The sequence below is a fragment of the Suncus etruscus genome, chromosome 11 (assembly GCF_024139225.1).
Source record: "Suncus etruscus isolate mSunEtr1 chromosome 11, mSunEtr1.pri.cur, whole genome shotgun sequence".
NCBI classification, from domain to species: Eukaryota; Metazoa; Chordata; class Mammalia; order Eulipotyphla; family Soricidae; genus Suncus; species Suncus etruscus.
The window spans coordinates 47,558,501-47,630,589 of NC_064858.1; the positions used below are offsets into that span (position 1 = coordinate 47,558,501).

The following is a 72,089-nucleotide window of genomic DNA, read 5'->3' on the forward strand; positions in this document are numbered from 1 at the left end:
TAAATATTAAAGAGTCGGTTGAGGCCAGAGCTGTGGCGCAGTGGTAGGACATTTGCCTTGCATGCAGCTGACCCAGGACGAACCGTGGTTCAATCCTCTGGTGTCCTATATGGTCCCCCAAACCAGGAGTGATTTCTGAGCGCATAGCCAGGTGTAACCCCTGAGCATCAAATGGGTGTGGCCCAAAAAACAAAACAAAAAAAAGGCATATCCTGTTTAGGATGGAACCTGCTTAATTCAATATCTCCCCTTTTCTGACTTTATAAAATATTCAGAAATATGAGGTTAAACTAAGTAATTAAGTTAGTCATCTGTATGTATGCCTTTTTTTGAAAGTTCTTTTAAACTCTGAAGCATTAAAAAATAAGGTAAAAGCAGTAATAAAAGGAAATGTCTAATTTTTATGCAAAATCTTATCATTTATAAAACCTTTTACAAATATTTATGCTCTTCCTGAAGAATTCTTTGGGTTGAAATCAAACCACAAACATGTATTCTTTGGCACTCAGACTATTTATAATAAACACTGTCTTTCCTTAGTTAAAGTAACAGCCATAAATTTTCAATTTTCCCCTTAGTCATTTGCCAAGCATCACTCTGCATGAGTCAAGAAATCCAAAACAGTATCTGTTCATTTCCTCACCTTTGTATTAGTAACTCCACTGTTAAACATAGAAAATAATATACTCTATCTTGCGGTTTTTTACTATTTAAAGGGTCTATGTAAAAAGAGTCCAGAAAGATAATCTTAATAAAATAAAAAATGTAAATATAATCACACATACACACAGTTATGCAACGGGGACAAAATACTTTTCTTTTACTGGGTCCTTATTTTTATATTTTGGGTGAGTAGGGTGCACCAGAGCAATACTTATGTCTCACTCCTGGTTCTGAACTTGGAGTCCTAGCAGGACTCAGGGAATCATATGTATTGCTGGAGAACAAACTCAGCCCAAGCAAGGAAAGTGCTCTATCTCTTTCTTCTTTTATTTTAATGTTCCTTCCTTAAGTGTTAAAGTAAAAGACAAGGAGAATTTGAGTGCATTTTTATTTTTTTAACTTTTGAATTTTTGAACCACTTATAGCTTGGGACTTCCTCCTGGGTTTGTGCTGAGGGATCACTTCTGGTGGAGGAGGAGGTACTATATGTGATTCCAGGGATCAAATGCAGATCAGCCTTATGCAGGCAAGTATCCTAACCCTTGCACTATTTTCTCATACCCCTGGGCCCTTATTTCTGCTGCCTTTCTATCTCCTGACATGGAAGGGATATTTTTTCTGTTTTGATTGTTTGTTTGGTTTTTGACCTCACTTGGTGATGCTCAGGGGTTACTCCCAGCTCTGCATTCAGGAATAATTTCTGGAAGGCTAGGGAGACCATATGGGATGCTGGGGATTGAATTTAGGTCAACTGTATGCAAGACAAATACCCTACCCATTCTGTCCCCAGAAAAGGTTTGCCTAGCTTTTCTTCCTGTCTAGTCAGATCTAGAAATCAAGGCTTTGTTAGAAATCGCAAATGTGTGTGAGTTGAGTTCTCCCAATGTGTATTAATCTTTAGCAAAATGACAAATTGACAGATGATTCACTGATTAATTCAAGGTCACCTTAATGGCATTTTCTACATGGCTTAACTTGGATATTTTCCTCTAGGCTCAAAATAATAATCTGTCCCCTCCCTTCTACCCCAGTATGCCTTTCTTCAAACACATCAATCTCACATTGCCTTGTAGAGTTGCTTGTAAAGAGTTACATCCCTCCATGGAGAAGTCTCAATGGAGGTTCCCCAGAGTGAAACCACCATATTTTTCCAACACCCCCACCCCCAGTCTTTTGCACTGATGTGCTTACAGGCATAGCAAAACGTTCACTTGCTATATTAAAGTTCAAAAATCAAAGAGTAGCTTATAATTCACTGTCTTGAAATGAACTCCATTTATTTTTAACCACTTTGACTCTCACCTAAGAATTTCTGGAAACACCAAAACCAATACTGTGTAGCTATAAGAGATGTCAAAAGTCGATTCCTTAAGCTGCACAATGAAGGATTCTAGTGTAAGTCTACAAATTCCATCTTTAGCAAGACACTTAGGCAGGAATGAAGAAAGCCTATTAAACCCACTGATTAGGAGGGACATAATAGACACACTCTCAAAGGCATCTTTGTCTATACCATTCTCTAGTATCATCTTGGAGGAAGCATTATTTTAGAAATGCCATGAATTGGAGGTTTCATGATTGGTGGTTCACCAGTGACAAATAACTAAATGGGAAACCTGTGCTTGGGATCTTTGGTGTCTTGCTGTCACCACTGTCATGCCAAGTTAATTTTAGTCCTTCTGGGAACAGGTCAACTGCAGGGATCTAGAATCCGTGCTTGCTTTAATTCTGTGAACTGGGGATATCTCCAGGGTCTGTCTCAGACTATGTGCAAATGCCAAAGACTTGACTGCTTTGGTGAGGAAATCCACATATCTGTCTGTGCCTTTTGCTAGGCTGAATTCTTTCCATGGCAAAGTGCCTGTGGGAAAGAGCAGAAATCAATGGGCAACCTCTTCCCCCACAGTTTTGTGGTAGTGATCTGTCCTTGGCATACGTTTATTATAATCTGAAACCCATAGCCATTTGAAGCATAATATTATTTATTTATTTGTATTTTATTGTTGGTTTTTGGGCCATACCCTGCAGTGCTCAGAGATTACTCCTGGCTCTGTGCTTAGAAATCTGCCCTACAGGCTCTGGGAACCATATTGGATGCTGGAGATCAAACTGAGTTGGTTGAGTGCAAGGCAATGCCCGCTCTCCTCCTGCTGTGCTATAGCTCCGGCCCCTTAGCATGATTTTAATGACTGTCATTACTACCAGCCAATTAAATCCATGGCTGGGCCTGGGTGGTTATCTTCCTTGTGCAGTAGTGCCAAGCTCTAACTTGTTACAGCACGTATGGTCAGCATAGGATGGAAATCCCAGCCTGCTCTGCTTTTCACAGGAAGTAATAACGTCAGCACTTCCCTCTCAACTTAGATCGATCCCTCAAAGATGCAACCCCTGTTTCCATACACATACCTAGCATGCATTTCATGAAAGTAAAATTGGAACACATGTTGACTGTGATTTTCAGAACAATGAGGAAATAGTATTTTAATACTATTATTCCTTAAAAGCAGAGCATAGTATGAGTTCATGCAATTAAACAATTCTGCTTTTAAAGAGGAAGAAGCAAACAGTGCAATGAACTCCTTAGTACTTATTTTTGCAGGGGAACTAATGAAAGGAATATAAAGGAGCCGAGTCCCCTTCTCCCCACTCCCTCTTCCATGAGGTTGGGTTTCTCATGTCCTGCTCTCCAGTGCTGGCTGAAAAATAAAACAGATGACTAGCTGTGAAAAAGGATTATACTTTTCAACTCTGCACCTGGCTCAGAAACCCTGCTTTTCACTAAGGTTGCCAACAATTTTACATCACTACCATTGCATTCTTAATCCAGTCAGCCTGTTTATTTCACTTGACAAACTATTTGCATACACTTGTGTGTGTGAATGTCAGTGTGTTTTTTGTATGCATTGGTTTTACCTGTCTCCGCTGATAGAAACATTCTAATCCACTACCTTTCGCTCTAAACCCAGAATTCTCCCTGGAAAACTCAGTCCAATCTACGGTTGTACATGATCCTTAGAGGTGAGGAAGTATTTTTGTATAGGGAAGGCCCTAGAGGGGATTTCTGACACCCAAAATGTCTAAACAAACCAATGCATTTCAAATGACCCCACCATCTCTCAAAGTCAGTTTTCACTTTGTAACCACAATACCCTTTTTTTTTAATTTTTTTTATTTTTAATTATGAGAACAAGGACGCAAAGAAAGAGGACAAGGTAAAGTTACAGTGGAAGGACAATCACCCATAACATAAGTCTCAGAAGTCCCCTAGCTGATATCTTAACATTGAAATTTCAGCCAAAGAACATTAAGATAAATAAGACAGAATCCATGTAATTACTTTGTCCCTCAAGTCCCCAGATTGTAACACATTATAATATTTCTTAACAGCACACAAGGCAATCTAAAGCCATAAAACTTACGTAACTCCTTAAACATTACAGGCATAGTATTTTTTTACATTCCATATACAGGCATATTAGCTTAAGTTAACCTCAAACTTTAAGTGGGTTCTTTTTAAGGATTAGAGTCAAAGGAGCACAGTAAAAACGGTGTTAGAATGGCAAGTTTTGTTTGCATAGGCCCACCAAAACATAAAAGGCATGGAAAGGAATAACCTTGGCCTAAATAGAAAGAGACCCTACCCCTGAAGTTTCCTGGCATAAGACCAATTCTAGGCTCCAGGCAAGTTAGATCGTCCAATCCAAGATATTGTCCATTGTGCCAATACACTTTTCACACAGTCTCTGTTGTTGGTATCATGTTTCTGTATTAAAGATCCTGTAATCTGCATATCCTACATTGAAGTCAGGATGTGGAGCGTCCTCTCCTTTCACCTCACAATCAAAGGGCAATGCAGGGAGCCCTGTCCTGTAAGCAGGTCGTTGTTGTTGTTAAGTCTTCTCAGTGTTAAGGGAAGTCTCTTTTGAGCAGGTCGATGTCTGAGCAGTGTAGGGTCTTCCGTGGTAGAGGATTGCTTCCAGGTGATGTTATATACCAGCCTGGATGTTTCGTGGATGGCTTCCCTGGTTCAGGGGTGAATGGAAAATGCCCTTTCTTCTGAGGTCTGTGCCAGGTAGTTATGTCAATGTTCAGGGTGTAAGGTCCCTTTGCACTACAAGATTGTAACCACAATACTTTTATAGGCACCATTTATTCTCCTTTCAGAGCTTAGTTGGGAGAAAATACTAAGAGATGGACATTTCTCCAGGCCACCCATAGAGGAAATCTGATGCTGTGAATGGCATTTCATCATTATAAAGGGAACAGATGAAAGGGTGACTCAATTTTTTGATGCTAAGAGAAAGAGAGAGAGAGAGAGAGAGAGAGAGAGAGAGAGAGAGAGAGAGAGAGAGAGAGAGAGAACTCAAGAAAACAAGAGCCAGCAACTCACATATTTGTTTACATGTAATGCAGACCTTGTGCTCTAGCAGGTCCAAATTAAAACAAAGCCCACTGAGACAAGCACTGTCACAAATGAGCAACACACAGTTGTAAATGACTGACCAATAGGAACACAGAATTGAGACTGTGGGCTGATCATTTTCATCAATATAACTCACACATTTCTTTTCGATTTTTTAATTTCCTTTTCTTCTATATCTTTTCCTTACTTTCCTTTTTCTTTTTTCCTTTGGGGCCACATTCTACAGTGTTCAAAGGATACTCCTTACTCTGAGCTTAAAAATCACTCGGGCAAGCTCGGGTGACCATATAAAATGCCAAGATCAAACCTAGGTTGGCCCCATGCAAGATAAATGCCCTACCCACTGTACTTACTATTCCTTTGGTCTCAAACTCACACATTTCTTATTTGGCAGAGGTGGATAAAAAGAGCCTACACTCTGAGAAATGGGAAACACATTTAAACTATTAGTTCATACACATACTCAAGACTGGATAGATAGCGTGAAGGTTACAGTGCTTGTCTAGCATATAGCTGTGAGCATGGTACTAGTTCAAATCCTGGTATCGCTGATTGTCTCTCAAGCATCACCAGGCATGGGCATTATGCACAGTTAGTTTTGGGCCCTGAACACACTGGGGTTGGCCCCTCAACCAAAGGAAAGACACATAGTCAGCAAATTAGCTGCATGTCACTGACCATGATGGAGAGCAAAATACCCATAGTTTGGGATGTTCACTTTCCCTGATGTAGATTTTGATCCAGATTCCTATTTAGACACCTTATGAGCATCAAGTGAGCACCTAAGGCCTGGTTCCGGGTACACAGTGGCCACCACTACCACATCATCACATGGGCCACATTCCCCTTCATAGCTCTGATACCATCTGATCATGGCAAGGTGCCTTTTACCCTGATTATACCCAGAGTTTTCTGGTGATAGTCTCACACTAGGCTTTCTTTCTCCATCACAGTCTTTCTGGGTGCCTTGATAGTGCTCCCATGACCAGTCACTGGCTTCAAAATACAGTGGCTAGTGATGAAGGCTCCACTCTTATTTTGACTTGTTTATGCTTTCCCAAATGCTTTAGTATCACTTTTCCAATTTTGTTTCTACTATTAATATTTTTTATTTTTATTTATAAGATATAGCAAAGCTTCTCTTGATTAAAAACCTATTGTTCTGTTGTCTGTTGGAAGGTTTGTAGAAGCTAGCAATGATTTGGTGGGGGGAAAAAAAGGCATAGAACTCTGGGATATTAGCTCAGAGATGATTTGCTCATGACTAAGAAGTCAGTGAGACACTGTCTCTACTAGTCTTGCTCATTTATTAAATTTAAAATTCTCTTTATATTCTCCTGTGACAGTTCTATAGCAAGATCAAAAGGAACACTTTGTCCCTGGGGCTTTATCACCCAGCAGGTAGAGAAGCACCAAGAGCCTTAACTCTTCACTGGCTGTGACCTTGCTTAGCCATTCCCCTCCAAGTCCTCTGCCCATGGGAGAGATGGACTGATATGGCACAGAGACACACAAGCACTCATGACATGAGACCAGAGTGATAGTGCAGTGGTAGGGCATTTGCCTTGCATGTGGCTGAGCCAGGACAGACCTGGGTTCAATCCCCAGTGTGATCCCCATATAATCAATCCCCATATGATCCCTAAGCCACGAGCGATTTCTGAGTGCAGTAAAGAGTAACCCCTGAGCATCCCTGTGTGTGCCCTCCCCCCAAAAAAACATTAATATCAAAGACAAACACTGCTCAGACACCTCAAACACAGCTGCACATATTTCAGATACACCCCCCTTAGACACAGATTTCCTCAAATGCACACAAATACACCTCAAACATATATGCACCAGAGAACACAGCTCTCAAATACACACACTTCAAACACATATCTTAACACACACCTCTCAGACACACATATTCCTCTCTCTCTTTCTCTCTCTCTCTCTCTCTCATACACACACACACACACACACACACTCACACACACACACACACACACAAACACACCATCCTCAGGTTTAACTCTTTCTTATTTACTCTGTTTTACCCTGGAAGAGATTTTTAATATTCATCCTAACCTGATTTCACCTGTATAGGATATTCAGGGACATGTGGGCATTCTGTGATTTGTCCTGATTATCAACGTCCCTGAGGTGGTCCTGACCCACATAAAAACAAGTTTGTTTCAGAGCAGCTTGATGCAAGCAACTGTCTTCCTAACCTCCAACACTCAACACTTGCCTCTGACCAGGAACAGTTCTTAAAGTCCTCTCTTCCTCTGGGAAGAGTTGTTGTCATGCTTATGGCCTGAGTTTGTAGAATTTCTATGGCATATATACTCCATGAGGTCTGATCTCAATCCAACCAGATGATGATACTGAGCACAAAGACAAGAGAAATATAACAATACCTAAAACAGACACAGTAGGCACAAATAATTGAAACAGCAGAAAGAACAGTAAAATGATTAGGAAGTCATGAGCTTTTACTGTTGAGTACCTTCGAGTTGAATATAAAATGCTTAATTATAAGCTTATATAACTTAATCATCACTATGCTCATAGCCAGTTTGTGAAACTGGAAAATTCAATGATTAACTCTTGCAGACAGGTATGAGCAGCTCAACGCACATATTTAATTAGATATGTAATACTTTGTGGGTCTTTATTTCCATCTTTTATGTTTCCAACTCAATTATCTACTGAAGAAAACTTTTTGCCTTATACTTCTTTTTTTTATTATGTTGCTTAAGACAGCATAATTTCTAGCATGAGTAATAAATATCCATAAAATGGTCTGAGAGACTATTAAAACTTACAAGTCACAAAATTTTGACTGTGCCCCCAAATTTTCTCTATCTGTAATCACCCATTTAGAACTCCAGAGCAATAGAGACTACCCTCTTGTAATCCAACCTTTAATGAAATAGATATATTATGAAAAAGATGTATTGTTATAATGCCATTTAGTCACTGATGTCACCAGCCATACAATCATTTACTATTTTTAATTTGGCATACTTATAAGGCCATCTGGTATATTAATTTAAACTATATAATATAATGATTAGTTACTTGTATATATTGCAAAATAATTACCACAGCAAATATAATTAACATCCATCACCACACATGAAATTTCCATGACTTCTTTTATAAGTTAGAGTTTGTACCAAAGATTGTATATAAAGACCAGCTGTGATAAGCTTGGCCATAGCAATTCATTAGATGACTGATTTTAACCAAATACATAGGAACTTACAATTATTATTGAAATAAACTCTAAAAGAGAATTTTGGAGTGAGAGTCCCAAACATAATGAAACCTGAAACATCATTAACCAGATTCCTAAAAATAATCTATCACTTTACATGTGGCATATAACCTTCAAATGTCAACTTATCGTTCATCCCCATTGGACAATTAGTTTTACAATAACAGTAAGACTGGTACCAACTAAGCAGAACCCCCATTATTAGAAGCAAGTAATCATATTAGTAATGTCCAGGGTATCTGATAAATACCAAACCAGAGCATAGAAAAGAGAAAGTCTTCAAAGGTGCATCCTCCAAAGTTCAAAAAAACAAAGGGACCACATATGTTCCACAGCTGATTATATCTAATCTCAAATATACTGATATATATCAAAGTATTTGTCATATTTTAAAATTGCTGATAAAGTCTGAAAATTCTTGTTGTAAGTCACCAAAAACCACTGCTATTTCAAGAATATGTCCAATGAGTTGTTTTAATTCTATATACTAGAATTATTTTGCTGACATAGCTTACTGGAACATGATCTAGTTCAGGGCTCGCAAATACATAGTACAGGTGCCCAGCAAGCCCTTCCCACCCCCTGGACAGACATTATTAATAAGACACTACATTATTCTCTACCAAGACATACCAACATAGCTTACCAATGTAATTAATTGTTCTTATCAAGAGAACACTATGAAAATCATTCCCAAGCTTGGCTCTGAGCTCCAGATGGGAAAATAAGAAACAATGAATATTAAGGTCTGTTGTAGAAAGGTTAGGGCTAGGAAGACCAACCACATTGTTTCAAACTCATCTTTTAGGATGCCATCCAAACATTCACCTTTTCAAAATACTACTGTCAATCTCTCTTATTATGAACCCTTAGGTATAAAGTCCAGAACTTAAAATTGGCTTTGACTTTTCTCCCTTCCAGTATTGCAACAAAAAATATCACATGTCATTGTCAAGTTGTTCACACCCTCAGACAAAAACAGCCTTATCTGTGACTGAAATCAAGTAGTATGAGCAACTAAACGTCAGGTACAATCAAATTACAGGGTCAAAAACTCTGTGACTTTTATTTTTTTAACTGGGATTGTCTATATTGTCTATATTGCAAAATAATCACCACAGCAAATATAATTAATATCCATCACCACACATAAAATTCCCATGACTTCTTTTATAACTTAGAATTTGTACCAAAGACTGTGTATGAAGACTAGCTATGATAAACTTTTGTTATAGCTTATATAACTTATAGCTGTAATCTATTGGTGACCAATTTTAATGAAATACATAGGCACTTCCAATTATTATTGAAATAAACTTTAAGAGGAAGTTAGCCACACACCCTACCACCAGAAAACCCTGCAACACTGCTCACTGCCATCATCTTCCAGCAGAAAAATGTTCCAACTCCTCCACCAAGTTCCAATAAAAATTAATAGCACCAATACTTCCCAAGTAGTCGTTTTCTGGCTGATCCCCATGTGACATTCTCAGAAAGGTGTGGGGTGACAGATTCCCCTTTTTGCATGGAACACAGCAGCCCAAAACCACTCCTTATATCTCTGACAGAAATGGCCCAGCTCTGCAACTAAACCTTATCAAACTTTCAAGCCATCAATTGGTTTCAGATTTATAAATCCTGGGTAACATGGTTGCTTATAGTTTCACAACATCTTAATATTTTATAGTAGTGTGAGCCCAATAGTATCACAGGAAATCTAATAGGAAAGTTCTATAGTAATCTACCAAGCTCAGTGAGCCTAAACAGTAACAGAAGATTCAACTAGCACCAATCACAGCCCAGTAAATCCTTAGACTTTGTGACACCATGGAAAGACATAAACTTACTCATTTCAAATTGATCCTTGTTGATCTATGTTTTGATAATCCCATTTGCCTTTGTGTTGTAACAAGTAATATGAATTAAGTTTGTTTGGCTTTCATGCAACTAGGCAAGGGTGGTGGTTGGAAAATTGGGAATACTGCTGAAGGAAAGATCTCAGTGGTGGGATTAGTGTTTGAACATTTAATAATTGAAATGACTATTCAGAACAACCTGGTAAATCACGGTATCATAATAAAAATTAGGAAAAATATTGTTTACCATTTTGGCTTTTGTTAATGAATGACAAACTTTCTCTTCCCTGGATTTTCTTTCCATTTTACCAAGGGTGCCACTGAGAGGGAAAGAAGATGTAAAACAAGAGGGAAGCTATTTTGATCTTCAGTGCTTTATATGGACTTTTAGTTTAGCTTTATCACTCAGGTAAGAAAATTCTGACCTAACCTGAATCACTTTAGAAGTATCCAACGGGCAACCATTTCCACATATACAAAAACAAAAAGCTCTCTAAACTTCCCTGAACTTGTCACTTCAATCTGATCCCAGAGACCTTCCATTGATTTCAGTCACCTGGTTATTTGTCTTCTATCAGGCCTGAGCTCCCTCAAGGCAAGGTCTATCTCTTAGTTTTCAAGCCATGGTGTCTAGCATGTAGTTGATCAATACTAAGCATTACTGTGTTAAATTATAAATTCTATGTGTTGAATCTCCCAGGCCTTATTCAGGGAGACAAAATGGAAAGTGTACAATCTTGTTAAATTTTAACAAATTTTCTACAAGTTCTTAAGAAGATGCTTTGGTCTTGTTCTCTAATTCTTTAGCTAAAAAGTATTTCCCATATAAAATGCTTGTCTAACAGATTAAATTAATTTCAATTCTATATCCAAGAAGGTGGATATAAAAATTTGGCTGTCTTTAAATCACATAATGTAGCAATTTTCATTGATGATCTCTTTTGAAAGCAGTAGAGACAAGTTTCTAATTAAAATCATGCTGGCTGTTCCCTCTCTTCCAGCCTGAAATTCTTAAAGATTTTTTTTTGCTTGTTAATCTTAGTTATGTGCTCTCAATAGCCTTTTGAAATTGAGCAAGCTCCTAGGAGCATTTTGAAAGGCCCTGTGAGCTCCCTGGTCAGCATTTTAAATCTCTAATTATAACTCTGTGTGATGGCTTTCACTTAATATGTCTTAGGTGGGGCTAAGGGTAATTGATGGTTTTGAAACTCTACCTTCAGGAGTTGTCATCAATGTATTTCTCTTATTTTTGAGAGAAATTTCTGAAAATGAAGAGGAAATCTTCTATTCCAGGAATTTTAATTTTTAAAAAAAATTTTAATATTAATTTTAAAGGGACTTTTAAAATCAGAATGTAGCCTAGTGTTGGTTTATAAAAGTATGGAACATTAGGGATTCAAGGACTAAATTTTTACTCGTTTTTATAGTGGTTTCCTGAGAAAACTGTTGTGATTTGGATTGTGTGAATATATCACTTTGGAGATCCTGCTTAATGACCAAATGGAAAAAGCTAAGTAGTTTTCTATAAGAAGAACCATTTTTCCTGCCCACTGCCATTAACAGAACTACTAAAATGTACTCAAATATAGTACAGAAATAGAAAGACTATTCTGAATTAGATACAAAAACATTTGACTCAAGAGAAGAACATCAAGAGAGACATTAAGGAGAATGGCTTAGATCCTAAGAGTAGGCTTTGTTCATTGTATGAAAGGAAATGGTGTCAATCTTTAGTCCTGACTTCTTACAATAACATTCTTATTCTAATGTTTTGTTTGTTTTGGAGTCACACATGGCTATGCTCAAGGTTTAATCCAGAAGATTAGAAAGGGGGCTGGGAGTCAAACCCAGGTTAGCTGAATACAAGGCAAGTGCCTTGCCAGCTGTACTATTTTCCCAGCCTCAGTCACTCCTCTTATTCTTGTTGGTGTCTGTTTCAAGGAACTTTGAATTTTGTAATTACCTGGAAACCATCTGAAAAACTGAAGATACACACTATAGTATAATTTCAAATTGTATTAAAATTTCTGCCAGGAGTGATTCCTGAGTGCAGAGTCAGGTGTTAGCCCTGGAAAAAAAAATAAACAAAAATCCCAAGGTGCCATCATCATTCGTCCATGCATGAAAGTTTCACTTAGCTGATACATTTGACATTAACCTAGTAAAGGAGATGTAATTAAAATTCCTTGACCCGAAGTTCTTAGTGTATAAATAGCACAGGGAGAGAATGCAGAGGGAAGAACTGGTAAAAGTCTAGAGCTTCTGTAGAGAACAGACATGGGGTACAGAAAAAAAGAGTACAGTATTCTTTTTTTTTTTTTTTTTTTTTTTTGGTTTTTGGGCCACACCCGTTTGACGCTCAGGGGTTACTCCTGGCTATGTGCTCAGAAATCGCCCCTGGCTTGGGGGGACCATATGGGACGCCGGGGGATCGAACCGCGGTCCTTCCTTGGCTAGCGCTTGCAAGGCAGACACCTTACCTCCAGCGTCACCTACCCGGCCAGTACAGTATTCTTATATTTGACATTTGAAGATAAGGGGCTCCTATTCCTAGGCATTGGATTTTTCCACTGTAAAGCTGTGTCAACCCAATCAAGTTTCTCTGGAATGGCGCTCATATCCTCTCGATATCTTTTTACTTGGCCAAAATTGCCCAACCTGGCATCAGTCTCAGAACCCACAATGAAATTCTGTTATCTAGCTAATAGTGATACACCAGCCTGATCAGAAACGAATGATGTTATGAAGCAAATGATCCTTAGTGCTAACAAGTCACTCACTTGGGATGAGTTCAAGAGCTGTGGATTCAAAAGACTATCTCCAAAGTAAGAATTGTAAAAGAACATGTTTCACATCCCCTCAGTCTCATACTTGAAGTCAGCATCTATGTCATGCTAATGATTATTAAACTAAAAGGTTTTCACTTAATGGAGCAGTTTAGTATCCAATCTTAAATTGTCTCCTGCCAGATGGCTTTGGGCACGAAGTGATTAAACTGTAATGTCCAAAGTTGGTGCTGCTGGGCTTTTTAATAGCGTTATGCATCAGAAGTCCACAGATAATTGGAATTTGTGTGCCATTTACATTCCCAGAGGAAAGTGATTCTGCTAGCTTAGAGGGATTTAAATCCTCTTCTAGACTCAGTGGCACACAGACCCTGCATGCAATCAGTAGATGAAGCAAACCCACCTCTAAGTCAGAATGAGGCAAAAACTTTCATGAGACAGACATTGCAGAGTTCAAAAACAGAGAGAAATGAACTTCTAACAAAGTGGCCAGAATGATAGTATAATGGGTAGGGTAATTGCTTGGCATGAAGCCAACCTGGGCTTAATCTCTGGGGCCCCCTATAGCCCCCTAAGAACCCTAGGAATAATTCTTGAGCACAGAGCCAGGAGAATACCTTGAGTAAATCATGGTGGTGGCCCAAACACAAAATAGCACACAAGCGTGCACACACACACAAACACACACGCACAAGACTATAAAAGCCCACAATGTGCTCAAAGAGAGATAAGGGCATTCTGCAAGGACTACAGTTAGAACTAGATCTCATAATAATACTTCTCTAATAGCAGACACTACAAGCATTTCTTCATCTATGGCTAGGACATTTATTCTTCGATAACCACCAACAAGGATGTGCACCCATTTCCCCAATTTCATCGATGGCAAAATAGGGGCTTACAAACAAATGACCTTACCTAAACAACACTTTTAGACTAAAGTAACTAAACTGTGATTACCAGAAGAAAGGGAAAAAGAGAAAATTGCATAAAAGATGGAAACTAGAATTCTGGTGGAAAGCATAATGGAGAATATATAGATGTGGAATAAGAGTGGGAATAGGAAAGGGAAGTTGGCAGAGGTTTTGAAATCAGTCATGAAAGGGGAAAACTTGTTTTGGGCCATGGAAAACTCTATGAACCCTTCAAGTTTCAGTTCAGCCTCCTGGCTGGTCTGCATGAAGAGCAGAGAGAACACAGTGGTCTTCAACCCATGGTCCAGCATCTCCAGTACCAACACTGCACTGGTGCTCAGCATTGGCTCTTTTCCTGCACTCTAGAAAGAATGCCTCGAAGGCATCTCTTTCTTGAATTCAAAATACACATTTTCTGTTTCTCCAAAAATCTTAAAAATGGCCATAGTCCCTTCAAAGGCAAATGCTTTTATAATTCAAAGTACATGTTTCCGAGGCCGGGGAGAGATAGCATGGAGGTAAGGCATTTGCCTTGCATGCAGAAGGACAGTGGTTCAAATCCTGGAATCCCATATGGTCCCATGAGCCAGCCAGGAGCAATTTCTGAGCACAGAATCAGAAGTAACCCCTGAGCGCTGCTGGGTGTAACCCAAAAACCAAAAAGAAAAAGAAAAGAAAAAGAAAAAAATAAAGTACATGTTTCCTCTGTTAGAATAACCTGTTCCAACATCATGTGACTTGGACCCACTGATGGGGTGGAAACGGCATAGTGGAAGCAGCCTAAGACAGCTCTCTCTGGGTTTACTTACAAAAATATTATTCTTTTCCCCCTTGTAGTGGGGATAGTTTGAATTAACAAAATGTCCATTGAAAGACCAAAAGACATGATATCTATATCGTATTACAAATCAAACCAATATTACTCCAGTGTAAAAAACAAACTCAGATATTTAGAGTGATATTTCTCAAAAAAAAGTCATATGGTCCCCTGGAGACCCCCAGTTTACTACAGGGGGCTCACAGGTAAAATATTATAAATGGGTAGGCTACAAATGAGATTAGGGAGTCAGCAAATTGAAGGGACACAGGAAGGAAACAAGGTCAGAAGGAAGCCAAAGTCAGAAAAAAGTTTAGAAACACTGACTTAGAGAAAGTCAGTAGGTTGGGCAAGGTCACAACTGATTAGTGGTGGAGTTGAATTTCAGATCAGATTCAAGTTAAATTAGAACCAGAATTTAAATTCTTGAATTACAATGCTGATTGCACATAATGGATAGTTTTGGTAGAAACTACTACTAGCAGCATTTTTTAGTTCTTTGCTGTGGGATTGATTCATAATTTAGGTCTGATACATCAATGGGTAAGCAGACATTTCAAAGGATCCTTTTGTTTCCTTCATAAAATCCAAAGTTAAGAAACCATCTGGTCTGCTTTTGCATATTGATACTTTATCTGTGTTATCAACACAATCCTGTTAACCCAAGAAGGGCAGAAAAAGAACTATTCCTAGTTCCTAAATAGGCCTAGGTGAGGATTATGTGCTCTCAATGTGATGTCCATAATAATATTATAAGGATTCTGAGATAGTTTTAAAGAATATAACAGTTTCTTTTCCCCAAATATTTAATGTCCACACTGGACACAGAGTTCAGTAATATTCAAAAAATATACAGTTTAAACTTTTGATGACCCAGACAGTTTTAACAATAGGAATAAAAAGACCACAAGTAATAAAAGAGTATCAAAGACCACAAAAATCTCTCTACATCGTTAAGGGAACAATCAACTCCTAGACCTCATCCTACCAGACTAAACTCATAAAATTACTTTTTTTCATTCACTTTCCCCAGCATGAGTGTATCTGTTAAAATCACATCTCTGAAACCTTGAGAATCTAAGGTCCTAGGTCCTATACAGATTCCATAAGATTACAGGCATGGTACTAAGCAATCTCTGCAAAGTTTTGCAAAGTTACAGACTTTTTCTAAGGTAGAAACACTATCTCGCCCTAAACCATGAACTTTCCCACAAGTCCTGCTCCATTAATTTCTAACTGGTTCTTTTAATATTCAGTTTGTACTTTTAAACTTTTCAAGTCTTTATCAGATGTTCCTTGAAACCAAATGCATACCATTTACAAATACACATTTCCAAGATGATCAGATGTCTGTTAGCCCTTTTCACAAAGACTTTGAGAGGACAAAGAATGTATTTAATGATAGGCACTAGTATGACGCCAGTAATGAATGGTTCCGTTCTGCCAATAATACCCAAAGTAAGGCAATCATTTTTTTAAAGCCTGGTTTTGCTTTGGCAATTTAAAGAAAAGTATTTTCCCATATATTATCTTATTTCATTCTTTTGACAACCACAGAGCCAAGCAGGGTAGATTTTATTATCTCATTTTCAAAGTAAGTAAATTTTGGTTTAGAGCATTTAAAGAAGGGAGCCAAAGCTTATGCAACCAGCAAATGTAGAATTTTCACCAGAATTCCAGCCTCCTGGCTCCCCCACACTTTGCCATCTTAATTGTATTATTTATATGAAACAAACAAAAAAAACTTCTATTCTTTTTTTATTTGTTTTTTGGGGCCACACCCGTTTGACACTCAGAGGTTACTCCTGGCTATGTGCTTGTTTTTTGGAGCTACACCCGTTTGACACTCAGGAGTTTCTCCTGCTTAGAAATCACCCCTGGCTTGGGATATGGGATGCCAGGGAATGGAACTGTGGTCTGTCCTAGGCTAGCGCTTGCAAGGCAGACACCTTACCTTTGATGGGGATTTACTTGGGCTAATAAAGTTGCTTATTTTTTTGAAGTTAAAAGGTGGTCCTTCAAACAATTCTCACTTAACTTGCTGTTCAATGAAAGGACTCAAGGATGTGGTGCTGTCAACCTAGTGGTATTTGGGGGCATTCAGCACTGCACCCAGCTGCTTAGGTTACTCTGCAGTGTCAGGAATCAAACCAGGTTTAGCCACATGTCAAGTATCCACCTGATTTCCTCTCCCCCCCATGTTAAATACTTACTTTTTTTGACCCCATCAAGTCTTCAAAGGAAAAATAAAAGGAGTGAGTCATGGGGTAGAATGAAAATGAAATGGATAATGAAAACCAGACCTGGAGAATGGAACAAGGCACTGATTATCAGGAATGATGAAGTATAAGGAGAGACTACAGAGATGAAGTATAAGGAGTGAGTTGGCATGAGGTAAGGTCAGAACAAGGTCACTGAAGGAAGAAAAAACACAGATAACCAGGCCCATCTTATGGAAAAGTTATCTATGAAAAGAAAACAATCACCAAGAATTCTGCAAGATGGTGCCAAATGATAATCCAGTAGTTAAGACCTTTGCCTTACACACAGCTGACCTGGATTCTGGCATCCTTGGCATCATATATGATCCCCTGAGTCTTTTCAGGAGTAATTACTTTCGTTTTTTCTTTTTTTTCTTTTTTTTTGGAGGTGGGCACACCCATTGACGCTCAGATGTTACTCCTGGCTATGCACTCACAAATCTCTCCTGGATTGAGGGACCATATGGGACACCCAGGGATAGAACCGCAGTCCTTCCGAGGCTAGCTCATGCAAGGCAGATGTCTTACCTCTTGCACCACCACTCTGGCACCTTCATTTTGAGGGCAGATCTTGGAGTAATTTCTGAGCACCATCAAGTGTGGTCCAAAACCAAAAAAGAAAAAAAAGGAGAGAATAATAAGAATGAAGAAAGACTCCACTAGAGATAGTGATAGAAAAAGCACCAGTCAAGAAATACAGCAAACCTATCTGAGGGTTACAGAGGTTTTTTTTGTTTTTGTTTTTGTTTTTTTGGGGGGGTCACACCCGGCAGTGCTCAGGGGTTACTCCTGGCTCTATACTCAGGAATTGCTCCTGGCAGGCTCAGGGGACCATATAAGATGCTAGGATTCGAACCACCATCCTTCTGCATGAAAGGCAAATGCCTTACCTCCATACCATCTTTCTGGCCCCAGGGTTACAAAGTTATGACTATCTGTTGGATCTGGATTTGGCTTACATCCATTCTACGAGTTGTTCTTTAACCTCTGTTGGATATTCAGCACTCCTATAATTATTGTCTCTATTCCTTTCCCCACCTATGTGTTCTTTTACCCAAAAACCTGTATAAGACTAATTAAATAATTACATTGATTTTCAAGGGTCTTATTAATCCTCTAAACCCAACTTTAGATCTACTGGTAATATATGATACATGGGTAAGGACTTTAAACTGTTACTTACTCTGTGACAGATACATTATTCCATTCCTCTCTGATGCTCAGTATCTAATGAAGTACTTGAAGTACAGGGAGGGGACTGAATGAATGGATCTATGTGTAAAAACAAATGAATGTAAGAAATACAAGGCTAAACAAAAAAGTCAAATAGTGTATGTTTTGCATGTGCTATACCCCAAGTCCAATTACTGAATCACATGACCTCCAGCACAGTGCAGGAGGATCTGAACAGGACCACACCACTGGGCCAAGCTCTGAAATGTCAGGATCAGGACCCCTCAGCACTGTTTGGGAGATGTCCTATGTAAATATTGAACCTTCGGGGCCGGAGAGATAGCATGCAGGTAGGCCATGTGCCTTGCATGCTGAAGGATGGTGGTTTGAATCACGGTATTCCATATGGTTCCCTGAGCCTGCCAGGAGCGATTTCTGAGCATAGAGTTAGGAGTAACCCCTGAGCACTGCCGCGTGTGAACGAAAAACCAATAAATAAATAAATAAGTAAATAAATAAATAAATATTGAACCTTCAATTTAAAAAAGTTCTATGCAGCTTTGAACTCGTGTTTTATTGACAGTAAAATGGGGATACCCTTTCTCTCTTTTAAAAATGCTTAATTTAGAAACCAACATCACCAGGTGAAACACAAATGCAGCGCTGCCCACACGAAGGGACACAACAAATGGCAACTGAACAATGAGAAGAGCACACCTGCTCCGCTCCACAGCCGCGCATTTCTTCTAGTCAATGAATCCTAGAACAACACATGAAGAAGACCATATTGCAAAGGTGATAATTAGGAAACAATGCAGAATTCCTACCATCCTTAGCTAATGAATACGATAGCTCTGAAGATCTGAAAAGTACTGGCCTCTCCAATATGGACTTTAGAGAAGAAATGTAGAGGAGGTACAAAGAATTCAAAGAAAGCATGGAAAGAATCAAATGAACCACAAATAAGACTCAAGCATACATAAAAGTAATGAGATTGAAGTGGTAGCACAGTGTTAGGGCATTTGCCTTGCATGTGGCTGACCAAGATGGATGTGAGTCCAATCTCTAGCATCCCATATGGTTCCCTAAACCTGCCAGGAGCGATTTCTGAGTGAAGAACCATGAGTAACCTCTAAGAGCCACCAGGTATAGATCAAAAACAAACAAACAAACAAAAAGATGAGAGTAGAAATGAGAAAAATTCAAACTGAAATAACAGGACTAAAAAAATGGTAGGTGGAATAGAATGCCTCACAGGCAGAGAGTAACAGCTGCTGAGGACATAATCAGTCAGATGAAAGATGAGTTGCGTGACACCACCATACAACAGAAGAGACTGGAAAAGAGATTTAAAGTAAATGAATAAAAGAAGGAAAAAATTCTCAAAGGAAGTGAACAGATGACAATAGAATTCTGGGATAAACTCAGTAGAAACAATACAAGAAGCAGTAGAGTCCAGAGACCCAGGGGGGGGAAAACATGAAGAATCAATAGTCAAGGACATCATTTCTGAGAAGTTTCCACAGCTAAAAAGAGCAGCCACATACTGGATGCTCAAAGAGTAGCAAATAGCACCAAAAGACACTTCCTGGTCACTATGACGAAAACACAAGGACAAAATACAGATAGCAGCAAGATCAAAAGGGAGATAACATAAAATGAAGAAAACACAATTTACAACAGATTTATCATATGCAATCTTCAAGGCCCAAAGGCAGTCGTGTAATATTGTGAAAAAAATAAAAGGAATGGCTAAAGAAACTGTGGTACATATACACAATGGAATATTATGCAGCCGTCAGGAGAGATGAAGTCATGAAATTTTCCTATACATGGATGTATATGGAATCTATCATGCTGAGTGAAATAAGTCAGAGGGAGAGAGAGATGCAGAGTAGTCTCACTCATCTATGGGTTTTAAGAAAAATAAAAGTAATTTTTGCAACAATCCTCAGAGACAATGAGAGGAGGGCTAGAATTTCAAGCTCACTTCATGAAGCTCACCACAAAGAGTGGTGAGTGCAGTTATAGAAATAACTACACTGAGAACTACCATAATTATGTGAATGAATGAGAGAACTAGAAAGCCTGTCTGGAGTACAGGTGAGGGTGGGGTTGGATGGAGGGAGATTTGGGACATTGGTGGTGGGAATGTTGCACTGGTGAAGGGGGGGTTCTTTACATGACTGAAACCTAATCACAATCATGTATGTAATCAAGATGTTTAAATAAAGAAAAAAAAGAAAGGAATACTTCACCAAGAATATTTTACCCAGCCAGACAATTTTTTATATATTTTTATTTAAGTAACATGATTATATTAAGTAAGTATTAAGTAATATATTATATTTAAGTAACATGATTATACTAGTCACAAACAGTGACTTCACCACCGTAACATTCCCCCCTCTCTTTTTTGTTTTTGTTTTTGTTTTTCGGGCCACACTCGTTTGATGCTCAGAGGTTACTCCGGGCTAAGCGCTCAGAAATTGCCCCTGGCTTGGGGGGACCATATGGGACGCCGGGGGATCAAACCTCGGTTACGATCTTTCCTTGGCTAGTACTTGCAAGGCAGAGACACCTTACCTCTAGCGCCACCTCGCCGGTCCCGCATTCCTCCCTCTCAATGCCCCCCCCTCCCATTCCCTGCCTGTATTCGAGACAGGCATTCTACTACAGTTATTTGTTTTCTAAGTTCAGTAAATTCTTTTTTTTTTTTCTTAAAGGATAAGGGTTAAAGAAAAAATAGTAAAGGTGTGACAGTCAGTTTAGCAGGAGGAGGTTTGGCAGGCCCACGCCATGCCGGAGGCCTGCTTGGCCAGGCCTAGGGGGGGGTGCGGGATTTGGGTAACCCCAGCACCCCTCTGCCGCCTTGCTCCAGATCTCCAGGGCTTCCCCGGGCCACACCCCTGGGCAAGCCGGTGAGTTGGGTCCCTTGGTGGAGCTTGAAGGTACCCTAGGCCTTCCCCCACTATCCATGAGGCTCCTTAGGGAGGGTCTGGGTGGGGCTCTGAACTTCTGTTCTCCCAGCTTCTTGAAGGATCTCTCCTTCCTGGGAGCCGGGAGTCTAGCAGGAAGAGGTTTGGCAGGCCCACGCCATGCCGGAGGCCTGCTTGGCCAGGCCTAGGGGGGGGTGCGGGATTTGGGTAACCCCAGCACCCCTCTGCCGCCTTGCTCCAGATCTCCAGGGCTTCCCCGGGCCACACCCCTGGGCAAGCCGGTGAGTTGGGTCCCTTGGTGGAGTTTGAAGGCACCCTAGGCCTTCCCCCACTATCCATGCGGCTCCTTAGGGAGGGTCTGGGTGGGGCTCTGAACTTCTGTTCTCCCAGCTTCTTGAAGGATCTCTCCTTCTTGGGAGCCGGGAGTCTAGCAGGAGGAGGCTTGGCTGGCACTGGTAATCTCTGTCCAGTCTACATTTTCAAAATCGGCGGGGGCTACGCCCCCGCGCGCACAAGAAACATTAATAGTACTCTCACAAGAAACATTAATAGTACTCACTATCATTGAATTATGTTTTTATGTATGCAGAATGTCCATTTTGTACTCTGCCCTTTTGCATACCCCTTCATAAGTTCATATTTCTCTTTAACTTCTTTAACTCCTATCATCATTACTCCTTTTTTACCCTTTCTAACTTAAGTACTGTTGAGTCCTAATTCACAGACCAAAGTGGTGCCCTAGAGTTAACACCCACCCAACTATTTTAAAAGGCATAAAAAGGACACATATCTTTTCAACATTTTATGGGTGTTTTCTTTGACGGCTATAACTTTTGCTAAATACTTTCTTATACAGTGATGATCCCCCCCCATGTTTTTTATCTTCTCTTTGTGAACTGCTCAATATGGAATTTGGTGTGAAAGAATCCCTCAGTTTAATACTTATGTTTGAACCAAGTCATGCGTCTTGTTGGAAATGTTCTTATGCCCCCATATATCTGATAGCACCACGTGGCTTTATATTTTGTTTGCGTAGGCACAATAACATAGGAAAATACTATACATACCAATAAGTTCTTATCTAATAGAAATGGGAACTCACAAATCTTGTAGTGCAATGAGACCTTACACCCTGAACATTGACATAAAGACCTGGCACAGGCCTCAGAAGAATGGGCATTCTCCATTTACCCCTTGATCTACAGAAGACATTTACAAAACATCCAAGGTTGTATATAACATCACCCGGAGGCATTCCTGTACCAGGGACGACCCTACAGCTGCTCAGACATCGATCTACTCAAAAGAGACATCCCTTAACACTGAGAAGACAACAAGAACAATGACCTGTTTACTGGACAGGGCTTGCTGTATTGCCCCTTTATGGTGAGGTTTGTCTATAACATCACCTGGAAGCAATCCTCTACCACGGAAGACCCTACCACTGCTCAGACATCGTCCTGCTCAAAAGAGACTTCCCTTAACACTGAGAAGACTTAACAACAACAACCTGCTTACAGGACAGGGCTTCCTGCATTGCCCTTTCATGGTGAGGTGAAACGAAAAGGCACTCCACATCATGACTTCAATGTAGGACATGCAGATTCCAGAATCTTTAATACAGAAACATGAGACCAACAACAGAGACTGTGTGATAAGTGTGTTGGCGCTACGGACAATGTCTTGGAGCGAACGATAACTTTCCTGAGGCCTAGAGCTGGTCTTATGCCAGGAAACTTCAGGGGTAGGATCTCTTTGTATTTAGGCCAAGGCTATTCCTTTCCATGCCTCTCATATTTTGGTGGGCCTATGCAAACAACAATTGCCACTCTAACACCGTTTTTACTGTGCTCCTTTGACTCTAATCCTTAAAACACACCCACTTAAAATTTGAGGTTAACTTAAGCTAATATGCATGTATATGGAAATGTAAAAAATACTATGCCTCTAATGTTTAAGGAGTTACGTAAGTTTGATGGCTTTAGATTGCCTTGTGTGCTGTTAAGAAATATTATAATGTGCTACAATCTGGGGACTTGAGGGAAAAAGTAATTGCACATGGAGTCTGTTTTATTTATCTTAACTTTCTTTGGTGAAAATTCAAAGTTAAGATATCAGCAAGGGGACTTCTTCTGATAATTATGTTATGGGTGATTGTCCTTCCATTGTAACTTTACCTTATCCTCTTTCTTTGCATCTTTTGTTGTCATAATTCATAATAAAAAATTATATAAAAAAAAAGGTGTGACAGTGGCAATCGCCGTTGTTTGCATAGGCCCAGAAAAATATGGGGAAAACGGAAAAAACAATCCTTTGCCTGATTACAAGAAGGCCTCACCCCCGAAGTTTATTGGCATTAGACCGACTCTGGGCTCCAGGCATACCAATCTGTCCAACCTGAATCATTCTCCGTGGTCCAGTGAAACTTTTTCACATTTTAGCTGTTGTTGGTATCAAGTTCCTATATTTAAAGATTCTGGATACTATGCATTTCTTTCATCTAAGTCAGGCTGATGTGGAGCGTCCTCTAGTTTCAGCACACCATTAGATGTAGAGCTATCTGCCCTGCAAGCAGGCTGTTGCTGAGTCATCTGGGTGTTGAGAGCACTCTCTGGAGACAGTAAGTCAATGCCAGAGCAGCAGTAGGTCTTCCCTACTGGTAGAGGTTTGGATCCTGGTTTTTGTTTTTTTGTTTTGGTTTTGGTTTTTCGGGCCACACCAGTTTGATGCTCAGGGGTTACTCCTGGCTAAGCACTCAGAAATTGCCCCTGGCTTGGGGGGACCATGTGGGACGCCTGGGGATCGAAGCTTGGTCCTTCCTTGGCTAGCGCTTGCAAGGCAGACACCTTACCTCTAGCGCCACCTTGCAGACCCAGGTTTGGATCCTGGTAATGTTATAGACAATTGTGGTTGTTTCCATAGATGGTATCCATTGTTCAGGTGTGTATGGGCAATGCCCATTCTTCTGAGGCCTAAGCCAAATCATTGTGCCTATGCTCAGAGTATAAGGCCTAACTGCATTACCAAATTTGTGTTCCCATGAGCTGTTGTTTACCTGGGAAGCTGTGTATTCTTCTTTCAAATATGAATTTAAAAAATGTCTGATTAGGAAGCAATCAGACTTTTTTTAAATTCGTATTTGAAAGAAGAATACACAGCTTCCTTGGTAAACAACAGCTCATAAAATTTACAAACTCAAAAACCAACCTAAAAATAAAAAAACTAAAAGAAAAGAACTAAAAATAAAAGAACTAACCCATGGCAGAACCAACAGCCACACTTAATTCCTATAAAAAATGACAATTCTATGAGCATCATTTCTCTTGAGGTCAATGGATTAAAGCACCAGTTAAGAGACACAGAGTGGCATGATAAATAAAAAAATTGAATTTAACATTTTGCTGCCTGCAAAAACATATATGAATAGTTAAAGAAAACATAGACTCAAATTAGAAGGTTGAAGAATAATCATTCAAGAAAACAATTCCCTTAAAAAGGATTGGGTAGGGGTAGGAGTGATAGCACAGTAGGAGGGCATGTGCCTTGCATGCGGCTGACCCAGGATGAACCTGATCCAATCCCTGTCATCCCATATGGTCCCCCAAGCTAGGAGCAATTTCTGAACACAGAGCCAGAAGTAACTCCTAAGAGTCGCAGGGTGTGGCCCAGAAAAAAAAAAAGGATTGGGTAGCCATAAAAATCAGATAACATAAAATTTAGGCTTAAAAAGTTTATGAGATAGAGATGGACACTTCTTTTTTTTTGGTTTTTGGGCCACACCCGGCAGTGCTCAGGGGTTACTCCTGGCTGTCTGCTCAGAAATAGCTCCTGGCAGGCACGGGGGACCATATGGGACACTGGGATTCGAACCAACCACCTTTGGTCCTGGATCGGCTGCTTGCAAGGCAAAGGCCGCTGTGCTATTTCTCCGGGCCCAGAGATGGACACTTCTTAATAATGAAGTGATATGTACCTAACAGGAAAAAAATCACACGCCTAAATGTATATGCACCCAATGAGGGGTCATAAAAATATTTAAAACAATTGCTGATAGATTTGAAGAAAGACATTAATAGTAACACAATAATAGTGGGAGACTTCAACAATGCTGTCATCCCTTGATAGGTCAACTAGGCTAAAATGTACAAAGATATACTGACTCTGAAGGAAGAAATGAAAGAGCATGAACTAGTAGATATATATGTACATATATATAGAGATATCTGTATATTGATATACATATATATTTACAAAATATTATGGCATATATGTGCATATATGTCATATATATTCCATCCCCTAAAAGCTATATACACAATCCTCTCCAATGTACATAGTATATTCTCCAGCATAGACCGCCGGTAGGCCATATAACAAATCTCTATAAAATCAAGAAGATAGGAATTGAATCAACTATCTTCTCAGATCATGATACACTGAAAATAAAAGTGAAATACAGATAGACACAAAGAAAATCTTTAATAATTGGAAATTAAACAGTTCATTACTGAAAAACAAGTGAGTCAGAATCAAAATCAAAGAGGAAACTAAGATTCCAGGAAACAAATGAAGACTCATATTATCATAATTTGTAAGACACAGAAAAAGCAGTATTAAGAGGAAAATTTATAACTTCACAAACATTTATCAAGAAAGAAAGAACCTACATAAATAACTTAATGGTAGAGCTTAAAAAGTTGAAAAATGATCAACAAAATGAACCAAAAATAGGCAGGCAGAAGGAAATAATAAAGACTAGAGCAGAAATTAATAAACTGGAAACACACACACACACAAAAATCCAAAAGATCAATGAAAGCAAGAGATGGTTCATTAAAAAATAAGACTTAAGTATTCTGACGGTGACACCCAGACAGCCAATCAATCTTTGATAAAGGGGAAAGAAATGCAAAGTGGAGCAAGGAAAGCCTCTTCAACAAGTGGTGTTGGGATAACTGGTTAACATGGAAAAAAAAAGTGACCTCATGCCTCTCTTTAACATCATGCACAAAGGTCAAATCAAAATGGATTAAAGACCTTGATATCAGACCTGAAACTATAAGATGCATAAAGAAAAACAAGGGCAGAACACTCCATGACATTGAGACTAAAGGCATCTTTAAGGAGAAAAACACCACTGTCCAAGCAAATAGAAGCAAAATATAAACAATTAGAACCACATTAAACTGAGAAACTTCTGCACTTCAAAGAAAACAGTGACTAGGATTCAAAGACTACCCAAGAAATGGAAGAAACTATTTACCCAATACCCATCTGATATAAGATATATAAGTTACTGACAGAACTTAACAAGAAAAAAATATAACCCCATCAAAAAAAGGGGGGAGAAGAAATGAACAGACATTTCCTCAAAGAAGAAATACAGATATCCGAAAGGCACATACACAAAAATATGCTCTACATCACTAATATCAGGGGAATAGATATAAAATAACAATGAAATATCATCTCATACCGCAGAGATTGGCATACATCACAAAGAACAACCAGTGCTGGCGTGAATGTGGGGAGAAAGGGACTCTCATTCACTGCTGGTGGGAATGCCATCTAGTTCAGCATTTCTGGAAAAACTATATGGATATTCCTAAAAAAAAAACCTGGAAATTGATCTTTCATATTATCCAGCAATACTACTCCTAGGGATATACCCTAGGAACATAAAAAAGACATTGTAAAAATGCCCTTTGCACTCCTATGTTCATTGCAGCTCTATTTACAATAGTGAGAATCTGGAAACACTCCAGGTAACTAACGATAGATGAATGGCTAAAGAAACTGGTATATCTACACAATGGAGCTGTTAGGCAATATGAAGCCATGAAATCTGCTTATACTTTGCTGAGTGAACTGGGTCAGAGGGAGAGGGATAAACATAAAATAAACTCACTCATTTCTGAAATATAAGAAAAATAAAAGACAGTATGACAATAAGATCCAGAGACAATAAAAATGAAGATCAGAAGGACCAGTTCATGATAGTAAGCTTGTCATAAAGAGCAGTTGAGTACAGTTAGAGTAAAGAAGGATCTCTTATGACAATAATAGTGTTTTATGGGTGACATTGGTGGCAAGAAAGGAACACTGGTAAAGGGTGATGTACATTCTATAATTGAAACCCAACTATGAATAATTTTGTAACTATAGAGCTTAAGTAAAGCAATTACATATATATTTTAAATAGCTTACTTTAGATTTCCCAATTGAGATACATATTGCTTTCAAAATCTTTACAGTTTAATATATTATAGCATTACCATTACCACACAAAATTAGAGCAAATAAATGTAATATATTATTTTTTAAAATACTTAATTTTACTTCCTATACATCCAGATAATAATTATTCTATTCAGTAACATAATTGATGGATACATGTTCATCTTCTGCAGCCTGCAATCCAAAAATGATTTGACTTGTAGACAAATAAAACTTTGAAATGTCATGGCCTGGAAGAATAGTCTGAATGGTTTAGTACATATAGAAATAAAATATTTAACATTTTTTACCTGAAATGTATAAATAATTACTATTTAGAACTAAGCAAGCTTTCTGAATTTGCAACTTCAAAAAATCAGCTGACATACACATTTCTTTTCCAATTTTTTTTAAAAAATGCTTCATTGATTTTAATAATCTCAGATTTAATTTTTGGAATGAACTCAGTTGACTTCTTTATTCACATTCTATAGATACTTTTTATGAAGAGGAAGAAAGAATAAGGAAAAGAATAAGAATAAGAGTACAGGCCGGTGTGGGGTGTGGAGGAAGGACACTTGGAATATTGGTCATGGGAATGTTGCACTGGTGAAGGATATATATATATATATATATATATATATATATATATATATATATATATATATATATATATATATATATAAAGAAAAAAGAAAAAAAAGATAAGATGAGGCCTCCCAATTCTTACCACAGGCTGTGTTCTCTACACTGACTGTATATATAGAAAGAGGGGGTACAGTAAATGCACCCCATATACACCCTCAACACAGGTCCTTTTCCTGGTCTAAATTGTGAATTGGGGGACAAAAAAAAGAATAAGAAGAAATAAGGAAGAAAGAATAAGCAGAGAAGAAAGTATTTTACTTTTCTCTTGGCGATCCATATTTCTTTAAATTGATGCCCAACATAAGATCTGACCACAGTAAAACTTTTTTGATGGAAATATTATGCCACTTACACTCATATCTTTGTTCATTGACAATATAATGTGTTCCAATAAGATTTCAATTGAAATTTTCATAGTGGATCATTAGTAGAGATGTTTACTTATATTTTTTTATTTGAGGAGGGCAAAAACAATAAATAGGAAAGACCTCCAAATTAAGAAATTTGATTACATTAAAAAGTAAGAGCCTGCAGGTTTTTTTTTTAATTTATTGTAACCAATGTGAATTACAAGTCTTCTGCAGTTATATTTAGGGTACATAGTGACGGTGAATTAAGGCCGTTCCCACCACCAATGTTGTCCTCCCTCCATCCCTATTCCCAGCATGCATTCCATACCTCCCCCCTTTGTTCCCTAGACTGCTAGTGTAGCCATAGCCAATCCCTTTTGTATATATCTTGATATAGATTAGGTATCTTGATGACTTTAGGTTTGCTCTTGGTACTATCCACTTTTTTTTCTTCCCCCTCCATTTGTGAGGCAAAACAAGATGATAAAGCCCTGTGGGAAAAAGAAGATGCTGGGAGGGTCTGTCTAGGATCTATCAGTATTAATTTAAAAGGAGAAATGGGAAAAAAAGAAAGAGAAAAAGAAAATAAATAAATAAAAATAAAAGAGAAGGAAAGAAAAGAAAAAAAAAACAAACAGGCACTGACTGACAAAAAACATGACAGCAAAAGTAAACATCAACTAGGTCTTTAATCCATTTGTATAAGATATGAGATATGGATCAATCTTTAAGTTCTTATAGGTGGTTATCCAGTTGTTCCAACACCATTTTTTGAAGAGATTGTCTTTGTCCCACTTCAAATTCTTGGCTCCTTTGTCAAATATTATATTTGGGGGTATGTCACTGGATATTCTATTCTGACCCATTGGTCTGAGACTCTATCTTTGTTCCAGTACCATGCTGTTTTGATCACGATGGCTTTATAATAAAGCTTCAGATTATGTAAAGAAATGCCACCTAGTTTCTTGTTTTTCAGTATGGATTTAGATCTTTTGTGGTTTTTTAATATGAACTTTATAATTGATTGTTCCAAGTCCTTAAAAAGTGGTGTCTGAATTTGGATAGGGATTGCATTGAATCTATATTGTAATTTAGGTAAGATAGTCATTTTGATGATGTTGATTTTTCCTACCAATGAGGCAGGGGATTTTCTTCCATTTCCTTAGGTCCTCTTCAATTTCTTTCTGAAGTGTTTTGAAGTTTTCATGGTATAGATCTTTCATGTCTCTTGTCAAGTTAATTCCTAGATACTTGATATTTTTAGATACTATTTTAAATGGGATTGACTCCTGAAAGTCTTTTTCCTCTGCTTCATTATTTGTATAGAGGAATGCTACTGTCTTTTGTGTATTGACTTTGTAGCCAGTCACGTTGCTTTTATTGGTTTATCATTTCTAGGAGTTTCACTGTGAACTCTTTAGGGTTTTCGAGTGGTCCTCAAACTATGACCCGCGGGCCACATATTGTGTTTGTATCTGTTTTGTTTCTTCATTGCAAAATAAGATATATGCAGTGTGCATAAGAATTTGTTCATAAGTTTTGTTTTTACTATAGTCAGACCCTCCAATGGTCTGAGGGACAGAGAACTGGCCCCCTGTTTAAAAAGTTTGAGGACCCCTGAATATCATCTGCAAAAAGAGATAGTTTGACTCCCTCTTTCCCTATTTCATTCCTTTAATTCCCTTCTCTTGTCTGATTGCAATTTCTAGGATTTCTAAAACTATGTTGAATAAGAGCAGAGAGAGTGGACAGCCTTGCCTAGTTTCTGACATTAGTGGGAATGCTTTCAATTTTTTTTTGCCATCAAGGATAATGCTGGCTGTGGGCTTTTTATAGATAGCTGTAACTATCTTGAGGAAATTTCCTTCCAGTCCTATTTTGCTGAGTGTTTTCATCATAAATGGGTGTTATATTTTGTCAAATGCCTTCTCTGCATTGATTGATTTGATCATGTGATTTTTGTCTTTTTTGTTGTTGATGTGCTGTATGGTATTGATTGACTTGCATATGTTGAACCATCCTTGCATCCCTGGGATGAAACCCACTTGGTCATAGTGTATAATCTTTTTGATGTATTGTTGGATTCAGTTTGCTAAGACTTTGTTGAGGATTTTTGCATCTATGTTCATTAGTAAGATTGGTCTGTAATTTTCTTTTTTGGTGGTATCTTTGCTTGCTTTGGGAATGAGTGTGATATTAACCTCATAAAAGGAATTAGGGAAGATTCCTGTTTTTTTGATGTTTTGGAAGAGCCTAAGAATGAATGATAGTAATACTTCTCTGAATGTGTATTCTGCTTTATGAGGGTTAAGGGCCCTATATATGTCCATTCATTAGTCCTAATTATTCTTGTTTCTCATTTAGGGCTCTATGTCTTTGCTAGTGAACCTGTCTAATGGGGATAATGGAGTATTAAATTTCCTGCTACTATCACATTTCTTCCATATGTTTCTATAGGTTTGTGAGCAAATGCCTTATACATATTTGCTGGCTCTACATTTGGTGCATAAATGTTGATCAGAATTAACCCAGAGTTAGAGTCTTGGTCCAATGTTCACTGATCAGTAAATAGTGAGCTTCTTTGTCTCTGAGTACTTTCTTGAGATTAAATGCAATTTGGTCTGATATTAGAATGGCTGTCCCAGCTTTTTTTTTCAATTGGCTTGAATAATTGAATTCCATCCTTTTATTCTTTTTTGCGGGGGGCGGGTCATATCTGGCAGGGTGTCTGGGGTTACTCTTGGCTCTACACTTAGAAATCACTCCTGACAGGCTCAGGGGACCATATGGGATGCCGGGATTTGAACTACCAACTTTCTGCATGCAAGGCAAATGTCTGACCTCCATGCTATCTCTACAGCCCCCATCCTTTTATTTTAAGCCTGTGTCTATCCTGTTCTTTTAGGTGTATTTCTTGAAGGCAGCATATATCCAGTTTTGGTTTTCTGATCAAACCCTCTACTCTGTGTCTTTTAATGAGGAAATTTAATCCATTGACATTTACAGAGATTATTAACAGAGAGGGTTGTTGTGTTATTGTATTATGTAGAGTGGGATGTTGTTACAATTGGGTGTTTGGATTGTGTAATTCATTTTTGAGTAGTTCATTTAGAGTTGGTTTGGTAGTACAAATTGTGCGAGTTCTTTCTTGTCTGAGAATGTTTTTAATCCTCTTTGCCATATGAATGGGAATTTTGCAGGGTAGTGGAATCCAGATTGGAAGTTTCTTTCATTCAGAAGTTTAAATATGGCATTCCACTGTCTTCTTGCTTGAATGGTTTCAAATGGAAAATCTAGTTTAATTCTTATGTTCCTTTCTTTGTTTTTTTTTTCTCCCTTATTTCTTTAAAGAATTTAACTTTCTCTTTGTTGTTTACCATTTGGATAACTATATGTCTTGGTGTTGGTCTATTAGGATCTATTTTATTAGGGACTCTTTTTGTCTCTTGGATGTACAGGTGTCTCTTTCCAGAGGATGGGAAAATTTTCTGCTATTATTTGTTCTTTCTCACTAATTGTTTTTTCCTTTCCCTTTTTTCTCCCCTTCTGGTATTCCTACAATTTGTAGGTTATCTCTATTGTCTGCGTTTATTAGGTACCTGACATTTTCTTCCAATATTTTGTTCTTGTTTCCTTATTGACTTCCTTGTCATTGTTGATTTGTAGTTTTTCTTCAAGTTCCTTTATGCGCTCTTTCAACTGTGTAATTCTGCTATTATGGCTTGCTACTATGTACTTTATTTTCTGCAACTACATTTTTATGGATTCTCTTATCTTTTGTAAAAGTTCTTTGAGTTGATTGAATTGTTCATCTATCACTTTTTTGATTTTAGAGGCTAGTTATTCCTTGATTTCTATTGCTAAGACATATATTGCTGCTTTTAGGTCCTCATCTTTGGGCTCATGCATTTTGGTCGACTTGGAAACTTGCTAGGATTTCTTTCCATTTCCTCAGCTGCTAGTGTCTTTCTTAGTTTACCCATATTTCTTTGCATTAAGTGGCTTTGAATGTAGAAATTTTGGGTTGTTTAATAAAGTGTCCTGCTGTACAGATTGTATTAGAAGTGGTCAGGGGTATATTCAATTTTAAATTTACTTTTCCTATTCGAGTGAGCTTGTCTAAGTATGATATCGATATTACAAGTTATCTAATTAATTGTCTTGCTATTCTGTTTTATGGGCTGTGAATTATATGAGGGAACTGAGTGTTGGATCTGAGTTGCCTAGAACTATATGTTGTAAGTTAGAATGTCTCATGCATCAGCTTAGTCTGGGGGTTTGTTGGTATGGTGCAGGGTGCAGGCACACCTGGCCTGCAGTCATGGCGTCAGCAGGGAGTTCACGTGGTCTGGGGTAGGAGGTGGGACACAGACTCACCTGGCCTGCAGTCCCAGTGTCCAGGTAGAGTTCACACGATATGGGGTAGGAGGTGTGGTGCAGATGCACCTGGCCTTGTCCTGGTGCTTGATGAAGAGTTCACAAGATTTGAACTGCAGTGTGGTTTAATGTTTGAAAACTTTTTAATTCTTTTTATAAAACTTCCCTGGAAAAGACCATGATTTAATTTGAATTATCAGTAACTAGAATAACAGAATATGGAATGAAATCACCTGTTTTCTCATTGGTTTTTCTCCCTTTGAATCAAATACCCTAGAGAACAGTCATAACAAGGATACAATTCACTGGGAATCCATAGCTTAAGGGGTTCCCTTTGTCTCCATTCTTTCTCTGAGATACCAGAAGTACAAAGGAATGCCCTCTCTGAATAATATATTTCCTGTTAGCAGTTTACTTTTAATATGATGTTAAAAATATAGTTACAGTATCCAACACGTGTTCAGGTGAGAAGGAGTGAGGCAACTTGGGTTTCTTGAATATACTTTATACATTAGAATCTGCCAAGATAATTTTATTTAAAGTTCTTTCTACAGGCACCCCAAAGAGTTAAAGTATAGTAAGGTTTACAAGCTTATCCATTGTCAACCACCAGAAGACAGAGATGGGATTAGAATCCCAGAGGCTCAGCCATCAATATTAAGATCCTATGGAATAGTAAAAAAAAAAAAAAAAAAAACTCCACCCTAGGCTCCATCCTATGACATGTGCAAAGATCACTAGCTACAGAGGACTGAATTTATCATCCACGATGGAGTGGAAAACTTCCAGACATCATAAAAAACCTAGGGGAGAGTAAAAGAGTATGTATGGAGTCTATAGTTATGCCCACAACAGTATACTTCAAGGGCAGAGAAACCATGTATCTCTTAGGCCAGGGGAATTCCCTTTCTAATCTCCCCAATTTTTACTGTGCCTATGCCAAAAAAACAAACAAACAAACAAACAAACAAAAACCAACAATGCACAAATGAAAAATAAATTTTGTAGTTGTTGTTGCATGTTTTATTTTCTTTTATTTCCTTTGCCCCCCCCCACCCCGTGCTTTGATTCATCTTTATTTCAGGACCGTGGTTAGTGTTTGGTTGTTGTCTATTGCTGTGGTGCTCTTCAGGTTTTTTGTTTGTTTGTTTTTGTTTTTTTTTGGGGTCTTTTGGATTTGATTTATTGTATTATTTTATGTTTTCCTTCCTTTTCTCCTTTCTTTTCTTAAACTGATTTTTATAGTCTCTAGAAGGACTCCCCCCGTGTTTTGTTTGTTTAAATTTTTGACCCCCCCCTTTTTTTTTTTTGGTTTTTGGGTCACACCCAGCTGCGGTCAGGGATTACTCCTGGCTCTACGCTCAGAAATTGCTCTTGGCAAGCTCGGGGGACCATATGGGATGCCGGGATTCAAACCCCCAACCTTCTGCATGCAAGGCAAATGCCTTACTTCCATGCTATCTCTCTGATCCCTTAACCCCCCCTTTTTTTTTTCTTACCTTCAAACAGAACCACATAACATGAAGCATCTTGTTCTGCTCACAAATTGAGGGGAAAATAATGGAGGACACCAAGATCAAACAGTCGTATAGACATCGAGTAGAAATAAAAATTGATCAGACTTAAACACTAAATCCAAAGCCAACTACAACAGAATCGATACCCAATGTACAACAAGCTAGACACAGAAGGGACCACTTAGACTAGCAGGCTGGGGGGCAAGAGAGAGGGATATAGGATGCATGCTGGGAACAGGGGTGCAGGGAGGACAACATTGATGGTGGGAATTCCCCTGATTCAATGTCACTATGTGCCTAAAATACTACTGTGAATGATTTGTAATCCACTTTGATCAAAATAAAAATTATTAATAAAAAAGAGACAATTATTAAGGACCAAAATAGTAATAAAAGTGAGCAATTTCTATTTTAAAAATAAAGATTAGGGGCCGGCGAGGTGGCGCTAGAGGTAAGGTGTCTGCCTTGCAAGCACTAGCCAAGGATCAGGACCACAGTTTGATCCCCCGGTGTCCCATATGGTTCCCCCAAGCCAGGGGCAATTTATGAGCACTTAGCCAGGAATAACCCCTGAGCACCAAACGGGTGTGGCCCGAAAAAAAAAAACAAAAAAAAATAAAGATCATATCCCCTCACTTACTCCCCAGCAGAAACTGGTTGGTGCCTCACTGCCATTATACATTAAATGCTTGTACTGTTTAAAAGGGTAAAAGTACAAAGACTCAGCCACTCTGTTTTCTTGATTTGATGCAATCAATTGAGTCCATTAATAATCCAAATGTTGCCATGAGGTCCCCCTCCTCCATCGAGGTCAGGAGTAGGAGTAAGAAGAGTGAGAAAACACCAAAAGGTCAAAACAAGGAGCTGCATCTACAGCAGGAGACCAAATGTAAGAGAAGAATCTAACCTAAACCCAGACTTGACTCTTGAATTTAAATACCTTATAATATGACCTCATAATATGACCCTAGTTTGACTTGCAAGCACCTGCAGATATCTTGTCTGAACAGAGTCAAGAATAGTCCCTTACAGTCATGGGATATTATCCAACCCAGCCATTCCCTCCCACCCAGTATTATTTGCTCAGCTTTCACTTCCTCCCTAGCTTGTAGGAAATAACAAATGACTTCAAAGGTTGACTCTAGTCCTTCAAATAAAAAATTAAATGGTGTCATATTACATAAAATTAAAAAATTGCATTATCATGGATAACAGGAATAGAAAACTACCTATGCCACTTGTAAAGTGCTGCATTACCCTGATTTTAAATCATGTTGTTGAGACCACCAGGTTCCTCATGGATAAGATCCTTAATATGCGTTTTCTAAACTAAGTCTCATGACATCGTCTAGTACAAAGCAATGATGTGACCTTGAGTGAATCATTCATATTTCTGGGCCTGCCTGCCTCTAACTCTGATTAAGAGTTATCAATACATAAATTTAAATATACAAGAATATGCCAAGAGATGGAATAGATAAGATAGTGAGCCACATTGAGGGGTATATTATTTTTCTATATAAGTTGATGGGAGGAAAGTAGTATGAGCAAATGGGAGAATGTCTAGTAGATGTAGGAAAGACAAATTCAATAAACAGTTTTCAAGTATTAGTTTCAAAATCAATGTCTTTCTTCCTTTGACTATTACTGTTTTGTGGTAGCTTAAGAAGCTATGCTCTCCTCCCTGTGTACTTCAGAAAATAGACAGGATAACAGGAAACAGCTTCAGATTCCATCGTGATTATAGCTACTTAAGTTTGACTTATCAGATACTACCTCAAACAGATGGTATGTAACATTTGATTAAGGGCTTATTCTGGAAGCTTAAAGAAACATTTCCTTTTTCTTAATATAGAAAATATGCAGAGAAGAAAGGAAATATGCTGACATTCCTACCCATGGTCCACGAATATCAGAGCATCTCAATGATTGTGTATATCCTAAATGGGTTTGTGCTTATTACAGAAGCCACGACCAAACTACACCATATTGACATGCTGGAATTTTGGTGAAGAAAGATATTGCAAATCACCCCATGCAAGCTCTTTATTTAACGTAAATGTTTACAGAGAGAAATAAATTTATTGTTCATGGTCTTGTTGGTTTTGAACTTCAAATTCGTCCCTCACACTAGACTTTATATATGTATATGGGAGGAACATACAAATATGTCAGCTCCATAATTACCGAATTAGCACCAATATGTGATGAACAATTATCAGAATTTGAAGGGGCCGGGCGGTGGCACTACAGGTAAGGTGCCTGCCTTGCCTGAGCTAGCCTTGGACGAACCGCAGTTCGATCCCCCGGTGTCCCATATGGTCCCCCAAGCCAGGAGCAACTTCTGAGTGCATAGCCAGGAGTAACCCCTGATCGTTACTGGGTGTGGCCCAAAAACCAAAAAAAAAAAAAAAAAAAAAAAAAGAATTTGAAGCTGATGAATAATGCCATACAAGTCCAGTTAATGAGCCAAAAGCTTGGTGCTTCAAAGCACTTAACATTAATCAGCATTTGGCTTCAGTTTGTGACAAGTATTTTCAAAACATCACAGACAATTACAATATTCTTAGCTTTGCTGAGTGTAAATACAATATGAAAGAAAGTAGGGATTTCATAAATGGCAGCCTCCAGAATGGAAATAATGAGTCCCAGGGAGAAAGTACAATGTGTTCATCTGTCTGGCAGCCAAATGTAATTTAGGAACCAATGAAGTCACTGAGAGATTGCAAAGTGAGCCTTGAGCTTGATGAGGATGAGAAGGCATCTTTTCCCAAAAGCAAAAACAGAACTAGCAGATAGCACAGACCTATAATGCCATTAGAGAGGAGGTAACCTGAGAGCATGTCTCTTTCATGCTTTGTCCAAGTGTATCACTCCCACACAGATCACCTACCCAATTTGATTGCCAGTAGTATGACAGAGGGGAGAAATTCCCCAGGAACACATTTGGAGACTGAGATGATGGGAAAGTATCAGAAACAAACAAACAAGAGTGGTTGGTCAGAGGATAGTACCTAAGCTCCATGTTCCTGTGTCTCCAATTTCCTGTCTAAGATCTATTGGTTATCTGTATTTATCTATCACCTACCTCTACATATATATATACATATACATATACATATATATGTAATTTGTCTATCTAAAGAATCAGGCTAACATTAAGTTCTTTGAATGACTGAAGCTTTCTTTATTGACAGGACATCCAATAGCATTGCTCATCAGTTAGTATTTTTTGTTTGTTTTTTCTTTCATTTTGGGGCCATACCCAGTGGTGCTCAAGGTTTACTCCTGAAATCTCTCCTGGCAGTGTGTGGGAAACCCTATGTGATGCAGGGTATCGAATCCGGATCTGCTGGCTGCTATACTATCTCTCCTCCCGCTTCATCAGTTAATCTTATATTTAAAAAATATGTTAATCAAGTACCAGTCACTAGTGCTCAGGCCATTAAACATTAGCATATATTGAGAAATCATTATGCCAGAAACAATCCTGGAGACTTTTCCTACAATCTCATTTACTCATCACATGACTTTGAGATGATAATATCGAAATGATATCAGCCAGAGCATCTGATTATCCATAGTGCACTATTCTAGACAGTAGGGATTCAGCAGTCATTGAATAGGCAGCCCTTCCACTCCTCTCCCTTAGGCAGAAACATAGTAGTTATCCACTGCTACCAAACTAATCTCCCCAAAATATACTGGCTTGAAACAACAACAAAATGATGAATCAGAAGTTTTAGGATTCCTTGAATGGGGGCTGAGATCTTCATGAATCTGTAGTCAAAAGGCAAAATGGCTGGTCTAAGAGGCTCTCCCCCTGGGACCTTTCATCATTATTCCATGAAGTTCATCTTCCAACAGCTTTTGATGTTGCTATAATGGCAAAGGTAGGGTATTGAGAGAGACTAGAAATATCCAAATGTTCTTGAGACCTCAAGTCTTCACATGCTTAGTCAGTATCTATTCTGTAACATTCTCTTAGGCAAAGAATTCATTATAGGTGCCACCAGAGCTGTACAGCAAGGGAGAAAGGATGAATAGAAACAAGAGTCACATACTCACCTTGGAAAGCCCAGGGACATAGAAAGAGAGTGCTAATTCCCTGAGTCTCACTGGGTCTAAGAAATGATGTTGCTAAAGAATTCATGAAATTGCTTCAATTGAATGTTATTACATTAATCCAGTGAGATAAGTCAATTTATCAATCTCTACTCTCCATATGAGGAAATTGAGAATGAAAGAGGCTTTAAAAATATGTTTAGTGAGCTAGAATGATAGTACAGCAGGAAAGGTACCTGCTTTACACGACTGACTGGGGTCAATCCCCAGTGGCCCGATATGGTCCCCTGAGCCAAGCCAGAGTGATCTCAAAGCACAAAATAAGGAGTAAACCCTAAGCACCATCACATGTGGCTCAAAAACAAATAAAATGCCTCTGACTTATAGATAGGATTGGAGATATAGTACCATAGGTAAGACATTTGTTTTACAGACATCTGTGTGTACTGTGACCCTGATATGAATCCCTGGCACCACAATATGGTCTCATAAACACTGTAAGGTCACTTCGGAGCACAAAGCTAGAAATAGCTCCTGAGTAACCTTTAGCCCAAAGTCCCACCCACTCAAAAAATATGGAAAAACAGACATCAGGGAACTTCTACCAAATCTTGTGTAACCAATACACCATGTCTATCCTAACCTTCCCAGTATGGCTTTCCAAATGTCCAACAGTCAATTCCACACATAAGAGAACTGAAGTCATTATTCCCAGAATTTGGAAATCAATGGCTGTCTTTATTCTTCTTTCTTTAAATATTTTAATTAAAACTAATATGAATTATAAGTCTTTCACAATTATATTTCAGGTACATACTGACAGTGAGTTAGGGTTATTCCCACCACCAGTGTTGACTTTCCTCCACCATAGTTCCCAGGATGCATTTCAAACCGCTACCCTTAGCCCCCTGGACTGCTAGTGTAACAGGTCCATTTTGTGTATAGCTTGTGATAGTTTGGGTCTCTTAATTCTATTGTCATTATATTTAGTTTGGGTATTTAGATCTGACCATTTTTTATTCCCATGAAATGCTCTTGAGACTGCTTGGCCCCTGAGCCCCATACACTTTTTTTCTTCTCTCAATTGGTAGGAGGACATAGAAATATGAGGTAGAATAAGATGATTTATGTTCTATGTTCTGTAAAAAAAATGTGTGAGCCCCTATCTAGAAGTAATAAATAAAATTAAAAGAAAAAAGAGGGAAAAGGAGGGACAGATGTGGCTTTTTCTTTTTACATAGGCATAGTGGATATTGGGGAAATTAGAAAGAAAATTCCCTGGGCCTAAGAGATACAGGGTGTCTCTATCCTTAAAGCATACTGTCATAGGATCTATTACAGACTCTGGGAATGTAGTTGTCAAATCCCAAGATCTTTTTTTATGATCCCAGGAAATGTTTTGTTCAGCAGTGGTTGTGATAGTCAGTCTTTTGTAATTAGAGATCTTGTTTTTTGCACAGATCCTAGGACAGAGCATCTTCCAATTTAACCTCACCACTAGTTGGTGGGGTAGGGCAACCTGCCCTTAAATCAAGTTGTTGCTGTTTCCTCTTCATTAGTGTGTCAGATGAACGAATCTACCTTGGATGATATTCCTTTTTCTGATGATGCCTTTCTACCTTCAGAAATTGTGAAAATTTTATTTTATTTTTGTTGTTATTGTTGGGGTTATTTTTGGTGGGTCACACTCAGTGGTGCTTAGTTCTTATGCCTGGCTCTAAACTGAGGAATCAGCCTGGTCTTGCTCTGATGATCATATGGGTTGCTGGAGATCAAATCCAGGTTGGCCAGGTATAAAGTAAGCATCCTACCCATCTCTTTGGCCCAAGAACTGTGAAAATGTTTTGGAAACCCTTCCCTGATCTTCAGTAATAGACTTAAAGTATTATATCAGTAAGAATCTCTTCACCCTTTGTCTGATGCCACTATTGTAGCACTCAGCACTATCTGATCTAAATTTATCCTCTACTGAAATTCAAGCTCTTTAAGTCAAACACTACATCTAAGATTGTTTGGCCTATAGGCCCTACACACTTCCAGGTAAATGCAGGCATCATAGAAGAAAGTGATTTTGTTTACAACTTAGCATACTTTGAGGATACTGGAGAGAAAAATGGCCCAAATATTCCAGGATTATTAGAAGAGGCTGATTTCAACAATGGTGATGCCAGACATGGGTACAGGAGACTGTAGAGTTTTGTTTCAGACTTGGATATAGGTTGATTATTGAACTTACAAGTAGAAATTTTAGACTAGAATATGGTCTCATGACAAAAGTCAAGATATGAGTCTAAAAGGTCAAATAGGTTTGACAAAAAAAATATAACCACTACTAGGGATATACCCTAGGAACACAAAAATACAATTCAAAAATCCCTTCCTCTCACCTATATTCATTGCAGCACTATTTATAATAGCCAGACTCTGGAAACAACCTAAATGCCCTTCAACAGATGAATGGATAAAGAAACTGTGGTACATATACACAATGGAATATTGTGCAGCAATCAGGAGAGATAAAGTCATAAAATTTTCCTATACATGGATGGACATGGATTCTATTATGCTGAGTGAAATAAGTCATAGGGAGACAGATAGATGCAAAATAGTCTCATCCACTCACCTATGGGTTTTAAGAAAAGTAAAAGACATTCTTGCAATAATTTTCAGAGACAAAAGAGAGGAGGCTGAAGTTCCAGCTCACTCCATGAAGCTCACCACAAAGAGTGATGAGTGCAGTTAAAGAAGTAACAACATTGAGAACTATCATAACAATGTGAATGAATGAGGGGAGTAGAAAGCACATTTAGAGTACAGGCAGGGGTGGGATGTGGGGAAGGGAAATTTGGGACATTGGTGATGAGAATGTTGCACTGGTGAAGGGAAGTGTTCTTTACAAGACTGAAATCCAACTACAATCATGTTTGTAATAAGATGTTAAATAAAGATAATAATAAAAAAGAAGAACCTTCGAGGGCTAAGACTTTTATCAAAATATTGAGAAGATAATGCACAAGAAGAGATGAATGAACTCCAAAACACAATCATGTTAAAAGCATAGCTGAAGGGTCAAAGCTGTGGCACAAGCGGTAGGGCATCTGCCTTGCATGCACAAACCTAGGATGGACCGCAGTTCTATCCCCCAAATCAGGAGCAATTTCTGAGTGCATAACCAGGAGTAACTTCTGAGCATCACTGGGTGTGCCCCCCCCCCAAAAAAAAGCAGAGCTGTTGGGCTGAAGAGATAGCGGAGCAGTAGAGAATTTGCCTTACATGCTGCTGACCCAGGACAGACCCAGTTCGTTTCCTAGCATCCCATATGGTCTCCTGAGCCTGCCAGGAGTGATCTCTGAGTGCAGAGCCAGGAGTAGCCCTTGAGCACTGCTGGGTGTGAACCAAAAACCAATTAATCAATCAATCAATCAAATAAATAAAGTTTTAAAAAAAAGCAGAGCTGAATAAGGATGCAAATATATCAGCAAGATTTTGCCAGGTAGTGAACTTGGGCTGTATGCTTACCTGAATGATCATGCAGACCATGAAGAACAATGAAAACCAGAATTAAATTTGTGTTTTGTCTAAACTCTAAATTTCAGGCAAAAATTGATAAGGCAAAGATATAAATTAGTTATCTATGAGTTAGTAAATGAACATGTGATTTCTTTACCCACCTAAAACATACTTTTAAAAAGTTCACTAGAACAGAATGTATTAGCTTATGAAAAATAATGATGGATTTATTTCAAGCATGCATGGATTCAGGACAAAAAGAATTTTCTTATGTCTCCCCTCTATGTCTTTCTCTCTCTCCTTCTCTCTTTCCCTTTTCTTCTCCCTCTCCCTCACTCATTTTTTCTCATTTCGGGTTCTCTTAAATGTTCGGCTCATGTCTTTCAACATGCAACCAAGATAGATGATAGAAAGCAACTCCACCCTTCCTCATCCTTATAGCTCATACTTTCAATACTAAGAAAATATTTCCATTAAATGTCAAAGAAAGAACCTGATTGACACTTTCCTACCAGTCCTCAAGCCAAGGTAAGGGATCATTCCTGTTACGTATGTGTTATAAAATTACTGCTGTAGTAATCTTGCAGAGCTCCCATTAAAAAGTAATTTTATTAAACAAAGAGGAGGAAGAATGCTGGACAGACAAAACCATATAATTCTCTTCCAAAATCATTTCCATTTTTGTTCTGTGTCCTTAGTGAGACAGCACTCAGAAATTACTCTTGGCAGGCTCAGGAGACCATATGGGACACATGAGACACATGAGCTGATTGATCATTCAACTGGGAATATTTGCTTGACTCATTGCCCATGTTGCCCACTACTTGTTTTGCTAGTAAATAGCCTTTGACCTCTAGACATACTCCAGGCAGAGGAATATAATGAGGTCTCAGGCCAGTCAGTTATAAGGCTCATTGCCCCAGCAATTGTATTCAGTTTCCTTATAATTACTTTCAATTGAGATTGATATTTGACTCTGTCCCTATTCCTTCCTGAGATACATCTTGGATTTTCATTCTCTAGGCTATTATCTTAGACCTGGAATATTACTTTATTCTCTTCTAATGTGGCTTTGTTACCAAACTCCCATGATGGTGTCTGCTCTTTCATTGAGTAGCTATTGTGCAAGAGCTCTCTAAAGCTGCATACGGAAACCTCTTCACTAGCCAACTCTTCTTTCTATTACCCACTGGTTGAACCAGCCCTGTGCTATGTCTGGAGGCTGATTCAGACTCTAAGTCCTATTTCCTTCTGGCCATTTCCCAATTATGATAACGACTAACATCTCTAAAAAATCCTCCAAAGTTTCCTTCTATGCAGGGTAATCGGTTCTCTAAAAATAGCATTCTTGGATGCTCCCAAACTGTAGTCACTCCATTTTAAACATTTATTATTCTCTGTAGAATCATGAAGAATCGAAAATAATAATGAACTTCTTCACTTTTTTAATGCAATTTTTCAGTGGGGTCTTATAAAAACCTTATATTGCTGTGCACCAAAGTATTGAATCTCTCCTATAACAATTTCTGCATTGCTTACAGATCTCCTTTTCCCAGAGATGTCAGAGCTCTCTTTCTAGGATCTTATCTATAAAGACTTCTTTCCTCTTTTTTTTTTTTTTTTTTTTGGGTCACACCCAGCAGCGCTCAGGAGTTACTCCTGGCTCTGTGCTCAGAAATCACTCCTGGCAGGCTCAGGGAACCATATGGGATGCCGGGATTCCAACCACCAACCTTCTGCATGAAAGACAAATGCCTTACCTCCATGCTATCTCTCTGGTCCCTTTTTTTTTCTCTTCATTCAGGGAAAAAATAAATAGCTTATATATATGTACACATACAAATAGACTCTCAATTCTCCATTAATTTGATAAACATGCCTGGACATGAATTCCATAGAAGAAAAGGCGTGGGTTCAGGTTGAACAAGAAGAAGCATATCACTGAAAAATTATTTTTTAATCTGGGAATGCACTACCAAGACTCTTGATATGTGTTTCAGATATGTGTCATGTATCATTTCATAACATCTCAACTTCACCTCCAGCCACTGTTCTGGCATTGAGTTATGTAGTTCCAGTCCAGTTCCCCCTGGGCAAATATGACAGTGTGATACATAGATGACCCACTTAATACTTCTGTTTTTTATGTCTTCCTACTCTTGGGTCAAGTTTCAGTATATCCATGGGCACTTGTTGTTTGTCACTAACATTTTACAACCGAGAGGTAAGATAGTCCTAAGTGTCATGTGCCTATTCTTGAACAAAAGATAAGAGAAATTAATAACTCATTCTTTAGTCTTCCAGGAAGTTTTTGAAACAATTTATAAGCCTCCTCAGGAAATTATATCCCAAGGTATAACGAAAGTGGGTACATCAGTGTCAAAACAATAACTCATTTATATATGTTGTTCTTTCCTTCCCTCTCTATCCCTTGCTCCCCACTCTTCCTAAGATTACTCTTTAAATAAAATATGCAGTCTGCTTTCTTGAAAACCCAAGTTAAGAGAATGTCATATCTTATCCATTCAATGAGAATTAAATAATATTTTCTCTTATTTTTCATGATCACTTCTCAACCTACTACTAGCTGTTCAGACATATAAAGGTATGCATACTGTATTATGTCTTACATTGAAATTGTTTCATATGTGTAGAAATTCAGTCATAAGCATCTCTTTCTCCTTTAACTCTGTCAGTCAGTTAATAAACTTCCCCTAACTGAATTGCCACCTGAGGGCAATTGGACCAAGCCTATATAAGGCTCCAAGGGAAAATTCTGACTGCTGTTGCTGCTGCTGCTTTTCTTGCTCCTGTTCCTGTTCCTCCTGCTGCAGTGCTGGGTGGCTTGCTACTTCTGACTCTCTGTATGTCTTTTGCTCTTGTTCTTTGATTCTAACTCTGGCTGACATCTTGCCCTCACTCTAACCTTAGTTATCTCTCTCTCTCAGTCTAGGAGGCTGGCTGGAAGGCCTTGACCTACATACATTTTCTCTATTTTAACCCCATCCCTGACCATTTCACCTTATCCCCAACACATATAAACAAGGAACATTTATTAATAAAAAAGTTACTAACTGCTTTCTTTCTGTCAGGTATTGGACCAGGTTTGGGTATAAAAGATGAATACTTATTTCCTGTTCTCCAAGAATTTAAGTTTTTGCACTAGCTTTTTGCCATGTAAGCTTGATCAAGGGTTAACCATGTTCAGAATTTAGGAGATATTAATAAAAGTAATGAGTTTGAGAGACATGTCCCAAGTCACCACCATGTTTACTCATCTACCAATTCCACAGACTCATTTTATTCTCAAGAGAGATGTAAACCAAACAACAAAAAAAAAATCATGGGTCACCAATCTTGCAGCTGAAATCTGGGACACTTTCAGGAGGAGGGAAAGGCCAAGTCCCTGCCCTGCCAAAGCCTTGAGTTTTGCACCCACAATCCACACTTGCTGCCATGTCAATGGTCCAACTTCACTGCTTTACCACTGATCTCTATAGAGAACCTTTCCCAGGTATGTCAGTATTTGGGCTGAGATTTCTAGGGTTTTTATTGGAGTGAGTGTGGGCAGCCTCCCTACTACTTTTCTGTACTTCCAGAAGGCCTGTTAGTCAGGCATGCCCCATACTGCTGCCATGTCTGGCACAGAATTTGGAATTTGACCACCTCCAAAGTTTTCAATATTGACACTCTAGTAGTAAGACACCAAATTAGATGTCAACAGAGCATCGAAGCCACATAAGGTTAACAAACAAAACCAATAACAGAATAATCAACTAGCAACAAGTAGCTTATAAACTTTCAGACAATGACTTAATGACTCCTATTGCAAGATAAAATAATTTCAAAAAATATCTTCTGCTATTTTTGTTATAATTTCATTACCACTTAGTTGTAAGCAAAAAAAAATATTTTGTGTCTGCAAAATGGAGGCAAGCATAGAGATTGGTATACATAACAAAGAACAAGAACAATCAGTGCTGGCAGAAATGTGGGGAGAAAAGAACTTTCATTCACTGCTGGTGGGAATGCCGTCTAGTCCAGCCTTTATGGAAATCAATATGGAGATTCCTCAAAAACTGAAAAGTGAGCTCTCACATGATGCAGACATAACCACTACTAGGGATATACTCTAGGAACACAAAAACACAATACAAATACCTTCTCCACACCTATATTCATTGCAACTCTATTTACAATAGCCAGAATCTGGAAACAACCCAGATGTCTGACAATAGATGAGTGGCTAAAGAAACTGTGTACATATACACAATGGAATACTATGCAGCCATCAGGAGAGATGAAGTTATGAAATTTTCCTATACATGGATGGACATGGAAACTATTTGCTGAGTGAAATAAGTCAGAAGGAGAAAGACACAGAATAGTATCACTCATTTATGGGATTTAAGAAAAATAAAAGGTATTATTGTAATAATACACAGAGACAATAGAGATGAGGGCTGGAAGGTCCAGCTTATGGTATGAAGCTTACCACAATGTACAGTTAGAAAAATAACTATACTGACAACTATCATGACAATGGTAGTGAATGAGAGAAATAGCATGGGGAAGGAAGAAAATGGGGGCATTGGTGGTAGAAATGTTGCACTGGTGAAGTGGGGTGTCCTTTAATATAACTGAAGCCCAGCTACAAACATGTTTGCAATCATGGTGTTTAAATAAAGACATTAATTAAAAATAAATTAATTAAACACAAAATGGAAGCAAGCATGGGGTTGTGGGAATCAGGAAACAATAGTGGAGGAAATTATACACTGATGGTAGGACTGATGACAGAGTATGTAATGGCAGAAACATATGTATTATGAGAATATATGTAAACCATGGTGCTTAAGTAAAGTAATACATTTTTTAATGATTCTTGAGTCAGGGAGTATTTAACACCTAAAAATAGCTAGTCAGGTTTTATACAGTGTCCTTTTTTTCCCTGCAAAGCTCCAAGTTTGCTTGCTTGATATGAGTGTCTCATGAGAAAATTGAACCACATATTACCAAGACAGAATGTAAACCTCTGCACACAAACAACCATAAAATATCTGCTCCCTATCTTTGTGTAGTGCATTTATTACCTTTGGTACTATTGTTAGAATAAGTTAATAAAACTGATATTTCTCTAGTAAGATTGACAAAGATGAAAGAGACAAGTTATCAATATCAAAAAGAAAATTAAGACTTTCAAAGAAGGCTCTTACCAAATATTTGAAGCTCATAAGAACTTTTATAAAATGTAAAGTCAGCCATGTCTGCTGCATTCATCACCAATAATCACCACTTTGCCTAAGCCCTGCTTCACCACTCCTCTGTAATTCTCTGTAGAGATGCCAATATGACCAAACTCAAGGTAAGCCAGTATTTGGGCTGATATCACTAGGACATTTTTGTAGTGAGTGAGGGCACCCTCTCCTGACTTCTTGTACTTCTGAGAGACCTGGCAGCTGAGAATACGCTCCATAAAAACTGCAATAACTGTAATAGTGTCCTATGTATCAATTTATAATTTATATGTATTATAAACAGTATACATTTATAAATATATAATTTAATTAATTTATATGTATTAATGTCGTTATCCCCATAGGAACACATCAACTTAAATGCCAAGTGCACTCAATGTCACTTAATGTTCAGAAACAAATGAAATAACAGAACGGTCAGCTAGCAACAAGAGCTTACTAAACATTCTGACAATGATTTAATGACCTCTTAGAGGATACAATGATTTTCACATATTTGTTTGTCACTGTACTTCTCTCATTTTTCCTTTCTTCTTTATTCTTCCTTTTAAATAATTTTGCTCTCACTTATCTGGAAACAAATGTATTATATTCAACTATGTCAGCTATGTGATACATTATTCGTTAAATAAAGTAAATTAAAAAAAAAGAAGATTCTGAGACTGTTGAGGTGAACTGAGAACGTTGAGGTGAACTGGAATATAAAATGGAGACCTGGGCAGATGTTAGTAATTGAATATCTATTTTGCCCTAACTATGCATATTCTCCAAATACTGCAAAAAAGAAAGAATATTTTAAATTGTGGAAATTTCAAATTTTCATATTTATTGCCCACCAAGCAACAATTTAATGCCAAGTTTAAAAATTCTGCATGAACCTTAAAAAATTAAATACATTAAGTTGTAATAAATGATATATCCTTGAAAACTTCAAACTACTCAAATTTATCCAAAATAAAGAAGATAAGCTAAAGAATCCTAAAATGTTTTTTCCCACTGAGAAATAAGACTCATCTTAAATAATTAAAGACACATTCTATAAAAAGTAAATACTAAAAAGTATGGTAAGCATAAGATTCTGGGACTGGGGTGCCAGGTCTTCATTGGAAGGAAAAAAAAAAGCTCCACTTTTCCATATCCAGGGTAAATTTTTACTCTTCCCATTTCAGTGGATTTTTCCTTGCAGGTACTTCTCTGTCCCCAATCCTTTTGGTGCTCTCCTTTTGTCCCCAATGTGAAACTTTTGTACATTGGGCTTGAAATTCAGTTTCTGTGAAATTTAATCGGAGTTTTTGTCTAGATTTTATGTGATCCCAGGTAAACACAAATTCTCCTTATTTGACTATCATATCCCAAACCCCTCAAGTCAAAAATGTTTTAGTGTAATGGAAAAAAACCCTTTTCACCAAAACACTTTGATGTTTCCTGTGGAACCAGGGGTGGCACCTATTAAACCATTTCATCAACCCCTGTGGGACCAAGGGTGGCACTATTTTATCAATGGATTCTCATAGCAAAGATTAGTCACCCAACTCTCAGCTAAAGAAGCAAAAATAAAGAGGGTTAAGCAGCTATCCTAAGAACATCCATTTGTAAGTGGCTGCTCTGTGACCACTTTTCTTGCATATTCTATACCTGAAGTCATGAAATCAATTTAATCCTACTTGTTGCCATCTTTTTTAATTAATATTTAAACTTAATTCCACAGAGATTAAAGAAGTTGACTAAAAGTACTTACCATTTAGTAACAAAGAAATTATCATAAAAAGATCTTCTAATTTATACTACAGAGCTTATTATAGGTTATTTTAAAAAAGGGGGTAAATTACAAATGTGTTAATTGAAGTATCATTAGTTTGCACTTTGGCTTTGAATCATAATTGTCATGACCTAAATATATCAGAGCACAAGAAGGTTGCTAGCTCTGCTGGTGCTCTTGTGGAGAGTAGTGATGGAGAATTTAAAATCTAACCTATTTGTGAAGCACCAGGAATTTACATTTTGGGTTATTAGCACTTTAAGACTGAGTGCTTTCATTTCTAACAATTATCACTTAGAGGCTTATTTTTTAAATTTTTATTGTGACCAATAACATGTCTTTCACAGTTATATTTAAGGTACATAGTGACAGTGAATTAGGGCCATTTCCACCACCAGTGTTGTCCTCCCTCAACCCCTGTTCCCAGCATGCATCCCATACCTCCCCCCTTTGCACCCTGTATTGATAGTGTAGCCCATTCCTTTTTCATATAACTTGTTGTATATTGGGTATCTTGATTCTAATGTTGATGATTTTTAGGTTTGGTGTTTGGGTCTGATTATTTTTTATTTTGACTCAATGTTCATGCAACTGTTTGCTTCTGGTACCATACACTCCCCCCCTCCCTCAATTTATGAAGCAAACAAGATGGTTCAAGCCCTGTGGTTCTGTTCGAAAAAGGGGGAAAAACAAAACAATAACAAATAAAAACAACCAGGCAATGACAAGAAACACAACAATAAAAAAATAACAGTGAAAACAACTACAAGAGAAAGGGAAAAATGGAGGAAGGAGGGTTGGTGTGTCAAGGTTTTGAGTGTGTGTGCATGTTTTCATAAGTACAGTAAGTATTGGGAAAATTAGAAAGAGAATTCCCTTGGAGCAAGTGTTACAAAAGACTGAGCACCACAACAACGATGGATAGGAACCTCTAGAACCTAGAGACTCTATCCTAGACCCTGACCTATAACCTGCGCAAATACCAAAATCGCTAGCTACAGTGGCTTGATTTTCTCACACACAACCAAGAGGAAACTTTCCTGGCATCACAAAAGAGCCTTTGGGATGGGGTAATGAGTATATATGGAGCCAAGAGTTGATCCCATGATGGTATGCTTCAAGGATGGAGAAACCCTGAATCTCTTAGGGCACAGGAATTCCCTTTCTTCCCTAATGCTTACTGTGCCTATGCAAAAAAAAAAAAAAGTGGGGGGAATGCCAAACCCTACCACTCCAGCACCCATACTTTTTCTTGTTTTGTTTTGATTTCTTAGTTTTAGACTTTATTTTCCTTCTCTTTGCTCTTCCACTTTTCTCTTTCTTTTTCACACTTGTGGTTATTATTTAGAGTTTTATTTTTATTTTTATTTGCCGGGTCCATTTTTTTTCTTTTTTCTTCCATTTTTCTTTCTTTCTTTTCTTTTCTACTTTCTTTTCTTTTCTTTTTCTTTTTTTTTTTTGGTAGTTGTCACCAAATTTTTTCTCCCCTTTTTCTTATCCTTTTTATCTCCAATGAAGGTGGAATGGATGCTCAATCTACAACAAAATGTAAAGTGGAGACCAGTTGCACTGGCATACTGGGGGGTAGAGGAGGGAGATGTGGGATGCATGCTGGGAATAGGGGCAGAGGGAGGACACCACTGGTGGTGGGAATGACCCTCATTCATTGTCACTATGTACCATAAATGATGCAGTGAAAGATTTGTAATGCACTTTGGTCACAATAAAAATTAAAGAAAAAGAAAAAGAAATTAAAGCGAGGGGCCGGGCAGTGGCGCTAAAGGTAAGGTGCCTGCCTTGCCTGTGCTAGCCTTGGATGGACCGAGGTTCGATCCCCCGGTGTCCCATATGGTCCCCCAAGCCAGGAGCAACTTCTGAGCACATAGCCAGGAGTAACCCCTGAGCATTACCGGGTGTGGCCCAAAAACCAAAAAAAAAAAAAAAAGTTAAAAAAAAAGAAATTAAAGCGAATACAGAAGCAAAAAATAATTAAGTAATTAAGATGTATATAACAGAATAAACTTGGGAAATAGTTCATTAAAAAAAAAGAAAGAAAGAGAATTCCCTTGGCCTAAAAAGATACAGGGTTTTTCCACCCTAGAAGACATTGTCTTGGGAATGACTAAAGGTTTCGAACAGGCTCATTATCAAACCCCAAGGTCCTTTACTGATGCCAGGAAACATTTTGTTCAGTTATGGTTGACAAAATCAATCCTCTGTAATTAGAGATCTTGGTATTTGCACATAGGACGAAGACTAGGATAGAGTCTCTATGGTTCTAGAAGTTCTGTTCCATTATGGTTGTTGTAGTCAGTCTTCGGTAATTTCTTATCTTGGTTTTTGCACGGATCCTAAGACAAAGCCTAGGGTATAGTTTTTACTTATGGTTACTGAAGTTCTGCTCAGTAGTGGTTGTCAGAGTCAGTCTTCTTTAATTAGTTATCTTGGTTTTTGCAAATATCAAAGGATGGGGTGTCTTCTGATTTTACTCCTAGGTGATGAGGTAGGGTAACCTGTTCTTAGATCAAGTTGTTTCCTCGTCATCAAGATGTCATATTAATCTGACATAAATTTGTGCCATAGCAGTATTAGGGAGTTTGATTCTTGGTGCTGTTGCAGGAAATTGTGTTTGTTTTACAGTTGGGATCTGAGGTTTGGGGTTGGACAGTCACTGTCCAATTACATGGAGTCTAAGTTGAGTCTTCATGACAAATGTTCAAGGTGGGAGACTCCTCCATTTTATAAAATTTATAGATTCTTATCCCTAGTAGATAAGAGCTTGTTTCTATACTTAAGATTTCCCGTTTTTATTCTGCCTAAGCAAAAGGGAACGTTGCCATATTATATGGCCTGTGCATTTGCGAGTAAGAATGACAGGTTATACAATCTCTGTGCCCTGGTTTTGACATGAGCTTTTATCCCAAGCAATCTCTTCTACAATTTCATACCAAGCAGAACCAACCAAGCAAAATAAAAAAAAATATATATATATATATATATATACACAGAGAAAATAAAAAAACTAAAATTATAATTAAAAAAGATAAAAAAGAATAAAAATAAAAAATACATAGAGACTTACTAAATATGTACTAATATACATTAAATCTGAATCTAATAAATGTAACCCTGTATTAAAGATAAATCAACATGTGCTGGACCAAAAAATAGTTCTTTTCCTTTTAACATTCTGTATGTAGTATTTGTAAACAAATTTACTTTGTTTCCTCTTCAACCTACATTGATCTAAATTTTACTTGCATCTAGAACACAGAAGAATACATGTGGTCTCATCTGTAATTTCTTCTGACATCATGATCTTTCTTCAGGCACTGAAACAAGATCTTCTGATCAATATCTCTCTTTTTATTATGGTTGCTATTTGTCTCTTTGTGATAGAAAAATTGATCAATAGATATTAGATGTAGTACAGATATATTCATACAAATATATACATATGTATATATTTTGTAATATAACTTCTTTGCCAGGATTTGATTCCAGAATAAATTTTTTTTGGTCCCCTATGACTAATGAGGGCAAGATTCTGCTTGCCTCTTTACTGCTGATAGATATTGTTGAAAAAAAACTCTAGATAAATTTACCTCCCTCTGTTAAAATCTAACTCGTCCCTCCTCACCCACGTGACAAGTCTAGCCAGCTGTTCCAGGCAGTCTCTGCCAGCCAGACCAGACCTGTTCGTGTTCCCTAGCTGTCTCAAACACACAGGCCGTCGAGATAATATTCTTCTCCTTCCAAAGTTGTTTCATCTCTCTGGGGGAAATTTTTCTCAGCAAAAAGAAAATAAAACTGATCAGAGAAGTCTTAGTTGATAATTGACTAAAACTTAACCTTTAAATGTTCCTCTGCACAAGGGAGTGAGTGCACAACCCAAGGACCTTTCTTTGCCATGCATAATCAGCAAGGCTAAAGTAGTTTGCTTTGTCTAATGCATAGAGGTCAGTGCTATGACCAGCTCCCCTCCCCTCTCTTCCCCCATTTCCAGAATGTCTCCTATCAGGCACTAAAAGCAGCCAACTCTCTTCAGGGGTTAGGGTATTAACTTAAACACTATTTTTGAGTCATTGATGGGGTCTGGCAAGTCAGCTTTACCTGTGCACGTGACTATGCTTGGCATGTCTGTGATCATGGAGATTTTCATCCCGGGTAGAACACGCCTCTGGGACACAATAGTCTAATTGCCAATTTTTTAAGGCCAGAGAAAGAAAGGTGCATGTAAAGTATGGGAGACTGGACAAATTGGTGCCCACAAACAGTATCTGGAATCCACAAGGATGGCCTAGAGCCCATGTCTAACTCTCAATGTCTCAAACTTTGATAATGTAGGTGACCTGCAGAGGAAGATGGTGACCTTCATCACAGAGTAAAATATGCATATGCATCTGACCAGGACTTATATAGTTATTACAAACCCAGCTCTTCTATCCTTGACCTCATGATCCAAAGTGGTTGCTCAGGTCCCAGCTCATCCATCTGTGTCCCAGGAGGGAAGAGAAAGCAGTGCAGGGTAAAAGCAGTGACTGCTTTCTATAAGTACAACCATAGAGTTGTCAAGTTTGTAAACTGAGGCTAGTAATGTAGACTATGGAGATAGTGCCAAGGGCTGGGATGCTTGCTTAGCATCCAAATAGTTTTGGTTCAACTCCCAGCACCTGCTGGTCACACATGTACTTCCAGGAGGCAAAGCCCAAGCACTGTGCCACCTAGATACAACCTACAGAAAGAAAAATAAGTTAATTACTAAATAATATGTGACTGTGTTATATAAGACAACTAATATTAATTTTCTTTAGTTTGGGATCTAGAGACATAGTTCAGGAGTTAAAGAATTTACTTTGCACTTGACCCAGCACAATAATATGACACTCCCTAAACCCGCCAAGAATGAACCATTGAGCACAGAGCCAAAAGTAAGTCATGAGCACTTCTGGGCATGACACCAAAACTAGAAATTTTTTTTGTTTTACCCTTAAAAATACAAATTTTTATAAACTATTAACATGGTTAAAAACTTTTAAGAATTGTGAAATAATTATTCCCTCTTTATTTGAGCATCTCATATTTTACCTGGTTCATCCAGCAACATCTCCTTAGGTATAATTAGTCCTTCCTGCAATGTAGTCTTTCATCCATATGCATGTTGCCACATAAAATTGTTCCACTGAAGAAGAAATGGGGAATAAACATTGCGGGGTCCCAAGCATCTTGGTGAGTGTGCAAAGGCTGAGGGTAAAACAAAGCCTCATTCATGCTCCTCATCTTCTTGGAAGCATTTCTGTATTGTATCAGTCATTCAGATATCTGAAAGCCTTTCTTCTTTGGTTTTAATTCTGGATTCAAATTAAATGTTTGTTTGTTTGTTTGTTTGTTTGTTTGAATAAAGGTCACAGTAGCGCTGTATGAGGTGGAATGGGTTACTCTAGAACAACACAGTGCTGAGGACAAAAATGAGGATTTCCTTTATGTGATGTACCCCTGCTCTGTCAGTTATTTCTGGTCTAAGATGCTGAGTTTTAATGTATATGCAAAAAAAAATCTATTCAAGAGGCTACTAATGTTTATAAGGATGCCAAACACTCACAATGCTGGTGTCCTTTAAAAATAATTGTGGAAGGACTCAAAAGATCATACAGGGACTAAATCACTTTCCTTAAATACAGTTAACACTGGGTTGATCCCTGGTATTGCATATTGTCCCCCAAATACTGCCAATAGTGAACCAGAGCCAAGAGTAACCTCAGAATAACAAGAGGTGTGGCCAAAAACCCATAAAAAAAGCAAAAATAGGACTGGAGACTAGCACAGAAATTAAAACAATTGCCTTTCAGATAACTAAGCTCAGTTTGATCCCTGACTCCACAAATGATTCCATGAACACTGCCAGGAGTTCACTGTCAGCACCACTGAGTACATACTCAGAACTAAGAAGGAAAATATATCTGCACGTCTTGCAGATCTGCACCCTCTGGAATGGGCTGCAGGACATATCTAACATCCCATCAAGAAGGTCATACATTATGACCAAGTAAGACTCATTCCAGAGATGCAAGGACAGTTGAACATATTCAAGTCAATCAAGGCAATATACCATATCAACAAAAGGAATCAGTGAACTGGAAGATCAAATGCAGAACAACTCCAAACAGCAGAAGAGACTGGAAAAGAACCTTAAGGCAAACAATCATACAATGGAAAAAGTACTCAAAGAATGTGAACAGATGAAAATAGAAGTCTTTGATAAACTCAACGGAAACAACATAAGAATCATTGGAGTCCCAGAGACCCAAGAAGAGGATCCACAGGAAGAATCAACAGTCAAAGACTCCAGAGCTAAAGACATGCAATCAAATACTGCATGCCCAAAGAGTACCAGCTAAAAGAGATCCAAAGAAAAGCACTCCAAGACACATCCTAGTTACAATGATGAATCCCACAGATAGGGATAGAATACTGAAAGCAGCACGATCAAAAAGAGAAATTATATACAAAGAGGCATCCTTAAGATTTGCAGCAGACCTGTCACAAGAAAGCTTCAAGGCCGAAAAGTAGTGGTGGGATATAGTGACAAAACTCCACCACATTAATGCTGCACCATGAATACTTCACACAGCCAGGCTCACATTCATGTTTGAAGGAAGGATACACAATTTCTGGATAAACAATAGCTCAGAAACTTTACAGACTCATATCAGCCTTAAAAGACAAACTAAAAGGAATACTTTAAGACAAGAGAGACCAAAAAGGGCCGGAGCAATAGTGTAGCTGTAAGGCATTTGCCTTGCACGTGGCTGACCCAGGACAGACCTGGGTTTGATCCCTGGAATCCCATATGGCCCCCCAAGTCAGAAGTGATTTCCGAACTCATAGCCAGAAATAATTCCTGAGTGTCACTGGGTGTGGCCTAAAACCAATGAGAGAGAGAGAGAGAGAGAGAGAGAGAGAGAGAGAGAGAGAGAGAGAGAGAGAGAGCAAAAGACATTGCAAACTCCTACATAAAGATGACACTAAATACCATGACAATTATCTCTCTCATTGTCAATGGACTAAATGCACCAGTTAAGAGACACAGGGTGTCAAATGAATCAGTAACTAAATCCAACGTTCTACTGCTCGCAACAAACACATCTGAATAGTCAGAACAAACATAAACTCAAAATCTAAGGCTACAAGACAATCATCCAAACAAACAACAACCTTAAAATGCCCCTCATTCATTGTCACTATGTACCAAAAATGATGCAGTGAAAGATTTGTAATGCACTTTGGTCACAATAAAAATAAAAATAAAAAAGTCTGAAGTGGCCATATTAATAGTTAATTACACAAACTTTAGACTTAGAAAAGTTATAAGGGACAAAGATGGACATTTTATAATAATCAAGGGATAAGTACAACAGGAATAAATCACACGCACCCAAATGAGGGAGCAGCAAAACATTTAAAACAGTTATTCAAGATCTCTTGTTACAGAGGCCTAATTTTATCACCAAAACTGAGCAGAAAGTTTCCTGACACCTTCAAAATACATGCAGGGGTCCTCAAATTTTTTAAACAGAGGGCCAGTTCACTGTTCTTCAGACTGTTGGAGGAGCAGATTATAGTAAAAACAAAAATTATGAACAAATCTCTATGCACACTACATATATCTTTTTTAGAAGTGAAGAAACAAAATGGGAATAAATACAATATGTGGTCCATGAGCTATAGTTTGAAGACCCTTGCAAGGTGTGAAAATGAACATGTACAGAGCCTGTAGTTGTTCCCATGACAGTATGTTTCAAGGGTGGAGGAACCCTGTATCTCTTAGGCCAAGAGAATTCCTTTTCTAATTTTCCCAATACTTACTGTGATTATGCAAAAAGAGAGAGAGAGAGAGAGAGAGAGAGAGAGAGAGAGAAGCACAAAACCTTGCCACACCAGCCCTCTTTCCTTTTTTTTTTTTACTTTTGTTCTTGTGGTTATTTGGTTGTTGATTTTTGTTTCTGTTGTGCTTTTTTGTAGTTGATGGCTTTTTTATGTTTTTTTTTTCCTTTCTTCTTTTGAATTGACATTTTTAAATCTCTAGATGAACTCCTCCTGGGTTTTATTTTCCTTTTTCTTTTTTTCAAACAGAACAATATAACTTGAATCATCTTGTTCTGCCTCATAAGTTGAGAAGGAAAATGGATGGTACCAGGACCAAACAGTCGTTTGAACATTGAGTAGAAATAAAAAATGATCAGACTTACACACCAAACCCAAAGTCAATGACAACAGAATTGATATCCAATCTACAACAAGATATATACAGAGGGGACCAGTTACACTAGGAGTCTGGGGGGCAAAGGAAGGAGATATGAAATGTTTGCTGGGAACAGAGAGGACAACATTGGTGGTGGGAATGCCCCTGATTCATTGTCACTATGTGCCTTAAACATTACTGTGAAGAATTCGTAATTCACAAATTCATAATTTGTTCACAATAAAAATTAAAACAACAATATTGTGATACACCAACACTACCCTGTCACCTCTTGATAGGTCAACCAGGATGAAACTTAATAAAAATATACTAGCTATGAAAGAAGAAATGGAAGAAAGTGGCATATATATAATCTCCATCCCCAGAAAACAGGATAAACATTCTTCACCAAAGCACATGGGTCATTCTTCAGGATAGACCACATACTGGCCCATAAACATACCTTTATAAAATCAAGAAGATACAAATTGTATGAACTACCTCCTTCAATAAAAATGCACTGAAAATAGAAGTTAATTACAAACAGACACAGAGGAATAACTTTAACACCTGGCAATTAAACATCTCTGAGTCTGATGAAAGCAAAGAGGAAATCAAAAGATTTCTGGAAACAAATGTGAACAAAGACACATATTATCAGAATTTGTGGGACATGGCAAAAGTGGTACTAAGAGGAAAAGTTATTGCTTTGAAGCTCTCATAAACAATACCACTACTAAAATATACCCTAGGAACATGAAAACGCAATACAAAAATACCCACTGTACTCTTATGTTCATTGCAGCTCTATTTAGAATAGCGAGAATCTGGAAACAACCCAGGAGCCAGACAACAGATGAGTGGCTAAAGAAACTGTGTACAATGGAATACTATACAACCATTACGGAAATCAATGATGAATTTGCCTATGCATGGATGCACATGTAGATTATTAGCTGAGTGAAATGAGTCAGAGGGAGAGGGATATACCTATAATAGTTTCATCCATCTGTGCAATGTAAGAAAAATAAAAGAAAGTATAAAAATAATATCCAGAGACAAAAGAGATGAGGGCCAGTTGGACCAGATCATGAAGAACAGTGAGTGGAGTTAGAGCACTAACTGTACTTACAACTCCCATGACTATGATAGTTGGATCTGATAACTCTGGATAAGAATTGGGTATTGAGGGAAAGAAGAAGATTGGGGGCATTGGTGGTGGGAATGTTGCACTGGTGAAGGGGGGTGTTCTTTTATGTCTGAAACCCAACTACAATTATGTTTGTGATCATGGTGTTTAAATAAAGATAAAAAATAATTGGGTATTGAAAAAGGATAAAGTAATATGCATGGCACCCCTCGTTGACAATAATACAAAACACAATGTCAGAAAGGAGAGAGAGAGAGAGAGAGAGAGAGAGAGAGAGAGAGAGAGAGAGAGAGAGAGAGAGAGAGAGAGAGAGAGAGAGAGAGAGAAGCAGTCTGCCTGTCCCAGAGACAGGCAGGAGGTGGGATGTGGGAGGGAAATGGGAGACATTGATGGTGGGAAAATTGCACTAATGAAGGAGATGTTCATTCTATGACTGAATCCCAACTATAAACCTTTTTGTAACCACAGTGCTTAAATGTAACCACACACACCCATTTCCTCCGCTGTAATCTTAACTGCTGATAGATCCTCTCATTTCTAGAGAGGTCTTGGAAGGTTATAAAAGATTTTGCTTGAGGGGCAAAGAGGGATTTGCATGGATGGAGATAGGAGAAATGGAGGGAGGAGAGATGGTTGAAAGAAGCTAAGAGGAGTAAGAAATGGCTGACTGTGGGGACTGCCAGGTGAAGTGCTGATTGCTTCACCTGTGGAGTCTCCGCCCTGCTGTGCTTCTTCTGAGGAAACTGAGGACCTCAAGGGAGCCCTGTCCTGTGCTCCTCTGTCTTTCCTGAATCCTAAAAGCTCTCCTCAGAGCCCTGAGAAGTTAACCCCCAAAAAACTGAATTCTGAAGCTACACAGTGAGCTAGTGAGTGAATAAAAAATGGCTGACTTTACAAGCCCAAAAAGAAGAAGCCGCTGAACTCTGCTGGAACTCAGATGCCAGTACCCTATCTGCCTGTCTTCTGTGCTGTACTCCATTTTCAGCCTCATTTCACCATGTGTGTGGTTCATCTGCAGAAAGCTCGCCTTCCATGGAGCCTTCCCTGGAGGTGAGTTTACACACCCAGAAAGGAGAAGCTGTGAACTCTGCTGGAACTCAGATGCCAGCACCCTTATCTCCCTGTCTTCTGTGCTGTGCTCCATTTTCGGCCTGATTTCATCCTGTGTGTGGCTCATCTGTGGACCGTTCGCCTTCCCTGGAGACTTCCCTGGAGGTGAGTTTACAAGCCCAGAAAGGGTGGAGCCAGAAGAGCACGGCTGCTCCACTTCACTTCCCGGCCGTGCACATCATTTAGCCAATGAATACAACTACAACACATAGAAAAACCCACAATACAAGTGTGACAATGGGGAAACAACGCAGGCCAGCACCAGGCATAGAGAATGACAATGGCAACTCTGATGACTTGAACATGGCCAACCAACTAGTCAGTCTCTCAGATAAGGAGTTTAGAGTTGCAATATGGAAGATGTTCAGAGAACTCAAAGAAAGTATAGAAGAGAACACTAATAAGAATCAAGAGAATATGAAGATAAAAATCAGAAAATTCCAAATGGAAATTTCAGGTCAAATAACAGGTCTGAAAAACTCAGTAGATGAATTGAAGAAAAACATGGTTGAGCTTTCCCATGGGTTAACAGCAGCTGAGGATAGAAATAGTACACTGGAAGATGAGATGAATAACAATTCCATACAGCAGAAGAAATTGGAAAAAGGCCTTAAATCAAACCATCAAACAATGGAAAAATTACTCAAAGAATGGGAACAGATGAAAATAGAAGTCTATGATAAGCTAAACAGAAACAACTTCAGAATCATTGGAGTCCCAGAGACCCAGGAAGAAAATCTCCAGGAAGAATCAATTGTCAAGAACATCATTAAAGAGAAACTACCAGAGCTAATGAATATATGCTATCAAATCCTGCATGCCTGAAGAGTACCAACTAAAAGAGACCCCAGAGAAAACACACCAAGACATATCCTAGTCATAATGATGAATCCCACAGATAGAGACAGAATTCAGAAAGCAGCAAGATCAAAAAGAGAAATTACATTCAAGGGAACATCCTTGAGATTTACTGCACACCTGTCACCAGAAACATTCAAGGCCAGAAGGCAGTGGTGGGACATAGTGACAAAACTCAATGAAATAAATGCTTCACCTAGAATACTGCACCCAGCAAAACTCACTTTCAGGTTTGAAGGAACAATACATGCTTTGACAGACAAACAACTCAGAAACTTTACAGACTCAAAACCATTCTTAAAAAAAAAAACTGAACAGCCTACTTTAAGACAAGACTGACCAACAGACACACCAAACTTCGATATAAAGATGCACTATCTTCCAGGACAATTCTTTCTCTCAATATCAATGGACTAAATGCACCAGTTAAGAGACACAGAGTGGCTAAATGGATCAAAATACTCAATCCAACCTTCTGCTGCCTACAAGAAATGCACCTGAATAGTCAGAACGAACATAGACTCAAAATAAAAGGCTGGAGAAAAATCATCCAAGCAAACAACACCCATAAAAAATCTGGAGTGGCCATACTAATATCAGATGATGCAAACTTTATACTTAATATCAGATGATGCAAACTATACTTAGGAAAGTTGTAAGGGACAAATATGGGCATCAAGGGATACATACAGCAGAAAGATCACTCTCCTAAACATATATGCACGGAATGAGGGGCCAGCAAAATATTTAATAAAATTGTTGACAAATCTGAAAAATAATATCAATAACAACACAATAATTGTGGGAGACCTTAACACGGCATTGTCAACACTTGACAGGTCAACCAGACTGAAACCCAACAAAAATATACTAGACCTGAAAAGAGAAATGGAAGAAAGAGGTCTAGTAGATATATACAGGACACTCCACCCATAGAAGCCCGAATACACATTCTTCTCTAATGTACATGGGACATTCTCTAGGATAGACTACATTCTAGCACACAAAACATATCTCCATAATATCAAGAAGATAGAAATTTTGCAGGCTACCTTCGCTGACCACAAAGCCCTGAAATTATATGTAAACCACAAAGAGACACAGAAGAAAAACTTTAATACCTGGAAGTTAAACAACCTAATACTGAATAACCAGTGGGTCCAAGATAAAATCAAAGAGGTAATCAAAACCTTTCTAGAAACAAATGACAGTGGAGACACAAACTATCAGAACCTATGGGAAACAGCAAAAGCAGTACTGAGAGGAAAATTTATAGCTTTGCAAGCACACATCAGGAAAGAAGAAGGAGCATAACTAAATAGCTTAATGAAGAAGCTCATTGAATTAGAAAGTACTCAACAAAAGGATCCAAAGATAGGGAGACAGAAGGAAATAACAAAGCTGAGAGCAGAAATCAATGAAGTGGAAACCTGAAAAACAATCCAAAAGATCAAAAAAAGAAGAAGTTGGTTCTTTGACAAAATAAACAAGATTAATAGACTACTGGCAGAATAAAAAAAAGAGAGAAAGAGAGAGAAACGTGATAACTCGTCTTAGGAATGAAAAAGGAGAGATCACTACTGATATGGTAGAGATCCAAAGGGTAATCAGAAACTACTTTGAGAAACTCTATGCCACTAAAAATGAAAACCTGGAAGAAATGGATAAATTTTTAGACTCTTATAATCTTCAACGGTTGAATGAAGAGGATGTAGCATATCTAAACACCCCCATCACTATTGAGGAAATTAAGACAGTAATCAAATGTCTGCCCAAAAACAAAAGTCCAGGCCCAGATGAATTTACTAATGAATTCTTTCAAACATTTCAAGAGGAACTTCTACCAATCCTGGCAAGACTCTTTCATGAAATTGAAAAAACAGGAACACTTCCAAATAGCTTTTATGAAGCCAACATCACCTTGATACCTAAACCAGACAGAGATGCTACCAAAAAAGAAAATTACAGACCAATATCGCTGATGAATACAGATGCAAAGATCCTCAACAAAATCCTGGCAAATAGGATTCAATGCCTCATTAAGAAGATCATCCACTACGATCAAGTAGGTTTCAACCCAGAAATGCAAAGCCGGTTTAAAATCCGTATATCTATCAACATAATACACAACATCAAAAACAAGAAAAATAAAAATCACATGATCATATCAATAGACGTAGAGAAAGCATTTGATAAGGTCCAATACCAATTCTTGATCAAAACTCTCAGCAAGATGGGAATGGAAGGAACCTTTCTCAATATAGTTAAGGCCATCTACCACAAGCCAGAGGCAAATATTCTCCTGAATATGTGAGAAAAACTGAAAGCCTTTCCTCTAAATTCTGACACAAGACAAGGCTGTTCTCTCTCACCACTCCTATTCAACATAGCACTGGAAGTACTTGCTATAGCAATTAGGCAAGAAAAAGATATCAAGGGAATCCAGATAGGAAAGGAAGAAGTCAAGCTCTCGCTGTTTGCAGATGACATGATACTCTACCCAGAAAACCCTAAAGTTTCTATGAAAATCTTCTAGAAACAATAGACTCATATAGCCAGGTGGCAGGCTACAAAATTAACACACAAAAATCAATGGCCTTTCTATACACCAATAGTAATAAGGAAGAAATGTACATTAAGAAAACAACCCCATTCACAATAGTGCCACACAAACTCAAATATGTTGGAATCAACTTGACTTAAAATGTGAAGGACCTATACAAAGAAAACTATAAAACTCTGCTCCAAGAAATAAGAAAGGACATGTGGAAATGGAAGCACATATCCTCCTCATGGATTGGCAGGATTAACATCATTAAAATGGCAATAGTCCCCAAAGCATTGTACAGATTTAATGCGATCCCTCTAAAGATACCCATGACATTCTTCAAAGAAATGGATCAGGCACTTTTGAAATTCATATGGAACAATAAACACCCTAGAATAGCTAAAGCAATCATTGCGGGAAAAATATGGAAAGAATTACTTTTCCCAACTTTAAACTGTACTACAAGTCAATAGTTATCAAAACAGCATGGTATTGGAATAAAGACAGGCCCTCAGATCAGTGGAATAAACTTGAATACTCAGAAAATGTTCCCCAGACATACAATCACCTAATTTTTGATAAAGGAGCAAGAAATCCTAAATGGAGCAAAGAAAGCCTCTTCAACAAGTGGTGTTGGCACAACTGGCTAGCCACTTGCAAAATATTGAACTTAAACCCTCAGCTAACATCATGTATGAAGGTTAAATCCAAATGGATGAAAGACCTCGATATCAGACCCAAACCATAAGATATATAGAACAACACGTAGGTAAAACACTCCAGGACATTGAGACTAAAGGCATCTTCAAAGAGGAAACTTCACTCTTCAAGCAAGTGAAAGCAGAGATTAACAGATGGGAGTATATTAAACTGAGAAGCTTCTGCACCTCAAAAAAAATAATGCCCAGGATACAAGTGTCCTCCACTGAGTGGGAGAAACTATTCACCCAATACCCATCAGATAAGGGGCTAATTTCCAAAATATACAAGGCACTGACAGAAATTTACAAAAAAAAAAATCTAATCCCATCAAAAAATGGGGACAAGAAATGGACAGACACTTTGAATAGGAAGAAATACAAATGGCCAAAAGAAAAAAATGCTCCACATCACTAAACATCAGGGAGATGCAAATCAAAACAACTATGAGGTACCACCTTACACCCCAGAGATTAGCACACATCACAAAGAATGAGAACAAGCAGTGTTGGCGGGGATGTGGAGAGAAAGGAACTCTTATCCACTGCTGGTGGGAATCCATCTAGTTCAACCTTTATAAAAAACAATATGGAGATTTCTCCAAAAACTGGAAATTGAGCTCCCATACAATCCAGCTATACCAGTCCTAAGAATATACCCTAGGAACACAAAAATACAATACAAAAATCCCTTCCTTACACCTATATTCACTGCTGCACTATTTACCATAGCAAGACTCTGGAAACAGCCAAGTTACCCTTGAACAGATGAATGGCTAAAGAAACAGTGGTACATATACACAATGGAACATTATGCAGCTGTCAGGAGAGATGAAGTCTTGAAATTTTCCTATACATGGATGTACATGAAATCTATTATGCTGAGTGAAATAAATCAGAAAGAGAGAGAGAGAGAGATGCAGAATGGTCTCACTCATCTATGGGTTTTAAGAAAAATGAAATACATTCTTACAATAATAACTTTCAGACACAGAAGTGAAAAGAGCTGGAAGTTACAGCTCATCTCATGAAGTTCACCACAAACAGGGATGAGTTTAGTTAGAGAAATAATTAAGTTTCGAACTATCCTAATAATGAGAATGTACTAGGGAAATAGAAAGCCTGTCTAGAGTACAGGTGGGGGTTGGGTTGGGAGGAGGGAGATTTGGGACTTTGGTGATGGGAATGTTGCACTGGTGATGGGTGGTGTTCTTTACATGACTGAAACCCAAACACAATCATGTATGTAATAAATTTGTTTAAATAAAAAATTATAAAAAAACTTTTAGGATAATATAGTACAAATTATGGCAAAGCTGGAGTTAGAATTTTAGTATTTTAAAGTAGAAATGTAAGATATGAAAATTAGCAGCTAGGGATTAGAGAGATACAGCTGGAGGGTGGTTTGCCTTGCACATGGCTAACCCAGCCAAGGTTTGATCTCCAGCATCCCATCTGATTCCCTAAGCCTGCCAGGAGTGATTTCTAAATACAGAGCTAGGAGTAACCTACTCTGGGGAGTGTCCCCAAACAAAAAATAAGTTAATATTTAAATATTATTTAAGATAACGTCATTTTCAGTAACCCAATATTAGATTTTTGGAATTATTTTTGTGTAGCACTACCATGTAAAATTGCATGTGTGTGTGTGTGTGTGTGTGTGTGTGTGTGTGTGTGTGTTGTGGCCATATTCAACTCTTCTCAGGGCTTATCACTGGCTCTGTGATTAGAAATATCTCCTGACTTTGGGCTGACATAAGTAGTGTTGGAAATTGAACTTGGATCATCAATGTATAGAGCATACACTTTACCCCAGCACTACCATTACATTAGAAGACAAAAAATAAAATAAAACAATTTACCTACCACTGGAAACTTTGCTCAAATTGAAGAGTTTATACCTCGCAGTCAAATTCGATGTTTGTTGTTTCTAAGAACACTATCCGATGTGGCCTCTAAAAGAGATTCTAAAAGAGATTCCTCTGTACATAGGAGTCAAGAGTGTGACAACAGAAATCCAATTCTATGCTTTCCCCTCTACAACATGAAAATAGGTTTTCTAGCTCATCTAAGGTGGAATAGGTACCCCTCTAAAATTCTAAGACATTATATGTATGCTTGAAGTATAAAAATATTACCCATTATGAAATATGGATAGTGGGATCCTATTGCTTTTTCAAGAGAGTTCAGTGTTTCTGAATTTCTCAATAAATGTTATTGGAAATACTTCAATTGCTAGAAAATAAACAATGGGGAAAAAAAAAAGAAAGAAGCTAAGAAGCAGGGTAAGCTAAGGATAGCATGCGTAAGTGGTTATGATAGGCCACACAGGTTGGCCAGGGATGAATAAAGCTGATATTTCCCGAAGCCTGCCTTTCAGTGGATTTTCTCCTTACTACCACCCTGACAGTTGAAGGGCATTGCAGAGCCACGTGTCATGGGCTGGAGGAGAAAGGCCTCCATCACCATCCACCACCATCCAAGCCCATCCTAAGAACTCTAATGCAACACTTAAATAAATTATTAAAAATAAAGAAAATTGTTTAAATAAAGATATATAAAAATAAAGAAAAAGCAAAAATTACTAAAAATTGTGGAATTCAGATCCTAATTAAGTAGAATCTCCCCTTAACAGATATCGAAGATGCTGCAGTTGAAGATTGGGGGATACCTTGGAATCTGAGTACAAAATGTTCAACAAAGTCATTTCTAGCTCAAACTCTCCTTCCTGAGCTTCGTCCTGCAAAAGAGAATCTTTCTTAGAATGAGAACAGTTCCAGGCTGTGGGATGTAACTAATAGAGTAACATATTTAGGAAACTAGCCCAGGAAAACACCAGGGTATCTCAAGACCCAAACATCTGCAGCTACATTTGTAGCATAGTATGCAATCCATTGCATCCAAAATAAATATAGGAGACAATTGGGGAAATGGAGACAGGAGAAGCTGTGTAAATCATTATTGAGTCAATTACTGAGAAGACAATGCCCCACACCAACATTCTTTGTGATTCCTTTGGTTCTCAGTTTCTGATAATAAGTAATGCCAGAAGAACTAGCTCTGAGGGGCTATTGAAACAAGCCCTAGAAAGAGAGAGAGCGACAGACAGACAGACAGTGACAGACAGACAGACAAATAGAGAGAGAGAGAGTCCTGGCCTAGCTTCCTCCTTTTCCTCATTGAAATGCTTTTTAACTTGCTTGCCCATCCTAGCTGTATAATAAGATACTGCCTGTGAGACCCCAGCATTATCCAGACTAATCTAACATGTTCGTGGATATTTCACATCTTAGATAACTCCCCCTATAAAATCCTTAGCTAAAGTGCCAGAGATGACACAGCAGTTGTTGTATTAAATAATTAACGATGGAGCTGGATGGCGGTGGATGGCGAAGGATGGAGGCCTTTGTTCTTAGGCCCTGGCCACGTGGCTTCATCCCCCATTTACCGGTGGGTCTGGGGTTCAGGAAAGCGACGGGTATAGAACTCACTCACAGGCAGGCATTAGGAAGCATCATCTTTATTCATGCCTTGACCACCACAGGTGTGTGGCCTATCTCATAACCTTTCAAGCATTCGGCCATTCTTAGCCCTGCATCTTATAATTCAGCCATCTTCCTTTGGCCTCCATCCTGGTCAAAGACCAAAAGAGGCAAAGAACCTAAAGCCAGCAAGCGCAGTAATAACCAGAACACCACCCCTTCACCAGTGAAACATTACCCCCTCCCCCTTCCCATCCCCTGCCTGTATTCGAGACAGGCATTCTACTACAATAATTTGTTTTTAAGTTCAGTAAGTTGTATTTTTTTTCCTTAAAGGATAAGAGTAGGGGCCGGGTAGGTGGCGCTGGAGGTAAGGTGTCTGCCTTGCAAGCGCTAGCCAAGGAAGGACCGCGGTTCGATCCCCCGGCGTCCCATATGGTCCCCCCAAGCCAGGGGCGATTTCTGAGCACATAGCCAGGAGTAACCCCTGAGCGTCAAACGGGTGTGGCCCAAAAACCAAAAAAAAAAAAAAAAAAAGGATAAGAGTAAAAAAAATATAGTAAAGGTGTGATAGTGGCAATCGCCAATGTTTGCATAGGTCCAGAAAAATGGAGAAAATGGAAAAAAAAATCCTTGACCTGATTAAAAAATACCTCACCCCAGAAGTTATTGGCATAAGACAGACTCTGGATTCCAGGCATACCAGTCTATCCAACTCCAGTCATTCTCAAGGTCCCAGTGAAACTTTTTCACACTTTAGCTATAGTTGGTATCGACTTTTATATTTAAGGACTCTGGATTCTGTGCATTTCTTTCGTTGATGTCGAGCATCCTCTAGTTTCAGCATATCATTAAATGCAGAGCGATCTGCCCTGCATGCCCTGCATGTTGCTGAGTCGCCTGGGTGTTGGGAATACTCTTTGGAGTAAGTCAATGCCAAAGCACTGGTAGGTCTTCTCTGGTAGAGGCTTGGATCCTGGGAATGTTAAAGACAATTGTGGTTGTTTCCATAGTTCAGGTGTGTGTGGGCGATGCCCATTCTTCTGAGGCCTGAGCCAAATTATTATGCCAATGTTCAGGGTAAAAGGCCTAATTACATTACAAAACTTGTGTTCCCATCTCTATTAGATAAGAACTTGTTTGCATATGTATTATTTTCCCATTTTAATGTGCCTATGTAAAAGAGAAGCAATGCCACAAGATATTGTTGGTGCATCTGGGGGCCAACGAATAAAGTCCAACATTTCCCATAACTTGGTATAAACGTGAAATCTATACAGAGTTACTCTTCTACCAGTATTGCTCATAAAACAGATCTCACAGGGGGAAAATCAAACAATCAAATAATTAATCTAGTAGGTAAAATTGTCACAAATGAGGATATTTGAAGAGTTATAGATGTTAAGGGAATACATCTGAGATATACAAAAGAGATACATGTGACCCTTTTATGTTTTAAAAAGAAAAAAAAAGAGAAAAAACAAGGGTATTTGAAGACAACAGGTGATAGTTGAGTTTGAGACATGTTTTGCGCCATTACAGAACTCTATATTGTCCTTGAGCTAGGGGTTATGATGAAGCTGATTCCGGTATCATGCAACAGTCCATAGTTTGATGGGGGCATGAGGGGCCACCAAGCATGGGTCAACAGGCGTGTTGGTTGTAGTTGTTTGTGTAGGCAGGGGACCGAGACGGTGTCATTCAATGAGGAGCTAGATGGTGGTGTTGGGGCAGATGGTCAGTCTTGGTGTCTACCCAATTAAGAACTGAGGATAAGGAGAGTTGAATAAGAAGAAGATAATGGTTCAGGGTTTGGGTATGAGGAGGTAGGAGAGATAAAGGGGTGAGGGGAGAGGCAATACATAAAAGACTAGACAATAAAGGTCAATTTGAGTGTTTTATCAGAATCTTGGGCATCCTGATTCTATTCCTAGGAACAGTCTAGGATCAGGAACGTTTTTGGATAATGATAAAAAAGTACATTTGTTGCGCGGGCACAAATGCACCCGCGCAGCTTTGAAAAATAGTATTACTAGCAAACAAAACAGGGGGTCCAATATACATAGGGGATGGGTTTCCCTCCTCCGCCCGCCCCCCAGGGCCTGAGTTGCCAGGGCCGGCCATGAAGACCCACCTGGTGTGGGGGGGTCCCAGTCTCCTGGACCAAGTGTTCAATCCAGGAGATCTGTGGCCCGCTGTCCGACCAGCAACCCTAACATACCAGAGAAAAAGAGGGACGGCTTTCCTGGCATGTGCCCACCCCAAATTCTTATTTAGAAAAAATTTATGCATGCTTAAAACTGCCCAAAATTCCTTCCATAATAACCTATACTTTCTCCCTGCTTAATTCTTGCATGAACCCAGGCTAGTCATAAATCGTTTTCTTACTTCTAAAAGACTGTGTAGCAAGCCCTTCCCTGGAGTGACTGTGAGTCTGCTAGTTTCCCCAAGTTAGGACAAAATCTCCTTTTTTTTTTTCTAGACCCAGCCTCAATAGAACCCTGGCTGTGGTTCTGAGCTTTTCCTGGAGGGCTGCTGGGCAAACATCTCACAGGACAGGTGCTGATGACAGTAAACACATTACCCGCATTCAGCCCAGTTTAACCATGTTCAATTCTCGGCCTGTCATATGCTTGCTAGCTATTTATACTGCTTTGGGTCAGCAACTTGATACTTTACCAACTTTGCCTCCAAGCTGTCTTGCAGGAAAAATGACCTGGGGAGGGGAAGGTAGGACCTGCCAACTCTCTAACCTCTGATGATTGCCCAATCGTCCTCTGAGAAGGTTGCCGGTCAGAGCCAAGTGCTTTAGTGTAAGGTAACTAGAATGCTCTCCTTGCCTCGGGCCCTTTCCAGCCCAGCTCTTCAGCAGGAGTGAGTGCCAGCCTGGTTGCAGGCCTGAGCAGCTCATGAAATTCAGCCTTAGTTCAAGGTCAAAGCAAGCTGTTGTTGTCTGAGGGATTTTTTTTTTAAATCTATTGGTTTCTTTGGGGAACATCAAAGGCAAAAAATGCGTCTATGGGATGGAAATCATGAGCCATTTATAACCCAAAATGAGATGGTTAGGAAAAACTAACACAAAAATGTACACTTTATCAGAGTCCTGAGCTGTGCAAGGTAAGCAGGGCACTGTGTACTGATGTTCAGTGTTCAGGGGCCAAGAGCTCCAGTAAGCTGTGTCCCCTCTATACATTGTCTCTCCTGCAGTGCCATAAAATAGCTAGAACTACCTGGTGCTGAGGATTCCTCATCAAGATGCCCCAGGAGTGAGTGTTCACAATGTTGATATAAACAGAGAGACCCAGCAAGTCTCTTCTGGGTAAGCCTTGTGCAATTCTGAGAGGCACAACTTTGGATATCAGCAGGGGCTCCAGTAATGTATATTCACGTAATGCAGGAACAGCCCCCACCAGATTCTTATAGCCTATGGAAACTTCAGGAGACTGAATGCTGACTTCCTGCCATCCTTTGCTCAGAAGCTTCATGGTGCTGTGGGCTGACATCTCTGGGACCAGCGTCAAGAAACCTGGCTCTGGTTCTCAGATGGCCTTGGCCTTCCTTGAAACACCCTATTGGGTGGTTGATAAAAGACTTTTTATCCAAGGCAGGTTGGAAGGCTAAACTGGGCTACTTGGGTAAGGGGCAGAGAGTGGAATTGATGGCCAATTAGATTTTTAGTGTGATCTAATGCATTATATGCACACCCTGCTTGATAATCACGTATGACTGAAACCTTATAATATTACCAATCCATGTTATTTTTATTGCATTAAAAGTTTTTCTTTTTATTTAAACACTATGGTGACAACGTTGTTCATAATTTAGTTTCAGTCTTACAATGCACACCACCCTTCACCTATGAGGTCCCCAAGTTGCCCTCTCACTTTCCCCCACCCTGCCTGCCTCTGTGGCAAGCATTTTACTTCTTTCTCTCCTTCTTCCCTCTCATCCTCTTTTCCTCTTTCTCTCTATCTCTATCTTTCTTTTTCCCTTTTATTTCATTTTAGACACTATGGTTTAAATCACATTAAATATTATTAATAAAGGGGTATCATGCATATAACTTTATCTCCTTTTAGCACCCACTTCTTATCCAGAGTGATCATTCCAACTAACATTGTCATAGTGGTCCTTTCTCTGTCCTAACTGAACTGTTCCACTATTTGTGTCAAGCTTTCCACCATGGTTCTCCTGGCTCTCATCCCTATTGTCTCTGGATATGATTACCATACTATCATTTTTCCTTATATCACACAAAAGAGTGGTATCATTCTATGTCTATCCCTCCGTCTCTGATTTATTTTACTTAGTAGAATATTCTCCATCTCCATTAAGTAGTTAGTAATTATAAATTAAGTAGAAATTAAGTCAATTTTGTAATTATAAAGTAAGCAAATTTCATGAATTCATTTTTACTAACAGCTGTGTAGTTTTTCATTTTGTAGATATACTAGAGTTATTTAATCCTCTCATCTGTTCTCAGGCACTATTATCAACCCATGTTATTAAATAAATGTTTTGGATAAAAATAAAGCATGACTCCCTCAAATGTCCTAATTCTGAGAGCCCTTGATGAGGCTCTCAAGTCTGACAGTAGAACCCTTGAAGTGGCCCTCATCTTTGAGCTTACCCAGAGGAAACTTGCAAAGTAGGTCGAATGCTTGATGCCCTTCTCACCTGCACTTACTGTACATTTCCAGCCTCTGAACTTGGCTTAGGTTTCCATGCAGCCTTCCATTTCCTCCACAAAGCTGTGAGCACCTGCTCAATGCCAGGCTGTGTGCCAAGCACCAGGCACCAGGCAGGGCTTTCACAATACCTGGTGGTCCCCTGTGGCACTCTGGGATAGTTTTCCAGGGCCTTTTCCCAGGTTACTCTCCTTGGGTCTCTCTCCCTCCATTCAACATCCAAGACTCTCTCACTCCCTCAATTTTCAGGGTTCACTATTAACTTTGTACTCAGGGTTCTCTTCTGGCAGTGCTCAGGAGATCATATGTGGTTCTAACGAATGCCTTAACCCTTATACTATCTCTGTATCCCATTGCCCATGGGGGTAAGGAGTAGTAATATTTATAGCTTTTTAACATATATCTATAAACCAACTCTTTTAAAAGGACAGATCTAAGCCTTTGTGGATTTTTTCCAGAAGTTTCTACACATTAAAAAGTGATGGTTCAAAGAAACAGGATCTTCCATGACTT

At 38.6% G+C, this 72,089-nt stretch overlaps 1 non-coding gene across 1 annotated transcript; it reads left to right on the forward strand.

Moving 5' to 3' along the window:
* Window positions 1-28,029: 28,029 nt before the first annotated feature.
* Window positions 28,030-28,167, forward strand: LOC126023236 (small nucleolar RNA SNORA51). The gene has a single exon (XR_007500435.1). It is a non-coding gene; the product is annotated as a small nucleolar RNA SNORA51 (small nucleolar RNA).
* Window positions 28,168-72,089: the final 43,922 nt, after the last annotated feature.